Genomic DNA, 72,089 nt, shown 5'->3' on the forward strand with positions numbered 1-72,089 from the left:
CTAAGCAACGATATTTAAAACAATGAATGAAGTGGATTCCTGTAATGTTAATGAAAACAGTATAGCGATTGGATAGCCTAATAAATCGCGACTTGTTGTAGGCCTAACCGTAGGCCTACTTTATACAGTATCGTCTCGCTGGAGTGCGCGCATAATAGGCCTAATCGCTATGCCTACTTGCCCGTCCAAATAAAGGGCTTTCCTTTGTTTCACGGAGCTCTGACTAACGGGAGGCACGATTGAAGTGGCCACTTCTAAATGGTAGCCTAGGCTACCCACTGGCTAATTCATTCCGCAAACTGCTGACTCACAAAATGTATTGCAGCAGGTCACAAAACTGATTTCGTGATTATGTTATGCATTTCGTCCACGTAATGAAATTATCCTGCAACATAATTCATTCCGTAAACTGCTGACTCACGAAATGTATTGCAGCAGGTCACAAAACTGATTTCGTGATTCTGTTATGCATTTCATCCACGTAATAAAATTATTGTGACACATAATTAATTTCGTAAACTGCTGACTCACGAAATGTATTGTAGCAGGTCACAAAACTGATTTCGTGATTCTTTTATGCATTTCGTCTATGTAATGAAATTATCCTGACACATAATTAATTCCGTAAACTGCTGACTAACGAAATGTATTGTAGCAGGTCACAAAACTGATTTCGTGATTATTTTATGCATTTCGTCCACAGAGTGAAAACATATGTCACTGAATGCATTTCGTAAGTTGTTAAGTTACTATTGCGTGGACGGAATGCCTTCTGTAACACAACACAATACTTCTGTGGACGAAATTGAAAAAGGATGCACAGAATGGTGCGTGTAGATGCATTCCGTATTTACGTAGACAGAATTACTTAACATTTCATCTACGACAGTGAATACTGCATTCAGCATTATGTCCACGAAAGGAAAAGGCCACCAGTCAATTTCGTCCACGAAATGATGTACTCTCTTCAGTGTTTCGTGGACACAATGCAAACCAATTTGTGCATTCCGTGGACAAAAGGCGTTACGATGTAACATGGTTTCGTAATGAATATATGTATTTCATTACATTACATTTATATTTGGCTGACGCATTTTTAGCCAAAGCGACTAACAACATGGTAAACAGTTTAAGTTTTAGAGCAATTCTCAACAATTTTAGGACAATTTAAAAACATTAGAGTAAAGTAAGAATAAGTGCATCAGTGAGTGCTGTTTTTAACAGTTACTTGTCAGTTTAAGACGGCTGGTGAGTGCTAGGATCAGTAAGACTTGTTGTAAGTGTTGCTATGAGAGGAGATGTTCTCTAAAGAGCTGGGTCTTCAGGAGTTTTTTGAAAATGGAGAAGGATGTCCCTGCCCTTGTAGGAACTGGCAGTGTGTTCCACCAACGAGGAACAACAGATGAGAAAAGTTTGGATTGGCTTGAGCGTACCGGTGGTAGAGCTAGACGTCGTTCGTCTGAGGAGCGCAGCGGTCTGGAGGTAGCGTATGTCTGTATGAGGGCATTCAAGTAGGTGGGATCAGAACCGGAGACTACTTTGAAGGCAAGCGTTAGAGCCTTGAATTTGATGCGGGCCGCCATAGGTAGCCAGTGTAGCTGGATGAGCAGCGGGGTAACATGTGCCCTTTTGGGTTGGTTGTAGACCAGGCACGCCGCCGCGTTCTGGATCATCTGAAGTGGTTTCACTGCGCAGGCTGGGAGACCTGTCAGGAGGGCATTGCAGTAGTCGAGTCGTGAGATGACTATTGCCTGAACCAGAAGTTGGGTAGCATCTTGAGTCAAGTAAGTCCTGATTTTCCGTATGTTGTAGAGTGCGAAACGGCATGACCGGGTGAAATGGTGTGGTGCAGATAGCTGACCAAGCCATGATACGTTAAACAAGCGTCCTGTGAGGTAGGATTCAAACCAGGAGAGAGCAGAACCATCACACGAAAGTGATTCTGTCCACGAAATAAGGCATGTTACATTTGGCGCCCCATAGGTTAGTAGCCCCGTTATACTTAAATGCCGTTACTACCAACACTGGTCATCAGGGGCATGCAGAGACCTTTGAAGGGGCAGGGGCTCAAATTTTAAAAAAGGGCACATGGTAACAAAATTTTCAGAAAATGTGTTAACTTTATTTAAAACTTAATTTTCATTACAACCCAATAGAGAATTCATAGGCTACATGCAAATTTAAATTCTAGCATTATGCTATTTCAATGATGATGGTGGGACTGGCTATTATATGGTTTAGCAATTTGCAAAGTAGTCTAATGTACTGATAAACATTTTATACATTTTCATATTTATTCATTATGTATCAAGAAGAATGGGTGTAAATAGCAGACAGAGCTGTAACACATTTTTCTCATTTTTCTCCTTGGTTCTGAAAATTCAATAGGAGTGCATGTACTGTAGGCCTACTGTAGCCAGGGCACAGACAGATAGGTCTTTTCAGTTTTCATTAGGCTATTGTCTACACAGAGATCATAGATCATAAGGCTACATCTTATTGATTAAATTCAAAGCTAATTTTAATAGCTTAGAAATCTAGACGCACCCTAGCGGCAGCAAATATGTTATTGCCTAGTCTGGCTTATACTTGGGCTTGTCAGGCTATAATTTTAATGTTTATCACAGTGAACTATCACCATTAGCAAGCCGGTGTCTTGCAGATTCACGTGCTGTGCGTGTGGCCACTGAATGAAATGACGCGTAATTTAGCCTACTGTAAACAGAGAACGACGTGTGGAGTTGGGTTAGTTAAACAACTACAGTAGCCTATGTTGTCGGCTTATGACGATTTAGAAAAGGTTTGCCTACTCTGTTTTATGAACTAGGTGTACTAACCTAAGCTACTATAACATAGTAACCTAAACAGAATATGTTATGAACGTTCAGCCTTAGATTTTCGAAGCTGCCAGGTTATTGCAATGGATGGACCATGACATGGTTAAAACGGGTTCTGATAGCCTACTTCATTAAACATGAAACAACCACATAACTTTCAGTGTCCCGCCGGCGGGACAGTTACCCACCTCCCCCCAACATTCTAAATCAATTGTATGCACCATATTGCTATGTAGCATAGTAATGTTATACACCATTTCAAAGCTTTGACTCTTGGGAATCCAAAAATGACAATTTTTTCATGTACAATCTGTATAGCGCTTTATATTCTCAGATTAATCTTATTATGTCTCAATTAAATTTGATTCAAAATGCCCCCCTCCCCCCCTTCCGCTTTTGGTGCTACCCTGACTTCTGGCTGCAGTGTAGCTGCAGCACAATAAGTAGATGCCACATATTGGGTATTGAAATACTTACAAGAATCCATAGAAATGGAATCTTCATGTTGTGTTATCCAATATTAGTTGTACAGATGTATAGTCTATCTTATACACACTCATTGAACCAACAAAGTAAATGCAAAAATAGAGACATTTTTGTAATCATTACATATTTAGTGTAGTCATTCCATATCAGAACCCCTGAAGTATAATCCAAATACAAGCATGAAACCTCAAAGTGTTACCTTTCATTTGAGACCAGGATTATGCTTCTACACAAAGGGGTTCATGTGCAGTAAGCATTTGATTGTCAGTATGCATTTTGGATAACAAAAAGTCCTATGGGGAGTATCCATAGGCATTTTACAAAACGCATGGGCATACCTTGGCAAATAATAGTCTAAAGCACTCATATTTTCATTCTATATTGATCTACTTTTGCACACAACTTCACAAGACCTGGTGCTAGGGCTCAGTTGTGTTTCTTAAGGATATCAAGAGACCTAGAGGGCTGAAATGTGGTCAGTTCAGAGATGCTTGTAATCCGACAGAAAGAAAAAACTATATTCTAGCCTCTGTAACTCTTAGTGAGTACATCACACATTTATTTTGACTGTTTCCTACGAAAACTAGAGGTTCTCAGCTTTCTATAGAGGTCCAACATTTGATGGTAGGCCCCAGAAGAGGTGGGAACAATGCCCTTGTAAATAGGCACAGTGCAATTTCAGGCAAAAACTTGAAATTCTTTTTGAGAGTTATGCTGTTTTAAACATTTTATTCTCTATCTCTAAGCTGAATACTATTGCATGTTCAGATAGGCTGCCAAGTGACCTTACTGTGCTCCCAAACGTATCCTGCAGCACTGTGCCTGCGTGCACCTTCTGAGAGTTCACTGAATGTATGACGTCACGGCAACAAGGCATTTCAATTAACACAAAAAATTGTTATTTTTGTATTCACGTTGGAACTAGCGGAAGTATTACAAATTTTAAAAAGTAAAAAACGGGTCTTGTCAAAAGGGCACTTGGACATGAAAGGGGCAAAAGGGCAGGCGCTAGAGCCCCTGTAGCCCTCCTTCTCTGCACGTGCCTGACTGGTCATTATGAGAAACAGTTTGATTAATAGACAATCACAGTTTCTCATTGTTTACCTTGAGGTAGTGCCAGCACTGTGAATCCTGACACATGAAGAGCTATAATCAAGAAAAGTGTCTCCATTCTAGGAAGGAGAAGTTATGTTTTAGCAGTAATCACTTGGAAAATATGCACATTACGACAAATTAGTCTAAAATAGGTATTGCCATTCATAACAGTATCTTTACTGTACTTATGTACTACTATACTTTAATATATCTTTCAGTATACTATTTCTCTTACCTTGAGATGGTGTGCTTCTTTTTCATATGCGTTTGAGACTTCTGTCTGAAGAAGTGACATGTATCTCATAAGCTTTCTGATCTTATATATAACCACTGGTCACAACAGGTATTTTTTTAAATTCCTTAATGACTCCTAAGGAATAAGGTTATTGATATCTTATCAACAATGCTTATCAGTAGCTTGAAAATATTGAAATGTCAAAACAGGAAACACAGCAAAACGAAAAGGATAATAGTAGTCGATCGAAGTTCATCAACAGTTTGACCTTGTCTTCAGTTAATCAGTTGGCTATTCTGATAAGGGTAGCCTACAATAAGGAAACAACTTATTTTTAACAGTTGTTCAAACGCCACGACACACACACAATGGACTACACTGTACAGTTCAACTTCAATGTCATACACACACACACACCCTCACAAACATGCACCCACACATACAAACACACACGCACACACAAACACACAAAAAAACCTAACTTACATGTAGGCACATACACTCAATAAACGCACACATATACACAAAAACAACCACACACTCTGCACACACTCAATTACAAACACAAAAAAGGAAAAAATGTGCTGGACTGGGCGGTGGTCATATTTTGTACCGCTCTGCGGTACATCTAGTTGGGTCCCTGCCTGCAGTTTTGTGTTATTTGTCTATATTATGGTTTGACAAGGCAGTTTGGACAGATTTGGACATCATGGCAGCAGTGGAGGAGTGGGGAATGAGACCAGGGCCACAGCAAGGGAAAATAGTGAGAACCGGTTCGGGATGGGGGTGACCGTGATTTGTTCAAGTAAGAGTTGTTCCTGGACCAACATTCTAATGACGGTCCTGGAACAACAACTCTTTAACCAATCACAGCCTTGTGATGTCATCCAGAAACAACCAGTGGATCACCAACTTGTATCTCAATACAGGTAGGTCCTTGCATATTTGTGTGTAAAATAGTTGTAAAATAAAATAATTCAGAGTGGAATCTGAATATTTGCACCTTAGATTTTTTTTTTTTTTTCGTTTTAGCTGACTTGGTTCCATGTTTGTCTAATGTTAGCTGCCAGGCTAGGGACCATACATTTGCTGTAATACATTAGCTTCCTAATAGGGTATTCAGTGTCTATGCATCTTTTAAATGACTTATTTCGAAGGGATATAGTAGTTGAAGTAGCTTTGAAGCTCATTTAGCAATCTTGGTGCCGCTGTTATTATGTTAGAGGCTAGGCTAGGGAACATACATTTATGCTACCAAATTAGCTTGCTAATAGGTAGGTGCAGCATGCAACTATGTGAAGGGCCAAGCCGGTGTTATGTTAGTTCACTGGCTAAGGAGCACACTTTTGGACTACTAATGTAGCTTGGTAATAGGCTAAAGCAGTAGCTTTTGTTTGTACATGGTCCTGGACCGACGTTGCCATGTTGGTCTTGGACCGCTATTAGAATGTTGTTCCAGGACCCACATTGTCATGTTTGTCCAGGACCGTCATTACAATGTTGGTCCAGGACCCACATTGTCATGTTTGTCCAGGACCGTCATTACAATGTTGGTCCAGCACCGTCTTTACAATGTTGGTCCAGGACCCACATTGTCATGTTTGTCCAGGACCGTCATTACAATGTTGGTCCAGGACCCACATTGTCATGTTTGTCCAGGACCATCATTATCATGTTGGTCCAGGACCCACATTGTCATGTTTGTCCAGGACCGTCATCACAATGTTGGTCCAGGACCCACATTGTCATGTTTGTCCAGGACAGTCTTTACAATGTTGGTCCAGGACTGACATTGTCATGTTTGTCCAGGACCGCCTTTACAATGTTGGTCCAGGACCCACATTGTCATGTTTGTCCAGGACCGTCATTACAATGTTGGTCCAGCACCGTCTTTACAATGTTGGTCCAGGACCCACATTGTCATGTTTGTCCAGGACCATCATTACAATGTTGGTCCAGGACCCACATTGTCATGTTTGTCCAGGACAGTCTTTACAATGTCGGTCCAGGACTGACATTGTCATGTTTGTCCAGGACCGTCATTACAATGTTGGTCCAGGACCCACATTGTCATGTTTGTCCAGGACCGTCTTTACAATGTTGGTCCAGGATTGACATTGTCATGTTTGTCCAGGACCGTCATTACAATGTTGGTCCAGGACCGACTTTACAATATTGTCTTTACAATGTTGGTCCAGGACTGTCTTTATAATGTTGGTCAGGGACCGTCTTTAGAATTTTGGTCCAGCACCGTTTTTACAATGTTAATCCTGGACCAACATCGTCATATTGATCCTGGACCAACATTGTAAAGACGGTCCTGGACCAACATGGTGATGTCACTCCTGGAAAATGTACAACAAACAAAAGTGACTGCTTTAGCCTATTACCAAGAAGGGACCCAATAGTTAAAATAGCTTTGAAGCTCATTTAGCAATCTTGTTGCCATTGTAAGGATCCTAATTACCAGGCTGATGATAATCTTTTCAGTCATATATTGACTCTTGATCAACTACTAAGTGTGGCCTTATTGTGGGCCTACTGTCACATGTCCACAGGAGCAGTTAACTATAGGGACAGGAAATATAATCAAATGTATACCTTGTTATGTCTTGATTGATTCACTCTCACTACAACAATGGTCTCAAGTCTCATCAAAGTACTCTCAAATCAGATGACCTCCAACCATGTGATCCCAAATCAGCTGACCTCCAATCATGTGATCCATATCAATGTAACCAACCACAAACTAGGTAGCCTACCGTATTTAAGTGAGGTTCACAGAGCATTCTAGGAGCCATTCTGTAGTCAGAATCTCCCGCACCACTAAGGTGTGTAGTCATCATCCTCTGAGCTGGTATGTTCATTCTCTGATTGCTTCATATGGTTTCCTAAATGTTCCTTTAACCTGTTTTCGTGACTTTCACATTATTCATTTAGATGTACCTTCTATAATGTATTGGATGAATAGCTTGTGTCTGACAAATAAATTGTTATGCTTTGACCCGCATAGTTTTCTAGACTTTCTTTAGATATCCCTCAAGTTGAAGATGGGCCAGGAGGAACGGCTAGGATTAGTCTCCAAGGCCGTGGGGGCTAAATCAGTGAAAGTGTAGGCATGCTACCAGGAGAACTGGCCATCATATTGAACTGTGGTGGGTCACTGATTTTATTAGTAGTCTGGAATTAGACAGCTAACCTTAGCACACCCTGAACCCTCTGTAGCTTCGGTAAGGTGTTCTGTCCAGATGAGCATAGTGGTCCAGGCCAGCACTATAGCCTCTGACCGACTTTCACACTAGGATCATTACTCAAGTGAAGGCGCCTCCCGAATTAATCGGCCGAGGAGGGCCTCGCACACTATTCTTGGGGAAGATGCGTCTAATTAAATAGCTAGAAGGCATTCTTGTAACAGCATTGTGGGTAGGCCCACATCAGCCTACTATGGATAGTAATATTACGTTGACCGAAACTTCTCCATATCTAGCGGGGTCAGAATCATTAGGGTAACAGGGGTTCTATAATCAATTGTTATTTCCAACAGCGCGCGGACAGCTTCACGATTTCCTTCGACCACTCCCAGTTCCCTCATTGGTCCTGACGAGTGACGTCTTACACCATGGTAATTCATGCTAATGTTAGCTGCTAAGCTAGGTAAAATACAAAAAATAGCTTGCTAATAGGCAATACAAATCTGTCAGTTGTCGTTAGACTTGTTTTCTTTTTTGCTACATTTCTGAGAAACTTGCCATGTTTAAACCTTTATACAATAAGCTGCAACATATTTTTGTCTGCTTTGTTTATTCCAGGCCCATTATAGGGACGTTTGTCCCTGTACATCACAGGGAAGTTGGTCAAGGTCCATTATAAGGAAGCTGGTCCAGGCCCATCACAGTGAAGCTGGTCCAGGCCCATCACAGTGAAGTTGCTTCATGTCCATCACAGGGAAGTTGGTCCAGGTCCATCACAGGGATGTTGGTTCAGGCTCATCATAAGAAATTTGGTCCAGGTCCATCACAGGGAAGCTGGCCCAGGTCCATCATAAGAAATACCAGTCTGCACACACTCTGCTTTGGTCTGGACCCAAATGGATGGTCAAGCGATACATCACTGTTTCAATTAAATTTTCTCCTCACTAATCTGTTTATACTATAATTAAAGGGGGTGGGACATGGAACAGCAGTTTAAGAAAGATGCTTAGTAGGGGATTGACTTTTACCATGTTAAGCTCTGGAGACTGACTGAGTGTGGGTCGTTAAGGGCACTTATTTAGAGAAAATATATTGAAATATATTTTAAGTGTCAAAATGTTTTTTTTTTTTCTGTCAATTTTCAATATGTACATATATTTCAAAATATATTGTGAAAATATTTTTTTGTGTATGGGGAACATTATGTAAGGGATAATGGACGACACGGTGGTCTGTTCACAGAAGTTAATGCACGGTCTAGGTTGTAAAACGGCCCCGACGCGAAGCTGTTACAGCTATAAAAATGGCAGAATCATCGATATGCATGATATTTCCATTCCATAACCGTGAGGTGGGCTACACGCTTCACAATGACAGCAAAGAGTTGTCATCATTATGTGCTTTGTCCATCAGACAACGCAGCTTTCTGCGGCAAGACACGCATGCTGCTTGACTTGGTTCCACTTCCTATATACCACATAACAATAATACTGGAAATTTAAATGAAGGATCAATATTCGGTTTTCCTTTATTTAATTTTAAAATGTTCGGTCCTCGGTCGGGTATATTTTATATAACATATCATTAATGGCACTTCCAAAAGGTTTTATTAGATAGATTGGTGGGTAATAAGTCTTAGTGAATGTCTGATAACAACTCTTTGCCATCATTGTGAAGCGTGTAGCCCACCTCAAACATGGGACTGCCATGTGGCTCACAGTGTCCACTCACTTCCCCCTTTTGATGGACATTGCTAGGCAAGCTTCCAAGTGCCTCATAAACAAACCACAGTATATCGGTTTCTAAATCTGCAGTCAGCAAGTCCCCAAATAATGTATGCAAGATCAGCCACTGTTTCCAAATAGAAAATGTGACTCAACTGTACAACAAAAAGAAAAAGTTAAAGGATATATTGGGTAAAGTTATACTGATGTCCCTGACTCTATAGCAGATTTGATTAGTATTAGAACCGGCCCGCAGGCCACAGCCGCCAGCTGCTGTTTTGCACGCACCAATACTCCATTCCCCACAATGCAACGGTAGCCCACTCACTGCGGTGCCGCAAGTGGGCCTCAGCTTCATTATTCATCAGTATTCAGTCAGGGCAGATGTCAACTTTCAGCTATCCCCCTCCCCAGTGTTGTGCCTGAACGCGTTCATTGAATGAAAGTTCATGAACTCGTTCATATTTTGAGCGAACGTGAACTGAACGTACTGTATTACTACTGCCGGATGAACGTTACTGTGAACTCTTTCATTCTGGTGTCTGTGAACGCTCTTTCAATTTAACTTCGTTGAATAGGGTGCCAGATTTCTACAGAGCCTTCCACGCGAAAACCTGGCTAAAACACACTGTAAAAAGGCCTTAATATGGCAGCATGCAGGTCACCATTTGTCAAACTATGGGCCGCGGTCTGCAATGTGAACAATGGTCTGCAGAGTGAAATTATTCCCGGGCCATCGCCTGATAATTTGCTGCGCAATTGATCAAGGAGACGGCGGACAGAAAAAGAAAACAAACATTTCTGCAATTAGTAGGAAATACTTGTTTGGTGTCATCAAACATAGAGGCATAGAATTAAGTCGTGGTATGAGCGTTTATTCAATGCATGCGTGTGCACGTTGGTAGCAAAGCTAAGCTTCAACCTATTGGAAGGTAGCCTAGAAATCTAGACGCGCCCCTAGCGGCTAGTCTAGCAACTCTCCGTTGGCTTGTGAGCTCCAGTAATCGAAACTTAATCAGGGCATTGAAATCGTTTATAGAGTCGTTTGGTGGGCTTAACATAATGATTGATGGCAGAGTTGCAATGGTTTGGCTTGAATTCCCTGCTACTTGAAAACAAATATCCTATTGCGTCCTATTGCGTGCAGAGGGAATTTGAAAGACAACTGATTATCCCGCCCCTCGGACTGAGCACTGCGAACGGTGAGTGCCCAGACCCTACATTTTAATGTGGGTCTGGGTCGCCAGGCTAATTGGAAGGCTATTTAATTATGAAACAACATTTAATAGAACGACGTGGATTTATGCAACTTCCATAAAAAACAGAGCACAGACTATATAAAACACTATTTGGCATTAAGTATTAAAGTCAGCCAAAAGCTATTAATTAGTCTTAGTTAAATATAGTTAAAGATCTCCAGATCAGTGATTTACGCATGATCTGATCCGCCATTTACCATTCACAAAAGCTTGTATGTCTGGAACATGTGAAGAAATTGACAATAAAGCTGACTTTGACTTTGACTGGTATTGTGTTTCCTGAATCTTTACATTCAGGCATTCAAATTAAGTAAGGGATAATGTATAGAACGCCGGTCATTATGGGGAAAATAAGTCCCGACAGGGCGAACCGGACCCCGACGCGCCAGCGGAGGGGTCTTGTTTCGCCCTGAAGGGACTACACATGAACTTTTTGGCCCTCTAATGTATTTGACTTTGACATCCCTGCTCTATAGCGATGCTGACTGTTCTTTTGTGACACATTATGTTGCAATGTTCCAATAAATTGTGAATGCTATTCTATGTTGCCACTGTCATTCCACAATCTACCCAAACTCTTTTGCAACCAATAAACATGATTCTCTGAGATTGTAAAACAATGTAACAAACTGCAAAATTGTCTCAGAATGGTTTTATTGGTTACGCACCAAAACACACGAACGTCATTACACAGGCAACACAAAGGAGGTCAATTAAACAAGCACGATACACAAACAGGGTAGTCACATACAATACACGGGGTAAACACATGAGGTACAACATAAAGAAAGACTATACCAGCTAACACATACATGACAAGGTAAACGCAATTACTCATACTAAAATCAACATCAACATTACACACACACACATACACTGCACAGCATTATGGGAGTTCAGTCATGAACCAGCTAGGCTCAGTTCACTACAATAATTATATATGGCTTGGTGACTAGCCTGGCCTCTTTCCCTACAGTACTCCGTCTGGAATAGGTTGATTCGCCCTCGTTTACTTCGGTAGTTGGGCAGCCGACCCAACCAGCGAACAGAGGGCGTCCCTGATAGCGATTATGTTACACAGACATGGTCTTTCAATTACTACGTCCCCGCCCCCGAAGCAGACCGCTTGTGTGCAAATGTGAATAAAAGGCGCAAATAAGGTTGGTGTGAGTTATTTTAGCTCTTTCTAGTTTAGCCTATTAACAGGAGTGTCACAAAAAAAGTCACAGTCGAGTAGGATGTCATAGCTTTGTCATACCTTAATTTTGTCACTTGAAATACGAACGTACCCAAGTCAAACTTTAGTTTAGTAGGCTACATGGTCGCTTCAAAATCGCTATTTTTCAAACACTAAGAAGGCTCGACATAACATGAAACTTTGATCGAAGCATCATCAGTGTCTCTACACATGAACTTGAGCATTGAGAACATTGTTCGTGTACACATAGTTTACTAAAAAAAAAGATTTCCAGGCTACTTGGTGACACCTATACAGGTAAATTCAGAGATTCTTAGAAAAGTGTATGGCTCCATTCTCTAACAACTTGTAAAGAGACTTTGTGCACAATCCCAGATACAGGACAAAAACAAGCAAAAGTGTTCAGGAAAAAGTTCACACACTCCTTGGTATTTTCTTTTCTTGATTTTATTTTCTCATAGTTTGGCAAGACGTTATGACCTTGATTGTTCTTCCTCAGATTCACTGCAAACACAGGCATTGCACATGGTCTAAATCACCTGGCCTACAGTATAGGGGGGAGCCAGCTCAGTGACTCATTAACCCTTACAGGTATGGCAGGCAAGCTTGTGGCGTGACTAATGCCAAACAAATGCATACGAACATTATAAGAAACATTAGTAGAACTTTATATGAGACCAAAACAGATCTCTAGTGTATACAAATGCAGATTTGAAAAAATATAGAGTTCAATCATTCATTAGACTTTCTGTTCACAGTCCATATTACAAGTTCATATTACAGAAAAGGTCTGATTACAAAATATTCATTAAGCCCTCTTGGGGCCAAAGTTCCCTGGTGGTAGATCTAAAAAGCCTCTCTTTTTAAAAGCTGACTGTCTATGTCCTCTTCGGTGGTTTTTGACTTGTTCTATCCCTATGAACCTCAGAGTTGAGAGTGGGTGTCCAAATTTGTTTAAATGAACAGCCAGGGGACTCTTATCATGATTGTTTCTGATGTTGCTTCTGTGTTCACATTCTTGTCTTCAGAGCCCTGCGTGTTTTTCCTACATATGCTTTCCCACAGGGCCATTTGATCAAATATACCTAATTAGTAGTGCTGCATGTGATTTTTCCTTTAACCCATAGTTCTTTTCCTGTTATAGGGTGATTGAAGGAGTGACATTTGTGTGTGAAATTGTCCTGTGCACAGTGCCCACATGGATAATATCCATCTGAAAATATTGTGGTGTTGGTGCAGGTGGGCAGTCTGTTTTCATAGTCTCTGATGTTGTCTGGACTCTTGTAGATAATTAAAAATATAATAGAAAATAAAATATATACAAAAAATATATATTGACAAAATATATATTGACAAATATCACAAAAATATATATTTCTGACACTTAAAATATAATTCAATATATTTTTCCAAATAAGTACTCTTACCGACCCACACTCCATCAGTCTCCATAGCTTAACATGGCAAAAGTCAATCCCCTACTAAACTTATCTTTCTTAAACTGCTGTTCCATGTCCCACCCCCTTAAATTATAGTATAAACAGATTAATGAGGAGAAAATTAAATTGAAAACGGTGATGTATCGCTTGTGTAGCAGACGTTGCTGCCATTGCACAAGGCTATTGACCATTCATTTGGGTCCAGACCAGAGCAGAGTGTGTGCAGAGTGCTATTTCTTATGATGGACCTGGGCCAGCTTCCCTGTGATGGACCTGGACCAACTTTCTTATGACGAGCCTGGACCAACATTCCTGCGATGGACCTGGACCAGCTTCACTGTGATGGACCTGGACCAACTTCCTTTTGATTGACCTGGACCAGCTTTACTGTGATAGGCCTGGACCTGCTTCCTTTTGATGGACCTGAACCAGCTTCACTGTGATGGACCTGGACCGGACCAGCTTCCCTGTGATGGACCTGAACCAGCTTCCCTGTGATGGACCTGAACCAACTTCCCTGTGATGTACCTGGACAAACTTCCCTATGATGGACCTAGAATAAACAAAGCAGAAAAAATAGGTTTAAACATGGCAAGTTTCTCAGAAATGTAGCAAGAAAAAAATCAGTCTAACGACAACTGACAGATCTGTATTGCCTATTAGCAAGCTATTTTTTTGTATTTTACCTAGCCTAGCAGCTAGGTAAAATCTGTCTGTCTCTCTGACACTGTGATCTGCAGTACCGGAGCACCACAGGGAACTGTGCTCTCTCCAGTCCTGTTCACCCTGTACACATCTGACTTCTGCTACAACACCGAGTCATGCCACATGCAGAAGTTTTCTGATGATACTGCAATTGTGGGGTGTATCAGGAACGGGCAGGAGGAGGAGTACAGGAGCCTGGTGGAGGACTTTGTGCAATGGTGCAAACTCAATCATCTTCAACTTAACACTTCAAAGACCAAGGAGATGGTGGTGGATTTCCGCAGGTCTAAGCCCACTCTGCTACCAGTCCACATTGATGGGGTCAATGTGGAGGTGGTTAGCACCTACAAGTATCTGGGTCTCCACCTGGACAATAAACTGGACTGGTCAGCCAACACTGATGCACTCTACAAGAAAGGGCAGAGCAGGCTGTACTTCCTGAGGAGGCTGCGGTCCTTCAATGTGTGCAGTAAGCTCCTCAGGATGTTCTACCAGTCTGTTGTTGCCAGCGTCCTCTTCTATGCAGTAGTGTGTTGGGGAGGAAGCACAAGGAAGAAAGACGCAGGGCGAGTTGACAGGCTGGTAAGGAAAGCTGGCTCTGTAGTGGGAGCTGAACTGGAGTGCATCACTTCACTATCAGACAAAAGGACCCTGAACAAACTGATCAACATCTTGGACAATGAGTGTCACCCACTCCACAGCACTATTGTTAAGCAGAAGAGCCTGATCAGCTGGAGACTTCGCTCACTGCCTTGCACAACGGACAGACTGAGAAAGTAATTTGTCCCCAGGGCCATTGAACTGTTCAATGCCTCACTTAAGGGAAGAGGAGAGATAGACTTCTCTGCATAGTCTGTCTGCCTCTTCACCCCCTCCATGTTTGGTACTGTCTGTCCACTAGCCACTTGTACCACTGTCTTTATGCCTCACTGTTTGCGTGCTATATTAGCACATTAGCACATATGCATAACCCCCCCCCCCCCCCCCTCCATGCCACAGCCAAACTGTGGCCACACTTATACATTTTCTTAAATAGTTAAATATATAGATATATAGACTTTACTTTACTTTACTTCTGCATTGTTGCACTGTTGGACTTACTCATTTGCACTATCACCATGACCACTATCACCATTGCACTACCACCATGACACTCATTCACACAGAACACCTTAGAGCACCTTACCATACCTTACTAGTCCAGGCAAAGTAAGGTCTGACCCAAAACTAATTGCAACAGAATTTATTTTCACATTTTTATATTTCAATTGGTGATCTAAACACCATAGTAAAAGTCCATGAAAATCCAGTTGGTGGAAATATGTTAAAATGAGGGTTGTTTTATGCATTATCCTTCAGCAAATACTGACAAAACTGTAATTAGAATGTTATAGAATAAGCATTATAAAGAATATCTGACCCAATCTAACTTAACATGGAATTTTAGAATATTGCATTGTTGAGGAACGTTGAGGAGTTAGTACATTTCTCAGGCTTATTTCAGACTGGTTTGTTGCTAATTGGTGTCTATTTTTACATTTTGGCCCTTTGAATCAATGGAAATGGTTGTTGAGTCTTTAAATAGAGCCAGTGTGTTTTTGCATGTAAGTGTTCCACAATGTTAAAGTTGTACAAACACATAGTTAAGCATTATTTAGCCTAGGAAAGTGTTTTTGGTGGTCTGATTTAGAGGCCACTGAATCATATACAGTAGGCCTATCACACGAAAGTATCAGTCCATCATTTTCCAAGACTTATAGATTTATAGTAATTGACCTCTTGCCCGGGGGTTGACTGAGAGACTGTCTATCCAGTCAGAGGGGCCTGTATGATGCCTCTTTACTTTGCACAATTTTGGCTAAAACAGTAATCAGACAGCACAGTATGTTTATGTAAGTGAATGAATAAAGGAAAATTATAAAGGCAAAGTTGAAGATGGACATGATAATGTCCAAATTCGACAGAAAGGTGCAGATAACTGCAGCTAGCCTCCAAAGAGGTGACTGTTGTGACGTCTGGCAAAAGGTGCATGCTATACTAATAAATATAGTTTAAGCTTAATAATTAAAATGCATGCCTATGCATGGGCCATGGTTTTACCAAAATAATAGAACAGCCAAAACTATACATATTCTAAAAGCATATGCCCTGTACATGAAATATAGCATTAATCAACTTATGTCCCATCTTCCTTCATGCATAATACATACTCCTCTATTCTGTATAGGCGAATCAAGTGAACAGCTGATACACTTTGGCCTGCACTATTAAGGGAAACAAATTAAACATCATAAACTACATATTTTCTAAAAGCATATAACCTCTAGAAGTGATGTGACACCAATTAGGACATGTCCCATCTTCCTCCATGCAATGCACAATACATTGCCATCTATTCTGTATAGGCGAATCTAGTGTAAAGCGGACACATTTTAACATATACTGTCTAGGGAAAGCAAATTAAACACCCTAAACTATATATTTTCTGAAAGCATAAACCCTCCAGAGGAGATATAACACCATTTAAGATATTTCCCATCTTCCTCCATGCCATGCACAATACATTGCCCTGTATTCTGTAAAGCTGAATCTAGTGTAAAGTGGATACATTTTGGCCTATAATGTCCAGGGAAAACAGATTAACCACCCTAAACTATATATTTTCTAAAAGCATATGCCCTCTAGATGAGATATAATACCAGTTAAGTATTATCTTCCTCCATGCCTTGGACATGGTACATATTCCTATATTGCATTTACTCTGTATTAAAACACATTGATTTTAATATATCGCTGAAAAAGCTAGAGCATTCAAAAATGTTCAATGTTAACATTTAAAATCATATTATTGTTTAATTTGACCATCATTTGTCCTCAGATTCACCCCTGTGGGCTGAATAGTAATTGAGATATAGGGCTATATTTGTCTAATATGCATGGTCACTAGCAAATAGCTTAGGGGTTTGTCCAGTCCACATTGGGTGTGGTTTTGTTTTCAAAAGTCCGGCAAAAAGGTGGATCTTATGTTTCTTAATTAGTCATGGGTGTGTTTTGGGCTTAACATCCTTTAAACTAATGAGAGTGACATCTGTCATTCCCTTTAACAGCAAGCAGTGCGCCTTCAAAAAGCGCATCGATATTTTGATAGTCAGCGGCGTTATGTTCCCCATTGTAATCGTGTAATTGGTAATGTTTTACATGGATGTGCGCTGGTGCACATGAGAATCACAGGCTCAGTCCCTGCCTCAGTCATTGCAAGCGCCTCTGATTGACAAGTAACTGTTAAACTGACAAGTAACTGTTAAAAACAGCACTCACTGATGCACTTATTCTTACTGTACTCTAATGTTTTTAAATTGTCCTAAAATTGTTGAGAACTGCTCTAAAACTTAAACTGTTTACTATGTTGTTAGTCGCTTTGGCTAAAAAGCGTCAGCCAAATGTAATGTGGGAGATTGATTAATCACCACTATGTGGATACTGTTTTTAGAATTGATTTAGATTAAGTGTTAGTTAGTATAATTTGTATTTTTGTAATTTGTATTTTAGTATATTTTTATATATTGTATTAAGTGTTAGTTAGTATAATTTGTATTTTAGTATATTTAGCATATTCTTTATCTTCTACTGTCCTTATTGCTTAGTTGTGTATTTATATTATATACTTTAATTACTCTCTCTGCTGTTAAAGAATGTGTTTGTGTTGTATGTATGCTGCTGAGACTTTGAATTTCCCCTGGGGATCAATAAAGTATCTATCTATCTATCTAGCTAACATTAGCACGAATTACCATGGCAACAAGATTGCTAAATGAGCTTCAAAGCTATATCAACTATTGGGTCTCTTCTTGGTAATAGGCTAAAGCAGTCACTTTTGTTTGTTGTACATCTTCCAGGAGTGTCATCACCATGTTGGTCCAGGACCGTCTTTACAATGTTGGTCCAGGATCAACATGGCGATGTTGGTCCAGGATTAACATTGTAAAAACGGTGCTGCACCAAAATTCTAAAGACGGTCCCTGACCAACATTGTAAAGACGGTCCTGGACCAACATTGTAAAGACAATATTGTAAAGTCGGTCCTGGACAAACATGACAATGTGGGTCCTGGACCAACATTGTAAAGACGGTCCTGGACAAACATGACAATGTGGGTCCTGGACCAACATTGTAATGACAGTCCTGGACAAACATGACAATGTGGGTTCAGGACCAACATTGTAAATACGGTCCTGGACCAACATTGTAATAACGATCCTGGACAAACATGACAATGTGGGTCCTGGACCAACATTGTGAAGACGGTCCTGGACCAACATTGTAATGACGGTCCTGGACAAACATGACAATGTGGGTCCTGGACCCACATTGTAAAGACGGTCCTGGACCAACATTGTAATAACGGTCCTGGACAAACATGACAATGTGGGTCCTGGACCAACATTGTAAAGACGGTCCTGGACCAACATTCTAAAGTCGGTCCTGGAACAACATTCTAATGGCGGTCCAAGACCAACATGGCAACGTCGGTCCAAGACCATGTACAAACAAAAGCTACTGCTTTAGCCTATTACCAAGCTACATTAGTAGTCCAAAAGTGTGCTCCTTAGCCAGTGAACTAACATAACACCATCTTGGCACTTCACATAGTTGCATGCTGCACCTACCTATTAGCAAGCTAATTTGGTAGCATAAATGTATGTTCCCTAGCATAGCCTCTAACATAATAACAGCGGCACTAAGATTGCTAAATGAGCTTCAAAACTACTTCAACTACTGTATCCCTTCTAAATAAGTTATTTAAAAGATGCATAGCCACTGACCCTATTATTACCTGTTAGGAAGCTAATGTATTACAGTAAATGTATGGTCCCTAGCCTGGCAGCTAACATTAGATAAACATGGAACCAAGTCAGCTAAAACACAAATATGCAAGGACCTACCTGTATTGAGATACAAGTTGGTGATCCACTGGTTGTTTCTGGAGGGAAATTTCAAAATGGCAATGGGAGAAGCAGAAGGCTCACATTGATGACATCACAAGGCTGTGATTGGTTAAAGAGTTATTGTTCCAGGACCGTCATTAGAATGTTGGTCCAGGAACAACTCTTACTTGAACAAATCACGGTCACCTTACATAAACAGGACCTGTTGTTATTTAGAAACATTTTATTTTTGTTTTAATTTTTAACAACATCTTAAAATTCATTCCACCTTAACAGGGTGGTTTTGCAATGGTAACATATAATACAACGCCAGGTTAAAGAGAGTAAAATGAAAAATACAGATATAGTCATTAGTTAGCTGCAGAATTCAATATAAAAAATGTTTTATATACATACAATTTACATAATATCCAGGTGTATACCCAGATATCATTTAGAAAAAATGTGGTGTTGTCCAAAACAATACATACATTTCAAAATTGAGAAAGTTGAGAGGTTTTCCATCCTGTGTGCTGTTTCACTGGACTTAGTCCAGTGGTGATCCATATACCTCCACACCTCTCAGAGAATCCAGCAGGAATAGAGGAGATCACTGCACATCTGTAAATGAAAACAGGATTTGAACACTAATACAGGGTACATGTGCATAGGTCTACAGTACACTATACCATTATTTCAGTAGTCTGTCACAGATTATGTAGAGTAACATACACACATTCACACGCAACACACACACACACACACACACACACACACATAAAGTATCTCTTTAGAGCACAATAACAAGGACAGTATTACATTTAGGGACATTGGTCACAATGTACTGTAGTATCTATGTCATATACATTTGTCAAGAAATTGAGAGACCATTTTTACCTGGGGTTGTTGATACCATTCTGCTCCAAAGAATTTCCTATTCGTATTTCAGCCTCATTCAGTCTACTGGGAATGCTATCCACAGTGTTGGTGATTACCACAGAGAAGACTTTATGATTTTGGAGCAAATCCACTCTCCACCAAGGGTTGAGATGAGCTTCTGTGTGAGTACAGGAACCATGACCATATATGCCGTCACGATTCCCATCAATGGCATTGTTTGCAAATCCATTTCCAGCAAGGTCTGACTGCGTTGCTCTCCCTTTTAAAGCCACATTCTCACCTGCATGGAAACAATGAAAGAACACCAAATTATCTACTACCAAATAATATGCATCATTCCCATGTGTGGAGTGGTGGAGTTTGTTGAAGACCTGTATCTCCGCATTCTACACCTTGTTAGCCTGGTGAGCCAGACCCACATTAAAATGTAGGGTCTGGGCACTCACCATTTGCAGTGCTTAGTCCGAGGGGCGGGATAATCGGTTGTCTTTCAAATTCCCTCTGCACGCAATAGGACAGCGCTGAGTCCCATGCGTTTTCCCACCAGCGGAGCTAGTTGGCTAGCTCAAAATTTTGGCATTTTAAAACAAGCTTAACTTGTGTTACACTGTTGGCCAACAGCAACATCCATCTTCTTTGTTTTGAAGTAGCAGGGAATTCAAGCCAAACCGTTGCAACTCTGCCATCAATCATTATGTTAAGCCCGCCTAACGACTCTATACACGATCTGATTGGCCTGATAGAAGTTTAATTTTTCAAGCTCACAAGGCAACAGAGAGTTGCTAGACTAGCCCTGCAAGCAAATTTAATTTGCTGCCGCTAGGGTGCGTCTAGATTTCTAGGCTAACACCTTGTCGCAATCATGTGTGAACACTTGTTCATAATTATACACCAACACACTAACAAATCAAGACAAATCACCAAACAATGATCAAGACACAGCCATACTAATACAACAACTGTATCAAATCCCAACCCCATAGCACACTTCACAGACCCCAACCTGATATGTTTCCTATTTCAAATAAGAAGCAATGAGCATCAGCTACGGTATATCACTTTAAAAAATAGTTTGAGTATTTTGTCACATGCTTTATTTACAAGGACAACTCTTACCTGCTGGAGCTGGATATCCATACACCTCAACCTCACAAAGTATCAAAATCTGGTTGTGTCCAGGCAAAACAACATTAAGATAGCGTCCATGTACCCCATTATCCCATCTGAGGGTAAGGGATCTGCCAGCTGGGATGGAGGATATGACCCCTGCCCTGAAATAAAAGAGTTATAGTGCTTTATGTTACTGTGTGTCTCATATTCACCATCTTTATATGAAACAGAATACATCTAATTATGACCGCCGCGCAGCGAAGCGGCGGTCATATAGGTTTAGTCAGATTTTTTTTTTTTTCTTTTTTTTTTTCTTTTTCGCATGCCCAAATTTCCGTCAATGATTCCCGGGACACTGAAAGACCGGGGTACATGAAACTTGGTGGACATGTAACCCCACATGGATAGCATGGAACCATCGTTTTTCGTTTTCATCTGTAGCCCCCCCGCTGAATTGGACCCCCCGAAAGGAGGGTAGGGCAGACACAGTTTTCTGTGAATATCTCGAAAACCGTAGGGTTTAGGAGGACCATTTTTTTTTTGTATGTTGATCTCAAGGGGCCATGTCAACCCATTCCATAACCACTCATTTCATGTATAGCGCCACCTAGTTAAACACAAAAAAGTAAAAATGAGGTGTTGTAATTGAAGGTATCTGTGACCTAACATAGTCAAAACTGCACGAAATTGGAAGTGTAGGATCATTATGACACCCTCTGTATGCACGCCAAGTTTTGTGGAATTCCGTTCATGGGGGGCCACACAATAAATTAATTTATGTTACTATACACCAACTGGCCTGTAGGTGGCCGGAGACAGTTTTCTGTGAATATCTCGAGAACCGTAGGGCCTAGGAGGTCCACCTTTTTTTTGTATGTTGGTCTTAAGGGGGCATGTCAACCCATCCCATTACCACTTATTTCATGTATAGCGCCACCTAGTTAAAAATTAAAAAGCAAAAAATTAGGTGTTTTAATCTCAATATCTCTGGCTGACAAGGTCAAAACTGCACGAAATTAAAAGTGTAGGATCATTATGACACCCTCTGAATGCATGCCAAGTTTTGTGTACTTTCGTTCATGGGGGGCCTTACGATAAAATAATTTATGTGTACATTTAGTGACGTACACCAACAAGGATTCCCGGGACACTGAAAGACCGGGGTACACAAAACTTGGTGGGCATGTACCCCCACATGGATAGCATGGATCCGTCATTTTTCGTTTTCATCTGCAGCCCCCCCCGCTGGACTGGACCCCCGAAAGGAGGGTAGGGCAGACACAGTTCTCTGTGAATCTTTTATGGTATGTTGGTCTCAAGGGCCCACATCAACCTGGCTCATAATCACTCATTTGTGATTTGCCCCCCCCCCCCGGTAAAAAATGAAAATCAGTAGGATTAAAAGAAAGCCAAAATAAATATTCATCATCATCATCATGGCTGCATTTTCAGTATTGGCGAGAAGTAGTCGTTTGTCCACTAGATGGCGCATCGTTGCAGTGAGACGTAATTTTGTTGGAAGTTAAAAGTGGGTTGGAAAAAACAATGGACGCTTCATAGACAAGGACTGTAATTTACCGCAGCGAACATCTAATAAGGATAGGACGATGTTCACATGAAGTGTAATTCCCATTTCTTCTTGAAGCCGAAATAAATCTGAGGATGTTTATCGGACATGCTTGGTTTTTACTGCAGGTACGTTAATCTTGTAATATCAATAAGGACCTAGGTAATGTTACCGTTAGCGTTGGTTGAGTGATGGAGGCATTTGATTGATTGCATTTGTAGAAAACTATAAATGCGGTTATACCAAGCAAATGTATAGCAGCACTGTTTGTATCTTTCGACTGTCATTTATTGCACGTGCTACAAAATCATTCTGTGCAATGGAAGATTTACCAACGTTACACCGGTCTGATACAGTTTTGCCTATACATGCGTGAGACTGAGACGCCTGTTTATTTTGTTTTAAGTGCAGGGTGTGAGAGGGGAATCGATGTGCTTTGATTACAGCTTGGTAGTTGTAGTCTGTGAAATTAAAAAGCACGTGTGTGTGAAGTATCCAAACAATGACACCTTCATTTAATTATGGCTGCTTTAGCAAAACACCTTAAGCTACTGTGTAGTGGGTCCCATTTAGAAGTGGCTACTTCATTCGCGATTTCCTTGACTCATGGAGCTGCGTGAATGTTATTACAACTTTTCGCCACGATATGACAGTTTAAGTCCGCTTGATACTGTAAGGCATAAGCCATTTGTGTCGCCAGCATAGCCTATTGACAATTTATGTTGTCAATAGGCCTACCTTATAATCCTACCTGTAGCTTAGGGAAGCTAACAGCTTTCTATTAGGATCTAGTTTGTTAGTTACCGTTTTGTCATAACTCCCTGATGCATTTTTGCATTTAGAATAGCCAGAGCGTGTATATCTCAATCGGAAAATTAAACAATATCGGGTGCCTATGGACTAGGCTGGGTGAACCCAGCCTGATCTGCCCGCTATTTATTTTTTGATTTCTTAAAAGATTGAGCTTGGTCTGATGAAAGCCAGACTAGCCATGGACCTCAGTTAAACAATGCAAGGGAACATGAATAAGCCTATATTTGCACTAACAATAACGGACAAAAGCTCTTCAACTTTGGCCCGTTAAAATGTGTATGAACAGTCTAGCGACGCATTTCATCAAGGCCCATTTGGACATGTCAGTTATTTGCACCACTGGTTAGATGTAAAACAGCATTTCGTTTCAGACTAGGCTACTGTTACTTAATTTGTGCATTAACAATAACGTTTCAGACTACTGTTACTTAATTTGTGCATTGACAATAAAGTATTACATGAACTAAAGATGACTAAAATCTTATGTAGAAGAAGAAACATTCACAAAAAATCCATCCATCCAAAAATGACCTTTGTTTTTGATAGCTGTTGAAAACGGCATGGAACTGACAGAGATGTTTTTGTTTAAAAATACATAAAAAATAAATAAATAAATAAATAAATAACATTATGCTGATACCTTTTGCTTTTCCCAAATACAATGTAGCCTACAGGTGTAAGTGACCTTTCATCAATCCAGTTGCAATGGATGAACTGTGATGAACTGCCCTACTTGTGATTGTTTAGAGATTTTAAAGGTTTTATAACAATTCTACATCTTCTTTGGCTATTCTACAATCTATTCACCTTTTCAGCACCAGTAGGGTACTTTCTGTGCAGCCGCACACACACACTCAGGCATGCCAAACAAGCATACACAAAAGTTTCAAGAGTGGGGGATGGAGTAAAATATGGAGACAAATTGAAGTGTGATTTATTTTCGCGGAACGGATGTACAGGACTGAGCGGCGGTCATATTGTGTGGTACATATGCGGTACATCTGGTTATTTCTATGAATGATTGTTTGGTTGACAGATTAATTCATGAATTGATTATTTAGATGTTGTTCATACATTGTTCATACTGCATATCTATATCTATTCTGCTCTTATAAGGTTTCTGCTAATACACTGCACATATTTAAAGTTACTATATTACTGTAAACCATTCCACCTTCTTAACTGTATAATATTGTCTACACTGCACTATATATATCGTATACTGTTTATGCACCACCTGCCTATACTGTGTATATCACATGGCACTTTTCTGCAAATTGCATCGCAAACTGCATTTTGTTGTCTATGTACTTGTACTCTGAACAATGACAATAAAGTTGGTACAGTGGACTTTTGCAACATGTTGTGTGTGCACATAGTTGGGTAAGGGTTTAGAATATTATACCAAAATCAAACAAAATCTAAAAGCATAATCCTTTTCACACATTCACCTAACAAAACCACCTAGCTTCATAGAAGTTGAAGATTAATATTCATTATCTCAATGGAAGAACAATATTCATTATCTCAATAGCTTTTCAACACTCCCTGTTACCTTCAGTTATTTAACTATCAGAGCCATTTTGAAACTCACAATGCCATTGTCCAGCAGGGAGTTGCCAATATGAATCTGAGCCCCATTTAGTTCGTAAATGGGTGTAAAACAGTGATTTATTTGCATGGCTAGCCCGATGCCGAAGCACCACTATTGAAAAAGCTGTTGGTAGCATCGGCTAACTAGCGCCAGATTTTGGAGTGCAGGGGACAAGCCGAGATGGGCTATGAGACATACGTTCACACTCTGTATCATGTTTCAATACACTTTAGGTCAATATCACACCGGAATTCTCCTTTAACAACTCCTTAGGAGTTATCTTATCAGTATCTTATAAACAATGATTATCACTAGCTTGAAAATGTTTGTCAGAAACAGGAAACATGTACATCAATAACAATATCTAAGTCACGAGGACCTCATCAACCATTGTAATGAGGGTACAATTAGGAAATAACTTCTAGCTAAGTTCTAGCAGTTGTTCAAATGCCCTGACACAGACACACACACACACACACACACACACACACACACACACACAATCTCTCTCTCTCTCTCTCTCTCTCTCTTTCTCTCTCTCTCACTCACACACACACATACACACACACACTCTCTCTCACACACACACACACACACACCAGGCATATGCTTATGGTGGGGCGGGGGTAGGGGGTTGTTTAGGCTGAAAAGCGGAGAAGTGTCTCACAGCAGAGTGTCAGGTGTCTGTGCATGTTGTGTCTGTATACTATGCACAGCACACACACACACACACACACACACACACTTTTATTGATACAAAAGGCAAGGCATGCTCCAAAATCCAAAAAGCAAGACATTTTTTTTATTGAAATCCAAAAGGCAAGCAAGGAAAACAATATCCAAACAAATACTGTGGGAAGAGTCACTGAAAAGGTGACAGGTCTGAATGGCTCACATACTGTTACAGGTTCTTCCATTAGAACACTCAACACTTAAGGATAAACAAAATGGCTGAGGCAGATCTTTTTGCCTCCTTTTTTAGTCCTGTGCCGTGAGATCAGAGATTATTTAAATCCAGCCAGTTGGAGTGACCTCTGAATCCGGCTGCGTTGATGTCCAGTTTTCTGTTCTGCTTTAGTTTGAACCCAAAAAACTGAGCCTCGTTTTTGGAAGCAGCAGGTATGTTGCGCTGCTGTAGATGTAGAAACAACGATTTGCCTGATAGTTATCACTAACAGCTATGTCATCATTGTTGAGCATGTTGAGAAGATGACCTGTTCTGGAAATACACACACACACCCCCCCCCCCCCCCCCCACACACACACACACAAACACACACGAGAGTAGTCGCTGTTGCTTCGTTCATGGATATTTCGCGGTTGTCATCGTTTTAATTGGATGGTGAGAAACATTTTTTTTTCCATTGTTTATAAGTTGGTTGTCTATACTCATTAATTTCTATATATGATGTAGCTCTGTCAATATTCTAGTAAATGTGCAGGACTATTTTTTACCATCAACGTATAGCCTGACGTCATTAACACTATTAAACAACAACGCTTTCTAGAAACAGGTCGAAAGTTGTTTCATACGATGGTGGTTTTGTAACCATGCAGCTAACTTTTGTAGAAATGGATCCTTGGGCATTATCCCACTTACTGAGAGAAAGTAGGTAACCGATTAACCGGTTCAGTTGAAAGTCTTGGTAGAATTGGATCCCTGCCTGCAGGTTTATGTTATGTGTCTGTATTTCATTTTATGGTTTGACAAGGCAGTTTGGACAGATTTGGACATCATGGCAGCAGTGGAGGAGTGGGGAAGGAGACCAGGGCCACAGCAAGGGTTTGGAAAATAATGAGGACCGGTTGGGGTTGGGGGTGACCACAAATTATATATGTAAGGGATAATGTATAGAACGCTGGTCATAATCAGAAAATAAGTCCCGACAGGGCGAACAGGACTTGTTTCATCCTGAAGGGACTTATTTTTTTGATAATGACTAGCGTTCTATACATTGTACAGCTTATTATACGGCTATTTGCCTAAACGAAAAAATAAACTCCATGATATGTCTACCACCATAATCTTAAGAGATACTGTACCATTTAAAAACTACCAAAAATACCATTTACTCTACTGATCAGGCTAGCTCGAAAATGAGGTTGCAAACAGGAAGTATGCAGCAAAAAAATATACTACTCAAGTTCTGCCATGCTCAAGGCCCTCAGCAACAGTTTGACCTTGTCTCTCGTTTAGGAAAGCCAGAGTAGATCACACTCCCATTACCATCAACGGAGCATTTTGTTTTGTTGACAGCTTCAGATTTCTAGGCATAAACATCTCAGACACTCTAACATCGTCATTGAACTCCAAGTGCACCCTCAAGAAGGCACAACAACGCCTTTATTTTCTGAGGCGTCTTAAAAAGTGTGGCCTAAGTACCAGAGCACTTGAGAATTTCTACCGATGCACCATTGAGAACGTTCTTTCTTTTTGCATCACAGTGTGGTATGGGAGCACAACCTCCCATGACTGCAAACAATCGCAAAGAATTGTCAAGTCAGCAACCAGGATTACTGACGCTGATCTACCTGATCTCCACGACATTTACACTTCCCGCTGCAAAAGAAAAGCTGATTGTATTATTAGAGACCCCAATCATCCCACTCATGCTCTGTTCTCTCCCCTACCATCCGGGAGATGTTACCATAGCATTAAATCCAGCACCACCCGTCTCAGAATAAGGTTATTGATATCTTATCAACAATGCTTATCAGTAGCTTGAAAATATTGAAATGTCAAAACAGGAAACACAGCAAAACGAAAAGGATAATAGTAGTCGATCGAAGTTCATCAACAGTTTGACCTTGTCTTCAGTTAATCAGTTGGCTATTCTGATAAGGGTAGCCTACAATAAGGAAACAACTTATTTTTAACAGTTGTTCAAATGCCCCGACACACACACAATGGACTACATTGTACAGTTCAACTTCAATGTCATACACACACACACACCCTCACAAACATGCACCCACACATACAAACACACATACACACAAACACACACACACAAGCACACACAAACACACACAAAAACTTAACTTACATGTAGGCACATACACTCAATAAACACACACAGAAGCACACATATACACAAAAACAACCACACACTCTGCACACACTCAATTACAAACACAAAAAAGGAAAAAATGTGCTGGACTGGGCGGTGGTCATATTTTGTACCGTTCTGCGGTACATCTAGTTGGGTCCCTGCCTGCAGTTTTGTGTTATTTGTCTATATTTCATTTTATGGTTTGACAAGGCAGTTTGGACAGATTTGGACATCATGGCAGCAGTGGAGGAGTGGGGAAGGAGACCAGGGCCACAGCAAGGGAAAATAGTAAGAACTGGTTCGTGATGGGGGTGACCACAAATTATATATGTAGACATTACATAAACAGGACCTGTTGTTATTTAGAAACATTTTATTTTTGTTTTAATTTTTAACACCATCTTAAAATTCATTCCACCTTAACAACGTGGTTTTGCAACGGGAAAATATAATACAACGCCAGATTAAAGAGAGTAAAATGAAAAATACAGATATAGTCATTATTTAGCTGCAGAATTCAATATAAAAAATGTTTTATATACATACAATTTACATAATATCCAGGTGTATACCCAGATATCATTTAGAAAAAAGGTAGTGTTGTCCAAAACAATACATACATTTCAAAATTGAGAAAGTTGAGAGGTTTTGAGAGGTTTTCCATCCTGTGTGCTGTTTCACTGGACTTAGTCCAGTGGTGATCCATATACCTCCACTTCACAGAGTATTAGATACTCTGTACGTCCAGGAATCACCACGGTAACATAGCGTCCCTCCATCCCATGACATTCAAAGGTCTCAGAGAATCCAGCAGGAATAGAGGAGATCACTGCACATCTGGAAATGAAAACAGGATTTGAACACTAATACTAATACAGGGTCCATGTGCATAGGTCTACAGTACACTATACCATTATTAAAGTATCTCTTCAGAGCACAATAACAAGGACAGTATTAAATTTAGGGACATTGGTCACAATGTACTGTAGTATCTATGTCATATACATTTGTCAAGAAATTGAGAGACCATTTTTACCTGGGGTTGTTGATACCATTCTGCTCCAAAGAATTTCCTATTCGTATTTCAGCTCCATTCAGTCTACTGGGAATGTTATCCACAGTGTTGGTGATTACCACAGAGAAGACTTTATGATTTTGGAGCAAATCCACTCTCCACCAAGGGTTGAGATGAGCTTCTGTGTGAGTACAGGAACCATGACCATCTATGCCGTCACGATTTCCATCAATGGCATTGTTTGCAAATCCATTTCCATAAAGATCTGACTGCGTTGCTTTCCCTTTTAAAGCCACATTCTCACCTGCATGGAAACAATGAAAGAACACCAAATTATCTACTACCAAATAATATGCATCATTCCCATGTGTGGAGTGGTGGAGTTTGTTGAAGACCTGTATCTCCGCATTCTACACCTTGTTAGCCTGGTGAGCCAGACCCACATTAAAATGTAGGGTCTGGGCACTCACCATTTGCAGTGCTCAGTCCGAGGGGCGGGATAATCGGTTGTCTTTCAAATTCCCTCTGCACGCAATAGGACAGCGCTGAGTCCCATGCGTTTTCCCACCAGCGGAGCTAGTTGGCTAGCTCAAATTTTTGCCATCTTAAAACAAGCTCAACTCGTGTACCCCATTATCCCATCTGAGGGTAAGGGATCTGCCAGCTGGGATGGAGGATATGACCCCTGCCCTGAAATAAAAGAGTTATAGTGCTTAATGTTACTGTGTGTCTCATATTCACCATCTTTATATGAAACAGACTACATCTAATTATTTCTATGAATGATTGTTTGGTTGACAGATTAATTCATTAATTGATTATTTAGTACATGTTGTTCATACTGCATATCTATATCTATTCTGCTCTTATAAGGTTTCTGCTAATACACTGCACATATTTAAAGTTACTATATTACTGTAAACCATTCCACCTTCTTAACTGTATAATATTGTCTACACTGCACTATATATCGTATACTGTTTATGCACCACCTGCCTATACTGTGTATATCACATTGCACTTTTCTGCAAATTGCATCGCAAACTGCATTTTGTTGTCTATGTACTTGTACTCTGAACAATGACAATAAAGTTCATTTAAATTCAAATTTAATCTAATCTAGTAGGCTACAGTGGACTTTTGCAACATGTTGTGTGTGCACATAGTTGGGTAAGGGTTTAGAATATTATACCAAAATCAAACAAAATCTAAAAGCATAATCCTTTTCACACATTCACCTAACAAAACCACCTAGCTTCATAGAAGTTGAAGATTAATATTCATTATCTCAATGGAAGAACAATATTCATTATCTCAATAGCTTTTCAACACTCCCTGTTACCTTCAGTTATTTAACTATCAGAGCCATTTTGAAACTCACAATGGATTGCTATTGCCATTGTCCAGCAGGGAGTTGCCAATATGAATCTGAGCCCTGTTTAGTTCCTCAGAGCAGCAGTCTCCTCTGTTGGTGATGACGACAGAGGTGATTATGTACGGGCTCAAAAGATCAACCCTCCACCAGGGATTCGTTTGTCTATCAGTAGCAGTGCAGGATCCATGATGAAAATGTGAGTCACGATTTCCATCAATGGCATTGTGGGCATCACTGTACCCTGACCATGAGTTGTCAATTAGGTCTGATTGTGTGGCCTTTCCATACAATGCCACATTTTTAGCTGTAAAGAAAAAACAATTACATTCATATCACTTAAACAGTAAGATTGTATCATTTTATAGTCTTAGATTATGGAAGTCAGCGTGCCACAGTTTAAAACGCTTTATAAACCACCTGCAACACATGCACAGCAGGGGCGTCGCTAGCAGTTGAAAACAATCGGGGCTTGGCCCGTAGAGTCTAAACGGTTCTCATAATTTTGATTTTTGCCTGCCCATGCTGCTCACTATTGATAGATTAAGCCCCCGACTATAGCCTCATTGTGCCACATTGATTGAATAATATGGACAATGATATTTTGGCCATTAAAGGATATAATGACCTGTTGCTATCTTGATATTTCTGTTTGCTATTAAAAACAAACTATAGGCTATTTAAATTGCAAAGATGCATATTAAATGGTTCATTTGGCCATGCCAACTACACCTACTGTAGATAACCAACCTGGACTTGAAAATGACAAAAACAACATAACTCTGCCACCTCCTTGTCACCTTTATGATTTCATTATAGCTTTCTTATACCAAATAGGAAATGCAACAACAGTGTAATAAATAGACAATCAAAGCTTGTCATTGTTTACCTTGAGGTCGTGCCAGAACTGTGAATCCTGACACATGAAGAGCAATAATGAAGAAAAGTGTCTCCATTCTAGGAAGGAAAAATGAACTTTTAGCAGTAATCAATTGAGAAATAAGCACATTATAATATAATAAGCCCTTCATAACATTATCTTTACAAAACAAGACTGCAAAAAGTAAAATGTAAGGACACTCTCCACTCTGCTGAGTGCTTTGTACATTACAATTATAAGCGCTCTGTAGATCCTACATGGACATGATGGAAATACTCTCCCTCTCACCTTGATATGTTGTACTTCTTTTTTTCATAAACACGTACTTGTATCTCTCTGAAGAAATGCCATGTATTTCATAGCTTTCTGGCCATATATATATATACCACTGGGTCACAACAGTGTTTTCCCCCCTTAACAACTCCTTAGGAGTTATCTTATCAGTATCTTATAAACAATGATTATCACTAGCTTGAACATGTTTGTCAGAAACAGGAAACATGTACATCAATAACAATATCTAAGTCACGAGGACCTCATCAACCATTGTAATGAGGGTACAATAAGGAAATAACTTTCTAGCAGTTGTTCAAATGCCCCGACACAGACATACACACACACACACACACACAATCTCTCTCTCACTCACACACACACACATACACACACACACTCTCTCTCTCACACACACACACACACACACCAGGCATGTGCTTATGGTGGGGCGGGGGTAGGGGGTTGTTTAGGCTGAAAAGCGGAGAAGTGTCTCACAGCAGAGTGCCAGGTGTCTGTGAATGTTCTTGTGCATGTGTCTGTATACTATGCACAGCACACACACACACACACACACTTTTATTGATACAAAAGGCAAGACATGCTCCAAAATCCAAAAGGCAAGACATTTTTTTATTGAAATCCAAAAGACAAGCAAGAAAACAATATCCAAACAAATACTGTGGGAAGAGTCACTGAAAAGGTGACAGGTCTGAATGGCTCACATACTGTTACAGGTTCTTCCATTAGAACCCTCAACACTTAAGGATAAACAAAATGGCTGAGGCAGATCTTTTTGCCTCCTTTTTTAGTCTTGTGCCGTGAGATCAGAGATCATTTAAATCCAGCCAGTTGGAGTGCACTCTGAATCCGGCTGCGTTGATGTCCAGTTTTCTGTTCTGCTTTAGTTTGAACCCAAAAAACTGAGCCTCGTTTTTGGAAGCAGCAGGTATGTTGCGCTGCTGTAGATGTAGAAACAACGATTTGCCTGATAGTTATCACTAACAGCTATGTCATCACTGTTGAGCATGTTGAGAAGATGACCTGTTCTGGAAATACACACACACCCACACACACACACCCCCACACACGAGAGTAGTCGCTGTTGCTTCGTTCATGGATATTTCGCGGTTGTCATCGTTTTAATTGCATTAGTTTAATTGACCCTCCATGTTCATACCTGAACACCCTCCATTAGAGTATTTCACTTATCATTACGTTTTACATTTACATTCATTCATCTTTGAGTGCAGGGGTGGACCAACAGAGTTGGATGGTGAGAAACATTTTTTTTTCCATTGTTTATAAGTTGGTTGTCTATACTCATTCATTTCTATATATGATGTAGCTCTGTCAATATTCTAGTAAATGTGCAGGACTATTTTTTACCATCAACGTATAGCCTGACGTCATTAACACTATTAAACAACAACGCTTTCTAGGAACAGGTCGAAAGTTGTTTCATACGATGGTGGTTTTGTAACCATGCAGCTAACTTTTGTAGAAATGGACCCTTGGGCATTATCCCCCTTACTGAGAGAAAGTAGGTAACCGATTAACCGGTTCAGTTGAAAGTCTTGGTAGAATTGGATCCCTGCCTGCAGGTTTGTGTTATTTGTCTGTATTTCATTTTATGGTTTGACAAGGCAGTTTGGACAGATTTGGACATCATGGTAGCAGTGGAGGAGTGGGGAAGGAGAATAATGAGGACCGGTTGGGGTTGGGGGTGACCACAAATTATATATGTAAGGGATAATGTATAGAACGCTGGTCATAATCAGAAAATAAGTCCCGACAGGGCGAACAGGACTTGTTTCATCCTGAAGGGACTTATTTTTTTGATAATGACTAGCGTTCTATACATTGTACCGCTTATTATACGGCTATTTGCCTAAACGGAAAAATAAACTCCATGATATGTCTACCACCATAATCTTAAGAGATACTGTACCATTTAAAAAAAATGGTAGTGTTGTCCACAACATTACAAAGATTTGAATTAAGAAAGTGAGAGGTTTTGAGAGGCTTTCCATCCTGTGTGCTGTTTGTCTCCGGTTAGCTATTCTAATAAGGGTAAGGAATAAGGAAATAATTTGTTTTTAGTTGACACACCTACACACACATGCAATGTACACACACACACACACACACACACACACACACCCTTAGACCCCAGCACAATTTCAATCTAACTAAAATTAAAATACTCAATTGATTGTGATCCTTTTCCTATTGAAAAAAAAAATGTTCCACTGCAGCTTTCATCCATTGTGTCATTACAGGTGCTATAATTTTGAGCAATGTTGACACTTGCAGGTTTTCAGGGCGTTGTCTCCTAAATCAGTGCCTGGCAGGCCTGTGTGTATTTACTCTACTGATCAGGCTAGCTCGAAAATGAGGTTGCAAACAGGAAGTATGCAGCAAAAAAAGATACTACTCAAGTTCTGTCATGCTCAAGGCCCTCAGCAACAGTTTGACCTTGTCTCTCGTTTAGGAAAGCCAGAGTAGATCACACTCCCATTACCATCAACGGAGCATTTTGTTTTGTTGACAGCTTCAGATTTCTAGGCATAAACATCTCAGACACTCTAACATCGTCATTGAACTCCAAGTGCACCCTCAAGAAGGCACAACAACGCCTTTATTTTCTGAGGCGTCTTAAAAAGTTTGGCCTAAGTACCAGAGCACTTGTGAATTTCTACCGATGCACCATTGAGAACATTCTTTCTTTTTGCATCACAGTGTGGTACGGGAGCACAACCTCCCATGACTGTAAACAATCGCAAAGAATTGTCAAGTCAGCAACCAGGATTACTGACGCTGATCTACCTGATCTCCACGACATTTACACTTCCCGCTGCAAAAGAAAAGCTGATTGTATTATTAGAGACCCCAATCATCCCACTCATGCTCTGTTCTCTCCCCTACCATCCGGGAGACATTACTGTGGCATTAAATCCAGCACCACCCGTCTCAGTAATAGTGTTTTTCCACAGGTGGTAAGACTTGAATAGCTGATGCACTTTCTGTCTTGCACTATGCACTTTATGTCTGTTTTTGTCTGTTACAGTACATGTCTCCTTGTCTGTTATACTGCATGTGAGTGACAGAGCAAAATGCATTTCATTGTATTGTAGACCTACTAAATACATAGGACAATAAACCAAAACCAAACTTGTTAGGTTGGCCGGTTCAGGAAATAAATAATAAGGAGATCAATTGTTTGTTTTTTTACCAGGTGTTCAAAATCCACAACACCCATGCACACACACACCCACATCCACGTGCACACACACACACCACTGAAGGTTATGGTTATGGTTATGGGATTTGGCAGACGCTTGTCCGAAGCTAAACATAGAAGGACCGCATGATGGCATGACCGCATGATTGGTCCAAATGTCCAATACAAATCCATGAACAGATGGAGTGATGTGTTTATTTATGTTTTCTTTGTTGAAATACAGTAGTGTCTTATAGTATTAGATAGCCTTGTCCTTCCGCTTTTTATAATATTGTATCTAATTGCATTGATTAGGGATACATCCATACTGCCCTACAAAGGCAAAAGGCAGTATATGCATTTTTGGTCAAAAATGAGTTATTGTCATTTTTGGGATATAAAGACTTCCTTTATCATGTGGATAAATATCTATACTCAATTTGACTGTTTTTTCGAAAAAAATAGAGGGTTGTGTTCACAGTAACTCCCAAAACCATACTGCCGTACAAAGGCAAAAGGCAGTAACTGACCAGAGTGTCAAACTGAGAAAAATTACTTCAAAGTTTTTTGTTTTGTCTACACAAATGTATTATAGGTAGAGCAATGAAAATCTGGTGACTTGTTGCCCTGATAAAGAAATGTGTGTATATAAAAAATCTTGTGCTCAAAGTTGACCTTTAACCCTTATTTGTCAGATACTGTACTCTGCCTTTGTATTATGTACTAAAATAAGGAGTCGTGCAAAGGCAAAAGGCAGTAACTGGGGCATTGAGGAGACAAAGAAAGAAGACTGTAAAAAAAACTTTTTCCTCTTATGCCCCTTAATAGAAGGGCTTTCTGGCTCTCACTTCTTGTGGAGGAGTGACAGCATAATTCAAGTCAAGTTTATTGCATCCAAAACAATGGAAATTACATTCTTATCCGTCATAAGAAACCAATTCACTTGTTTTTAACTCCATACATTAATTTTAATCCATCCATTAATTTGATATCTTTGCGTTCTCTTTCAAATAAATTATTGTTTTTAATTATCAGAGATAGTTGTTGTATTTATTCATACTGTACACTCTTGTGTCACCTATCTGCACACAAAATTGAAGTTCTTTAGTCTATGCATTGTCTCCAACTGAATGCACTCCCAGCACTGGATAACAACAACTAAATGTCTAAGTAATGTGTGTCATCTAAAACAAATGCCATGATTTAGACTTTATTGAAGGTGTTCAGTTAATGATCTTTTATATGGTGGTAAGCAAATATTGATTATATGTCAGTTACTGCCTTTTGGCTTTGCACAACTCCTTATTTTTAGTACATAATACAAAGGCAGAGTACAGTATCTGACAAATAAGGGTCAAAGGTCAACTTTGAGCACAAGATTTTTTTTATATACACACATTCTTCATCAGGGCAACAAGTCACCCGATTTCCATTGCTTTACCTATAATACATTTGTGTAGACAAAACACAAACTTTAAAGTAATTTTTCTCAGTTTGACACTCAGTTTGACACTTGGTCAGTTACTGCCTTTTGGCTTTGTACGGCAGCATACATCCTTACATCCATAACAATAATGATTTGCAACAAAACCCTATGCATGGCTATAGGGAAATAAGTCCAGATATTGGTGCCAAATTTTAAGAAGTTGTGGTTTTAGTTGTATCAAAAACATGGGCAGGCAACATTTGCATGTTTGCCCCTTCTTTCTTCTAATTGTGCACTTTTCGGTAGGCTTATGTGTGGCCAGATTACCATGGTTTGACGTGGTCATGTAAAACAGTATTGAAGACTATTGACTTACCTTACATTCAATGTTAAATTATATGGGTCACGTCTTTATGGTTTCCTGGTAAATAAATGATTAATCCCCCCCCCCCCCATTTATATTCATTCATTCATTCATTCAATCTTTATTAATTCTTGGAGGTTCATTGAGGGTACATTCATTCAGTCTTTATTCATTCTTGGAGGTTCATTGAGGGTAGTCCTCATTTTCAGTGAAGCCGAGATTACAGTAACCATGAAATAAGAGGAGAGATATAGTATAATAAATGTGGAGAATATATAATATATATGATCATATATATTTTTTATTGTAAGCCATGCCACTATAGTTGATGAACTATACTTGGTAATTATTCAAGGTCAAATTCTTAATTTTATGGAGTCAGATTAATCATAGTTTCTATTTTCTATTTACCACTGCTTCATCGTTCTGTCATGATGTTCAATACACGTTTAAACCTTTGATGGTCAACACAATTCTTATCCTGAGGAGCGTCTGTGCCATACCTTACACATGTTTGTATTAAGAATAGCAAGACCTAGATTTTCCCTGAGCATTATCCCACTTAGAGAGGAAGTAGGTAACCGATTAACCAGTTGAGTTGAAAGTCTCCAGAATTGGATTGGAGGAGTGGGGAAGGAGCCCAGGACCATAGCAATGGTTTAGAAAATAGTGACATTTTATTTCTGTTTTAATTTGCAACACCATCTTAAAATTCATTCCACTACAAAAGGGTGGTTTTGCAATGGAAAAAATATAATACAATGGTAGATTAAATAGAGTAATATGAAAAATACAGAAGTCATTATTTAGGCGCAGTATTCAATATAACAATTTTTTAATATATGTTAAGGTTTATACAAGAGATACCATTTCAAGAAAGTTGAGAGGTTTTGAGAGGTTTTCGATCCTGTGTGCTGTTTCAATGGACTTTAGTTCTGGACTTTAGTCCAGTGGTGATCCGTACACCTCCACTTCACAGAGTATTAGATACTCTACACGTCCAGGAATCACCACAGTAACATAGCGTCCCTCCATCCCATGACACTCAAAGGTCTCGGAGAACCCAAGAGGAATAGAGGAGATCACTGCACATCTGGAAAACAGGATTTGAACACATTTACTAATACAGGGTCCATGTGCATAGGTCTACACTATACCATTATCTCAGTAAGTATATTTCAAGTAGTCTGTCACCGATTATGTAGAGTAACATACAATACACACACACACACACACACAAACACAAACACACACACATATCTCTTCAGAGGACAATAACAAGGACAACATTACATTTTCAGACTTTCGTCGCAATGTAGTATCTGTGTCACATACATTTAACAAGAAATTGAGAGACCATTTTTACCTGGGGTTGTTGATACCATTCTGCTCCAAAGAATTTCCTACTCGTATTTCAGCCCCATTCAGTCTACTGGGAAGGTCATCCACAGAGCTGGTGATTACCACAGAGAAGACTTTATGATTTTGGAGCAAATCCACTCTCCACCAAGGGTTGCGATGAGCTTCTGTGTGAGCACAGGAACCATGAGCATAAATGCTGTCACGATTCCCATCGATGGCATTGTACGCAAAACCATTTTCATAAAGGTCTGACTGCGTTGCTTTCCCTTTTAAAGCCACATTCTCACCTGCATGGAGCCAATGAAAGAAAACTAAATTAGCAACTGCAAAATAATACGTATCATTCTCATGTGTAGAGTGGTGGAGTTTGTTGAAGATCTGATTTTCTTCTGTCATCCAATCCTTATCTCGATCATTTGTTAACACCTGTTCATATACTAACGCACCAACACACTAACAAATCAAGACAAGATGCCGCTATATTGTAATACAATTGTGTCAGATCCTGAACCATGTCACTTGACAGACCACAGCCTGATATGCATCCTATCTCAAATAAGAAGCATTGAGCATCATCTTTATCACTTTAAAAAATAGTTTGTGTATTTTATCACATGCTTTATTTACAACGACGATGCTTACCATTTGGAGCTGGATATCCATACACCTCAACCTCACAAAGTGTCAAAAGCTTGTTGTGTCCAGGCAAAACAACATTAAGATATCGTCCCTGTACCCCATTATCCCATGTGAAGCTGAGGGATCTGCCAGCTGGGATGGAGGATATGACCCCTGCCCTGAAAGTAAAGAGTTATAGTGCTTTATGTTGATACTGTGTGTCTCATAATCAACATCATTATATGAAAAAGAACACATCTACCCTACATGGGGCAAGGGTTTACAGCATTATACCTAAAACAAACACAGACAAAAAATCCTTTAAAATCATGAATATTTCTCACACATTCAACTAACAAAACCACCCAGCATCATAGAGTGGTATCAGAGGAAGGAAGTTTAAGTAAACAATATTCATTATCTCAATAGCTTTTCAACACTCCCTGTCACCTTAAATAAACTAAGCTGAGCTATTAACTGAGCTATTTTGAAACTCACAGTGGATTGTTATTGCCATTGTCCAGCTGGGAGTTGCCGATACGAATCTCAGCTCCGTTGAGTCTCTCAGGGCAGTAGTCTCCTCTGTTGGTGATGACGACTGAAGTGATTATGTACGGGCTCAAAAGATCAACCCTCCACCAGGGATTCGTTTGCCAATCAGTAGCAGTGCAGGATCCATGATGAAAATGTGGGTCACGATTTCCATCAATGGCATTGTGGGCATCACTGTACCCTGACCATGGGTTTTCAACTAGGTCTGATTGTGTGGCCCTTCCATACAATGCCAAATTTTTAGCTGTAAAGAAAAAACTATTTTACATTCTCATCACTTAATCAGCAAGATTGTATCATTTTATATTCTTGGATTAAGGAAGTCAGCATGCCACAGTTTAAAACACTTTTATAAACCACCTGCAACACATGCACAGTGTGGCCATATAGCCGACCCATGTACTGTACATGAAAGGCACCTGTACCCATGACACTTGGCGTGCTTGTAGCCCCACTAGGCTGATAAGGCCCATAGGAGTTCTAGACCCGGGGGCCACCCTCCCTTCACACTGGGAGTCAGGAAGGTGCACATTTCACATTCACGTAATACCTTAACTTTTACATACATAGTGTGTATGTGTGTGTATATATAATTTTGTAATACTAGTATAAAAGTTTAGCAATTTTGCAATACTTTGCTATAATAGTCACAAAATGACTTGTTTGTATTTATTTGAAACAGTGATAAATAGACTATCAAAGTTTGGGATTGTTTACCTTGAGGTAGTGCCAGAACTGTGAATCCTGACACATGAAGAGCGATAATCAAGAAAAGTGTCTCCATTCTGGGATGAAAAAGTTATTAGTTATTATTTTAGCAGTAATTAGAGAAATATGCACATTACTGTATGACAAGTTAGTCTAAAATAAACGCATTGCTCTTCATAACATTATCAAAAAGTATAATGTCATCACGCTTTCCCCTCTTCTGCTAAGGATTGTTGTGTACATTACAATTATAAGTGCTCTGTAGATGGACATGATGGAAATACTCTCCTTCTTACCTTGATATGTTGTACTTTGTTTTTTCAAATACACGTACTTGTATCTCTCTGAAGAAATGAAATGTATCTCATAGCTTTCTGGCCATACAGTATATATACCACTGCTCACAACAGTGTTTTTTCTCCTTAACTGCTTACTGTAGGAGTTATCTTATCAATATCTTATCAACAATGATTATCACTAGCTTGAAAATGTTTGTCCGAAACAGGAAACATGTACATCAATAATAATATCTAAGTCACGAGGACCTCATCAACCATTCTAATGAAGGTACAATAAGGAAATAACTTTCTAGCAGTTGTTCAAATGCACAGACACAGACACAGACACACACACAAACTCTCTCTCTCTCTCTCTCTCTCTCTCTCTCTCTCTCTCTCTCTCTCTCTTTCACACACACACACAGTACACACACTCTCTCTCTCACACACACACACCAGGCATATGCTTATGGAGGGGAGGGTTGGGTGGTTGTTTAGGCTGAAAAGCGGAGAAGTCTCACAGCAGAGTGCCAGGTGTCTGCATGTGTATACACACACACACACACACACAGACACACACACACACACACACACACTGCATTTTTGTGTTATGTGTCTGTATTTCATTTTATGGTTTGACAAGGCAGTTTGGACAGATTTGGACATCATGGCAGTTAGGAAATGGGCTACATTGTAGGCCTACAGTTCAACTTCTCATAAGATTGTTTGTTGAATAGAACACAGTTCCAGGTAAAACAACAATGCTTAGACCCCAATAAATACTTGTTCAACTGCAGATTTCATCCATTGGGTCATTAGGTGAGATACTCAAAAGAATGCAACCGAGCCATAAACAACTCCAGCCAGAATTAATGTTGTTCAGTGCTGCATATGACGTGACGATATGTCTGCCATGTGTTCTGTTAAGAATAAGCAAGATGGCCCTAGATTATCCCTGGGGTGCATTTCTAGAAAGAGTTGGCTAACTTCCGTTGTAATCTTTGGAGTTAGAAATGTTGTTCTTGGATTTGGTGTTTGTTGTTTCTTTGCTGTTGGTGTGAATGCTCAATCGCAAATATGGGTGGAAAGTTTGGTGGTTGGATCTATTGGTCGAGAGTAGTCGCTGTTGCGTCATTCATGGATATTTTGCGGTTGTCAACGTTTTGACTTGATTGACCCTCCATGTTCATACCTGAACACCCTTCAACAGAGTATTTCACTTATCATTACATTTTAAATTTACATTCATTCATCTTTGAGTGCAGGGGTGGACCAACAGAGTTGGATCGTGTTCAGACACAGCTGCGTCTACAACATCCACTCATTCACGCTTGCACCTGAGCACACAGAAACACAGGTTGTGTATTTTTAATAATTTTTATTTATGATGTAGTTCTGTCAATGTTCTAGTAAATGTACAGGACTATTTTTACCATCAACGTATAGCCTGACGTCAATAACACTGCAGTGTTTGAACTAAGGAACAACCATCAAACAACAGCGCTTTCTAGAAACAGGCCAAAAATAGCTTCATACCATGGTGGTTTAGTAACCATGCAGCTAACTTTTGTAGAAATGGACCCCTGGGCATTATCCCACTTACTGAGAGAAAGGTAACCGATTAACTGATTGAGTTGAAAGTCTTGTTAGAATTGGATTTCTGCCTGCAGTTTTGTGTTACAGTATGTGTCTGAATTTCATTGTATGGTTTGACAAGGCAGTTTGGACAGATTTGGACATCATGGCAGCAGTGGAGAAGTGGGGAATGAGACCAGGGCCACAGCAAGCGTTTGGAAAATAGTGAGGACCGGTTGGGGTTGGGGGTGACCACAAATTATGTATGTAGACACTATACACAAGACCTGCTGTTATTTACAAAGTCACTCCACGTCAACAGGGTGGTTTTGCAATGGAAAAGCTCTAATACAATGGCAGATTAAAGAGAGTAAAATGGAAAATACAGAAATAGTCATTATTAAGCTGCAGAATTCAATATAAAAAATATTTTACATTCATACCATTTACATAATATCCTGACAGGTGTATACCAGCATAATCTTAAAAGATACCATTTTAAAAAAATGGTAGTGTTGTCCACAACAATACATACATTTAAAATTGAGAAAGTTGAAAGGTTTTGAGAGGTTTTCCATCCTGTGTGCTGTTTGTCTCCGGTTAGCCAGTTAGCTATTCTAATGAGGGTGCAATAAGGAAATAATTTGTTTTTAGTTATGCATACACAGACGTGCACGTACACACACACACACACACACACACACACACACACACACACCCCAACACAAATTCAATCTAAGTAAATTTCAATTGTGATCCTTTTTCTATTGCCAACATTTCACTGCAGCTTCCATCCATTGTATCATTACTAGGTGCTATATTTTTCAGCAATGTTGACACCTGCAGGTTTTCAGGACCTTGCCCACTACTACTGATTACTTAATCTACTCTACTGATCAGGGGTGCGTTTCCCAAAAGCATAGTTGCTAACTAAGTTAGCAACGTTTTGACTTGATTGTTTGACAGTAACTAAGTTAGCAACTTTGTTGGTTGCAATGCAATTTCCCATTGCCAACCAACTAAGTTGCTAACAGGTTAGCAACTATGCTTTTGGGAAACGCACCCCAGGCTAGCTCGAAAATGAGGTTGCAAACAGGAAGTATGCAGCAAAAAAATATACTAGTCAAGTTCTGCCATGCTCAAGGCACTCAGCAACAGTTTGACCTTGTCTCTCGTTGGCCAGTTAAGGAAATAAATAATAAGGAAATCAATTGTTTGTTTTTAACAAGGTATTCAAAATCCATAACACACACACACCACTGAAGTCACATGCACACACACACACCACTGAAGGTTATGGGATTTGGCAGATGCTTTTGTCCAAAGGTAAAAATGGAGGGCATGATGGCATGGCCGCATGATTGGTCTAAATGTCCAATACAAATTCATGAACAGATGGAGTGATGTGTTTATATGTCTTATAGTATTAGATAGCCCTGTCCTTCCGCTTTTGATATTATTCTATCTAATTTCATTGATTAGGGATAACAATACTGATTTGCTATTGAACAAAAACCTATGAATTGGAAATACTGTCCAGATAGCTCAAAAATTAGGTTGCCAACAGGGAGTATGCAGCCAAAACACAAGACTGTTGTTATTTACAAACATTTTATTTTTGTTTTAATTGTAACACCATCTTAAAAGTCACTCCACATCAACAGGGTGGTTTTGTAATGGGAAAAGTTGAAATACAATGGGAGATAATAGAGATCAAAATGAAAGATTCTGAAATAGAGTAGAAATAATAATTATTTAGCTGCAGAATGCAATGTAAAAATTAGTTGTTCAAATTGCTTTATATACTTATCATTCACACAATATCCTGACAGCCTAACCTAAAGAGATACCATTGCAAAAAAGGTATTATTGTCCACAACAATACAGTACATTTGTTGTGTTTTGAGTGAGAGAGTGTTGAGAGGTTTTCCATCCTGTGTGCTGTTTCACTGGACTTTAGTCCTGGACTTTACTCTAGTGGTGATCCGTACACCTCCACTTCACAGAGTGTTAGATACTCTGCACGTCCAGGAATCACCACGGTAACATAGCGTCCCTCCATCCCATGACATTCAAAGGTCTTTGACAACCCATTAGGAATAAAGGAGATCACTGCACACCTAGGGGGAAAAAAAAAAGGATTTGATCCTGTTATCAATTTAGTATGTATATTTCACATAGTCTGTCAGCTACTGTATTATGATCACAATGTGGTGTTGATGTCATATACATATATCCAGAGATTGAGATACCATTTTTACCTATAGGGTTGTTGATACCATTCTGCTAGTATTTGAACACTACATTAATACAGGGTCTTTGTGCATAGGTCTGCACCAGTGTTACTCAAACTTTTTCAGACCAAGGACCACTTAACCAATACAAAAAAATCACGGACCACCTAGCTAAAAAAAAAAAAAGTTGACTAACTTCAACAGTTATACACAATAGGCCTGCTCACTGATCCACTTTGGTTATTGTCTTTGCACCTTTCTTACTGCATTCATATGATTAACTGGTGTAGCTTACATATAGGCAGTCTTGCAGAACTGTTTGGATTCTCATACAAGTTGGTTCAATATTGCAAACAACTCATCTATATTATATTTTACTATGTCTGCTCGCGGACCACTTGGGGTAGCTTGCGGACCACCAGTGGTGCCCAGACCACACTTTCAGAAAGACTGGTCAACACTATATCATTATTTTAGTAATTATATTCCAAATAGTGTCACAATTTAGAGTAGCGCACACACACACACACAGAGAGAGAGAGAGAGAGAGAGAGCGAGAGCGAGAGAGAGAGACCATTTTTACCTGGGGTTGTTGATACCATTCTGCTCCAAACTATTTCCTATTCGTATTTCAGCCCCATTCAGCCTACTGGAGTAAGCATTCCTGCTGGTGATTATCACAGAGAAGACTTCATACTTTTGGAGCAAATCCACTCTCCACCAAGGGTTGAGATTATATTGTGTATGAGTACAGGAACCCTGACCATAATTGTTGTCACGATGATTCCCATCAATGGCATTTTTTGCAAATCCATATCCATAAAGATCTGACTGCGTTGCTTTCCCTTTTAAAGCCACATTCTCAACTGCATGGAAACAGTGAAAGAACACTAAATGAGTTACACATTATTATATTAAGTATTATACCATGTATGGAGTAGTGGAGTATGTTGAAGATCATCAACACCTTGGGCCCTATTTTCATGATACAAAACCTGGCGGAAAGCGGATTATTATCCCAAGGCAAAGTTTATTCTATGTTTTCGATGGTAACCCATTGTCAGTCAATAGTGAAAGTAATTAACTGTGTATAACTGTTTTGTTGTTGACTATGACACCACGGTGAAGTTAGTTTCACTTTGCCAATGAGTTAAAATAAAGACGAGTGCAGATGCGTGTAGGCTATACTCTGCTAGGTTTTAGTATGGCTTAGTGGAATACCTGTTCCATACGCTCTCGTGTGCAAGCAGATTCCTTCAAATGCGCTGCTGACTATCAAAATACCGATGCTATGTTTGAAGCTGCGCTGCTTACTGTCATTCTCATTAGTTTAAATGATGTTACGCCCAAAACACACCGATTGACTGATTAAGAAACATAGGAACGCCTTGTTGCGCCATCCGCCTGACGTTTGATAACGAAACCACACCCAATGTGGACTGGACAACCCACTAAATTTAATTAAGCTATTCGCTAGTGATCATGCATTTCAGACCGCTAAAATAGGGCCCCTTGTCAACACCTGTTCATATACCAACACATTAACGGATCAAGAGAAGACACATCCATACTAATACAACAACTGTGTCAGATCCCGACCCCATAGGACACTTGACAGACACAACCTGATATGCTTCTTATCTTAAATAAGAAGCATTGGGTGTCATCTATACCACTAAAAATAGCTTGAGCTTGTGTATTTTGTCACGTGCTTTATTTACGAGGATGATGCTTACCAATTGGAGCTGGATATCCATACACTTCAACCTCACAAAGTGTCAAAAGCTTGTTGTGTCCAGGCAGAAAAACATTAAGATAGCGTCCCTGTACCCTATTATCCCATTTGAAGGTGTGGGATTTGCCAGCTGGGATGGAGGTTATGACCGCTTCCCTGAAAGTAAGAGTTATAGTGCTTAATGTTCATACTGTATGTCAAATATTCATCATCATTATATGAAACAGAGCATATCTTTTCATTTTCATAATTCATTGATTGACAGATTCATTTATTTACAGTATTATGACTAAAACAAACAAGCAAAAAAAATACTTTAAAAGTATGAATATTTCTCACATGTCCACCTAAGAAAACCACACATCGTCATAGAGTGGTATTAGGGGAAAAAAGTTGAAGAGTAAACAATATTCATTATTTAATAGCTTTTCAACACTTCTTGTCACCTTGGATCATTTAACTACCAGATCCATTTTGAAACTCACAGTGAATTGTTATTGCCATTGTCCAGCAGGGAATTGCCAATACGAATCTGAGCTCCATTGAGTCTTTCAGGGCAGCAGTCTCCTCTGTTGGTGATGACGACTGAAGTGATTATGTACGGGCTCAAAAGATCAACCCTCCACCAGGGATTCGTTTCTGGATCAGTGGCGGTGCAAGATCCATGATGAAAATGTGGGTCACGATTTCCATCTATGGCATTGTGGGCATCACTGTACCCTGACCATGGGTTTTCAATTAGGTCTGATTGTGTGGCCCTTCCATACAATGCCAAATTTTTAGCTGTAAAGACAAATATGTTTTACATTTACATCACTTAAACAGCAAGATTGTATCATTTTAGAATCTTGGATTAAGGAAGTCAGCATGTAAATGTAAATCAGGTTTCTTGGCCAAGTATACTTGCGTATACTAGGAATTTGGTCTCTGCATTTATCTCAACACATCCGTGATTCGTGGAAATGTGTACGCTAGATTTATACCTATTTTTTCACATCGGATACCACACTGATTTCCCTCATGTAGCAATATTTGTCCTTGTAATTATGTATGGTTTGGAGAAATGGGAACTGCGTCGTATAGATGAGAGGAGCTAAGTGCATTGCGCAACACAGGCGCCCAAGCAAGCGCTCCTGCATGTGTAAGCTACGGCTGTACTGTACCTTACCATCAGGCAACTCAACAACGAGAAACAGTTTCCAAGTTGACCTAATTTTCCAACTCTGCACAGTATGCCATTAACTGCATGATGGCTATTCACAATATTTTATGTAGAGTTTGTAAACACGTTATCATCAACTTAATGCATGCACAACTGTTGTTTGAGCAGGAGAGAGAATAATAAATGAATGGACGCAGCAACTACAGAAATTGTAGCCAAGGCTGCTTGCTGCTTTCTTTTACTATCTATGGTTGCTGGTTAACAGCACATAATAAGCTGATTTAAGCTAATTCACAAACTCAAGACTTCAAGGCCATCATGGATATAAAACGTTTTTTGAAAACAACGAAAGGATGGAGGGAACATAGCAAAGCTTGGAGTTATTTCAGATGGGCTACAACAAGGTAGGCAAAATCAAAACCTTAGCGCAGCTGGAATAATGCTTATAGGCTGGTGTTAAACGCATACGATGTTTAAAGCCATACACAACGGTAAATTGGAACAAAACTAAAGGTAACTTTAGTCTTTATAGGGCTGTATAAAGTTGTCCAAATTATTAGGTCGTAATTAGGCGTTGTTGTTGTAAAGATATTGCATGTAGATGTACTATATAGGCTACAAAATTTTTAGTTGACCAATGCACAAACAAAACCGGGAAACGGACAAATATTATCAAGGCTTTGAATGTTTCCATCTGTGCACAGGGTGTTGGTAGATTGGTGTGCATAGCATTCATTCCTGCAGGCCTGTGGCCATGCATGCGCCGTAGGCTAGAGTGGATTTATTTTGTTTATTCTTTTTTTATTATTATTATTTGTGTTTTTTTCTTTTTCTCTCTCTTTAAGTCCAGTGTCTCCCCTCCCTCATCCTAGCTGAAAGCCTCAGTGTTTAGTAGGCCCATTAGCGACTTAGCTTTGGGTAGCCGGTCTCTAGTGTTCCCACTAAGTAGCCCAATAGCAACGGCAGTGTGTGTAGGATGAACTCTTAATTGCTGTGTCACATTTGTGTGTGTGTGTAGGATGAACTCTTAATTCCCTTTCCACGTATCACCTGAGTGTATTTTCCCAGCACCTAAACGTGTGTTGTTCAGTGTGCGCCAGACCACGTGTGTTAGAAAGACCTGGCCTAATCTTAGTCTTCCTATTGGCCCATGCTGAGGTTCCCCAGTCCCTACCCTTGTCCATATGGTTCCCTTTCTTTTCTTTCATTTCTTTTTGTTTGTTTATCTGGTGACTAACCAACTGCCTTGTGAACCTATTTATTAATAAAGATTATATTTTTATACTTTCACCAACTGTGACGACAACATTATTAGAGTTCCCCTTGCTCAGATAAACTATACCTTTCAAGGGGTGGCGTAGTCAGCTTGCCCTGTAGGGGCGCTACATATGTTTATTGACAAAGCCATAAATTATGGCCCATAATACAGCCTACTTCAATGATTCTGTGAATTGATCTCTATCCTCTGCCATTCAGAGCTCCGGAAAGTTCCCAGATATTTTGAAACATCTGTTAGCAATCTCTGATGGCGGAATATTCAATGGCTACACAACAACATCTCCAAATTCCAAAATGTTCGTCTATTCTATTCCAAAATGTTCGTCTGTTTACTTCCACGGTTCAACACACGAGACGACTGAACACCCAGGTGTTATGTACATTAGCCTATAATACTAGAACATAGTTTGGCTGCAATGGCTTTATTAATTAGCATTTTCCCATGTATAAATTAAAGACTACATGCGTTATTGTGTTTGACACTGAGGATAGCCTATCTGAGACGGTGGTCTGGTTCAAATTAGTTACGTTATGAAATTGAGAATGGCACTCAGACTTACTCGTTTAGTCTATTTCTTTGTATTGTGAAATTGAAATGAAATATGGACTATTGCAATCAATAATATGTTGAAATTATGAAAAGGAATCCATTTCTATGAAAAATCTCTGTCTGTTGTGTGCGTGTGTCAAGTTATAGCCTAGGCCTACCGTGCGCATACTGCGCAAAAGCGCCACTGGCGCCTAGGCTATTTTAATTGTATTGCCTTTAGGCTATGCACAGGATGTGCCAACTTTTTATGTGATAGAGAGACCCCCTTAAAGACAAAAAGATAATTCGAGCCCTGCATCCAGCACTTCAAAGGTCAATGTCTTGTGACAAGAAAGTGCAAATTTCACCAAATTTTTTGGCCAAAAATTCCATCCATTAAAGGAGCTGCAGCTGACATATTTCTGAGCCAGTAACTTGTGATGTAAAGGTTCAAAGTTCATGAAGATTCATATGCTGCATCACAACCATGTTGCACGTCAAATTTTGTGAAATTCCATTTGTGGGGTGGTTTAGTTTTTTTTTGTGTGTGTGTATGTGCAATTTTTCAATAATTTGTTACAGTAGTCACAAAATGATAAAACAACAACATTGGCCATTATCAGAAAGATTAATAGACTATTAAAGTTTGTCATTGCTTACCTTGAGGTAGTGCCAAAACTGTGAATACTGACACATGAAGAGCCATAATCAAGAAAAGTGTCTCCATTCTAGGATAATCAAGAAAAGTGTCTCCATTTTAGGAAAAACTAACATTTAGCAGTAATCACTTGAGAAATATGCTCATTATGACAAATTCGTCTATAATAAACATTGTCATTCATAACATTATGTTTACAAAACAAGAACGTATGGAAAAATGTAAATGTTAGCATGCTTTCTATTCTGCTATATACATAGGCTACATTACAATGTAAACGTACTCAATCTACATAGACATGGTGGGAATACTCTTCCTCTTATCTTGATATGGTGTACTTATTTTTTCATATACATGTACTCTCTGAGAAAGTGACATGTATCTTACAGGTTATAACTTTCTGACATATACAGGTATACAAACCACTAGTCAAAGAAAAGAGCGATTAAGGCAGTTGTCAAAAAGATGGATGTTTTATCTGTTGTCCCTACAGGTTTCACGGTATAGGCTATTTTGTTAGTCTGATTAGTTTGATTATTGTGTGCAGAGGCATTTTCCCGCCTGTATCGGTTGAGACACGCCCCCATAATCATGCCCCAATGCTCCAGTTCTGGACTCATATTCTGAATAGAATTGATTTCTGGCTGCATCAGGCTACACAACAGATGTTTTTATTGATTAACAACTCTGTAGGAATTAGCTTAGCAATATTGTTAGATGGGACTACCATTAGTGTCTGCTTTAGTCAAGCCAGGGACCATTCACCCCTCCCCTTTCTAATGTACTGTAGCAAAGCAGCAGGGTCATTCCACGTCAATTCAACCAGGGCTCACGCACTTAGGTATCAAAAAAATCTGAAAAAAATAAAAAAATACCAGGTGTACCTTTGTTACCCAGGAGACACACTGTAAAATGTATTTTATGTAAGATCAATACTTTCCAAGATACAGACAGTTTTACGGGGGGAAGGGGGTGTCGATTTTGTTTGGCCTCTTTTTTTTTTGTCAAAGTTCACAAGCCCATAAAGCAAGAACTAAACCATGTAGGAGGCTCAAATTTTGCATGCTGGTACATAAATAGGAATAGTATGTAGCAAAATCATCACGTTTGGTAAGTTGGTCTCAAGGGCCCACATCAACCTAGCCCATAATCACTCATTTGTAATTTGCACCCACCCCCCCGGTAAAAAAAGGAAAATACAATATCATATCTTCAGTTAAGATGTTCAGAACTGCACCAAATTTTGCGTATGATTAACCTGACATTCTCTGGGGGTATGCCAAGTTTCGTAGAATTTCATCCATCGGGGGGGGGGGGGGGGGGGGTGACTGTACACTTATTGGCCTGTAGATGGTGGTGTTGAGCGAAGGGTTGCTGAAAGAGGATATTGTCTCACATGCACTCTCTTTCGCAAACATACATACATACATCAACACACACATGCACACATACACAAACACACACACACACACACATGCACACACACTCACATCCACAGGCACAGACACACGCATCCACATGCACAGACACACACAAACACACACACACACACACACATGTACACACGCACACATACACACACAGACAGAAACACACACACATATACACACGCAGGCACACACATACTGTCGGTATCGGCAATTAAAACGGCCTAAGATTTCATATGTGGTTCGCGCGTGGCACAAAGATGTGCAATCTCGATTTTGAAGATTTTTGAATGCATATTTTCAAAATATGCATACATGTTAGAATAGCATTCGTTTAGGCTATGTAGCTTTGTTGTCAATGCAAGTTGCAGGACTGTCGGCTGAGTAAATCTATCGGTCTGTCCGAGTGACATTTAAGCCTAGGCTATATTATGTAGCCTAAATATAGCTATTGCCGTAAGGATATATTGCGTGTAGGCTACCCTATGGTGAAATTATAATCAGACTTCAAATAGTGCAAAGCAGATGCAGCAGTGAATAGGTTGGAAATGACTGCTTTTCAGCTTGATGCTCATTCTGGTGTAGGCTAGGCTGTGACAAGTTAGGCTACAGAAAGTAAAGTGTATCAATTAATATACAAGTATATTAAATTAAATATATTTAAACTAGGTTCTTAAAGTTGTCTATGAGTAGGAGGAAAGCAAACAGGAGTAAAGGGGAATTAAAGGGTCAATATGCAAATTAGCGTGTGATGTCATCTAGTGACATTTAGCGACGTTTGTAACTGGCTTTAGCTACTTTCTGTTTGAAATAGTTGGCAACACTGGTTGCTAGGTTTCACTTTGATGACAGTCAGTCACAATTTAAAAAACAGATTACTCAGGAACAGCTTGTGGGTTAAGATACAAGATGATTATCATGTCTGACCTCAACAATAAAGACTCCCTGTGTGCAGTTTGCTTGCATAAAATGATTACGTGGATTTTGCAACAACACGCCAATAAACACAGGTATGTAGTGACCACTCAAAATAAAAGTATGTGCAATAAACTGACGCTTTGAATAGCCCTGGCTACTTTGGACTTTGACTAAAACAAACAAAACAAGGCTAATATATTATAATATTCAGTATTCATTATTGAATGCTTAGCTGGAATGATGTTTCCCTATCATCCTATTTTTAAAGCAGGCATACCTGTGGGCATGTAATTACACAGGCTCAGCAGTATTCTTTCGTTACCAAACCAAAGTTTTGGATTAATAGTGCCTATATCTCGCTACGTTTTACAAAATGTAAGGGCACAAACCCTGAACTGCCATCTATGAGTTAGCTGCCACATCTTGGATTTTAGCTCAATTGTCAACACGCTCGACTTCCGCTCCGAGGTGCACGGGTTCGAATCCAGCTGTGTTCTGAGTCTGGTCTTCGTGCGTTGTGTTGAGCTGGCCCCCACTCTATGAAATTTGTGATTTGTGAAATGTTCCTCATTCCATCCTCAGGCTTTGACAAGAACTTGTTTCGTTGGGTTTCGTTTTTTTTGCATTTATCAACTGTTCCTTCCTTGTTTTTTTGTTTTTTTCATTTGTGTTGCAACTTGGCACGTCTGGCTTTCTGGTCAACACTGAAAAAACATCTGCCAGAAAGAAAGATGTGCAGGTAGTTTTTCTGCCAATTTCCAAGACTTGTTTACACAGAATGAATGTTTACACAGACAACTTCTTCACTCCTGGACAATGGACAATTTCTTAAAATAACTGGAAATTAAAGGGCTGGAAAGGAATTGTCAGGAAAATATACAAAATATACAGAAATTGTACTTGCAGAAAAGTTAATGACATATTAATTATGAAGGTATTTTAATAATTATGTAATAAAGTAAATGTGAACATAAATATGCACCATATGGCAACATGTCATCCCAGACTACCATCATTTGTTAAAGTACATAAAGTACAACGTAAAAAAAGTACAAAGTACAACTCCATTTTGTCTCTATTTACATGTAGATCAGCACATCCTAAGCAAACTTGAGAAGCAGAACATTGTGGTGTTCACTCCATCAAGGCGTGTAGGAGGCAAACGAGTGGTCTGCTACGATGACCGCTTCATTGTGAAGCTGGCCCATGACCTGGACGGTGTAATCATCTCCAATGACACTTATCGTGACCTGCAGAGTGAGAAGCCAGAGTGGAAGCGTTGCATTGAGGAGCAACTGCTCATGTACTCTTTCATCATCGACAAGTAAGCATTTTTTGCTTAGCGCTCTTATGTTTAGCTCACTTTACCTGGACCTTTGCTCCAACTTGCCACTACTGTGACTTCATTGTGATGGTTGTTGTCTTTTGAATGCCTACTTTTCTACATGAGTTTGAAAGCAATCAGTCTGTTTAGGGTCATTCCACATCAATTCAACCAGGGCCCACACACTTAGGTCTCAAAAAATTCTGAAAAAATACCAGGTGTACCTATGTTACCCAGGAGACACACTGTAAAATTACTTTTATGTAGGATCAATATTTTCCATGATACAGCCAGTTTTACAGGGGGAGGCAAGCCCATAGAGCAAGAACTAAACCATGTAGGAGGCTCAAATTTTGCATGCTGGTACATAAATAGGAATAGTATGTAGCAAAATCGCCACGTTTGGTCTGGATGATCCTGCATGGTCATAGCTGTCCCTCAAAGTTGATTGGAGTTTTTGGCTGGGCTCTGTTTAGGCCTTCAGAAGTCATATTTGTCCTGCGTGGGAAAAATTTGCTAGAGACAACAGCAGCACAGTTACATTTGAATAGACAACCAATTTATTTTCCGTTAGGCCCATTACTTGTGTCTTCATCTCCAATCTCATATTTAATAGTTGAGTTATTGCCAAGCCTGAAAACTCAAGGTTAAAGTTTTTTTAAAGCATTTCTCAACAGACAATTAGACGAAACAAGAACACTTTCTAATGCCTCCGTTCTGTTTTTCATGTAGAGTGCCATACAAGAACACACGGTTAACATGTCACAAACATGTGTCATTGCATTCAAGAACAAAACCACAGTAATGTATCTGCTTGTTTTTTACCCTAAAGGAAAGAAGTGCGCTTATGGCATGAAGTGCAAGTTCTACCATCCGGAGCGTGCCAACCAATCCCAGCGAGCGCTGGCAGACAAGCTGCGGGAGAATGCCAGACTCACCCTCACCCAGAAGAAGGGTGGCAGAGGTGCCAGTCTGACACAAAGGGGGAGCCCTACTTTCGGGACGAGCGCAGCTAAAATAATTCCCTTCAGGGTGAAGCAAGACCCTCTGCTGGCGCGTTGTGGTCCGGTTCGCCCTGTCGGGACTTATTTTCCCAATAATGACCGGCGTTCTATACATTATCCCTTACATAATTACCGCTGCAAAGTATATAATAACCGCTGTTAATGGCAACTGGTTTTGTGCTTTTGATTCACGTCTTTCATATCACTCCGCAAGAAGTCTGTTCGCTTATTGCAATGGAATTTCATTGAAAGTGAAAGTCAGCTAGTAAGACGTTGCCACGCAACACCTGAAACTGTGAAGTTCTATCTGTATGGCAAACTATTTATTTTGTCAGCAGAAGCCACGGTAGCAAAATCATTTTTAAAGACCCATTGTGTTAAGTTTCTTTTCTTGTTTTGGCAACTATACTGTAATAAGAAGGATACTGTATTGTGCACCGGGAATTATCGGAAAATAAGTCCCTTCAGGTCGAGGCAAAACTCCTGCGCTGCGCCTCTGTTCGCCCTGTTGGGACTCTTTTTCTGATAACCCCTGGCGGACAATACATTATCCCTTACACATATGGCATTCATATTTTCTTTAGCAATTGAAATAACATCAGAAGGCACATTTTAACAAGTTCTTTGAATCATTTGTCAATATTCATCCACAACATGCATGTAACTTTAACTTCTAACTCTAATAATGGTCTTGTTGTAAACAAGGCTAAATTGAGACGATTAACAAAGCTTGATACAAACATTAATATACTTTACATTCTAAGCAGCTAAGGCACTTTATGAACAGTGGGAGAAACAACTATATTTTCTTTTCCATATTGTCGTGACCACTTGGCTTGGAGTGAGCACGACATGAAGGGGAGACCACACCAAAGTATATTTTAAACGAAAGTATATTTATTAACTGAGATATTTACAAAGTCAGTATGTGTAAGGAAAAGCAAAACTGTCATAGCATATGGGTGTGTAGTGCAAAAGGAAAGGAACAGAGCTGCAGCCAGCCCTGCCAAGAGTGTGCTCGCAAGTGCAGTGCCAGAGAGCGAACCAACTGGAGAACACTGATTTTATGCAACCTCCAATTAGGCCATCAATTAGCCACCTCGTTAGAACCTCCACAGCTCCTCTTACAGGCCAAGACAGGAACAGACAAGATTAAGCCACACACAATATCAGGGAGAAAGAGGCAGACCCAGCACGGTAGAGCTGGGCCGTCACAATATGTGTAAGCCTTGTAACACATATCTTATCAACAATGCTTATCAATAGCTTAAATATGGTGGCCAAAAAGAGGAAACATACAACAAAGGTATAATAGTAGCCGAGTTACAAGGACCTCATCAGCAGTTTGACCTTGTCTCCGGTTAGCCAGTTAGCTATTCTAATGAGGGTACAATAAGGAAATAACTTTAGTTGACACACGCACACGTGTTTTAGTTGACACACGCACACGTGCACACACACACACACACACACCTGCCCCTCTCCATTCCCTGCACATTGGCCACCAGGTTAGAAAATGGGCTACATTGTTAACTTCTCATAGATAGATGCTTATTGAATAGAAGGCAGTTCCAGGTAAAACAACAATGCTTAGACCTCAACACAAATTCAATCTAAATAAAATAAAATTATTCAATAAACACATAGGGTACAATAATGAAATAAATTCCCATGCACACACACCCACATGCACGTGCACACACACACCACTGAAGATTATGGTTATGGGATTTGGCAGACGCTTTTGTCCAAAGGTAAACATACTGTACTAGATGAAACGCATGACAGCATGACCGCATGACCGCATGATTGGTCCAAATGTCCAATACAAATTCATGAACAGATGATGGAGTGATGTGTTTATATATGTTTTCTTTGTTGAAATAGTGTCTAATAGTTTTAGATAGCCCTGTCCTTCTCTTTTTGATGTTATTCTATCTAATTGCATTGATTAGCGTTGAATAAATTACAACCATAACAATAAAAATTCCAGATGTTGGTGCCAAAGTTTAAGAAGTTGTGGTTTTAGTTGTATGAAAAACATGGGCATGCAACATTTGCATGGTTGCCCCTTCTTTCTTCTAATTGTGCACTTTTGGGTAGGCTTATGTGTGGCCAGATTACCATGGTTTGATGTGGTCATGTAAAACAGTATCGAAGACAAAATAACTACACTTACTGCAATAACTTATTTCCTCCTTGCTCCTTTCCCCACTCAACCATGACACCTTCTACACACACACACAAACACACACACACACACACACACACACACACACACACACACACACACACACCCACACCCACATACATACACACACACACACTCTCTCACACACACACTCTCTCTGTCTCTCTCTGCTACTCTGAATGCACCAAAGTGAAAACATAAAAAAATTCTTTAATGTTCAAGAATGGACAACTAGCCATTTCTGATCTGAATGGTGGATCAATAAATATTGACTATTTTTTTATTTACCTTTTATATGCCCTGTACTAAGTGCAGGGTTTTGCAGATTGACGTTTTACAATTATAGCCTTACAATATTATTTATCTTCACTTACAGTTCCTGCTCAAAATGACTACAAAAACATTAATGTTAGCCTTAAAGACATACAGATAGGACATTAACCCACCCATATACCACACTCTGCCTTACATGCATGGGCGGATTAGGAACTTTCGGGCCCCTTATACTTTTTAATAAGCATCAAGATGATCAGTGTAATTTTGGTCTTACTACCCTCAATTAAAAAATAATAAATAAAAAAAATCGCAACTATTTTTGCAATTTTCACTTCCTCTTGCAATTTTCACTTCCATCGCAATTTTTTAGAAAAGTTGTCGAAATCAGGCATTTTAGATCGCAACAATCTCAAAAAATCCTCGCGAAATCCTGGAGGGACTGACTGTATATATATATACACACACACAATTTTGTAATTGTGTTTTTATTTTATACACTTGTGTCTGTCTTTAGAAATACTACCGATTTCATTTGGAGACTGAGAGGACCCAAAGTATCGTCGTTATGTAAGATGCTTTTGCTGCATTTTGCCATTGTAATCAAGAGTGAAAAGCAGTTTGCAGTAAAGCTTCTCTTGGTAAATTGTGGTGGCCCTCTGTCCCTTGGTGTCGTGCGCACAGTGCGAAATGCGCGTGGTTGCGGCGGCACTGGACACTTTGTGCGTTTACAGTAGACTAGTTACAGTAACAAGGCCGCTGAGCTATGACTGAAAATCGGGACTGGAGCTGTCCCTGACGGGACAAATCAAAATCACCCAAAACACGGGATGTCCCGCACAATTCGGGACGGTTGGCAACCCTACCTCCCCCAGAAAATTTTTAATTTGTTTGATGTGATTTCCTGTATTCTGGTTCATTTTAGGAATGGCCAATACTAAATTCAATCAAATACATAGCCTACATCCTGATTTGTTGATATTGAGGCAATGATTCCATGCAAAGGCTTGGGCTTCAGGGCCTCCTAACCCTTTGGGCCCCTGGGCGTGGGCCCGTTAGGCCCGTGCAGTAATCCATCCCTGCTTACATGAAAACATTTACTGACATGGACATCACTATTATCTGTGAATAAATATGCCTATGAGATTTTGTGTTGGCCATGTGTAAATAAGCCAATCTGCGAAAGACTGCACTATGTACAGTACAAGGCCTACAAGGGCTTTCTTCAACGTTTTACTTTTGGTTAGGTTACTTTCAGTCAGTCTCTGACAGGCTCATTAGCGAAACGTCCCCTGGGAACGTTTTCGCAGACCCAGCTAAACGTACCACCAGGTACGTTTTTGAGGTGCAAACTGGCCAGCGGGGGTGCTAAAGGGAGACGTTTAGAGATTGTTTACTGCAGTTGGGTCCGGTCAAACTAAATGGTAGCCTACATGAGCTCAGAAGTATTCTTTGTTTACCAAACCAAAGTTTTTAATTAATAGTGCCTATTTCTCACTAAGTTTTACAAAATAGAAGAGCACAAAGCCTGAACTGCCGTCTATGAGTTAGTTGCCCCATCTTGGTTGCTTTTTTTGAGGGAGCAGCCCGGGGATTTTGGCTCAATTGTCAACACGCTTGACATCCGCTCCGAGGTGCAGTTGTTCACAGGTTCGAATCTGGCCGTGTGCCGAGTCCGATCTTCGTGCGTTGTGTTGAATTGCACGGCTCGGCCCTGCACACGGCACTCCTGCTGGCCAGTTTGCACCTCAGAAACGTACCTGGTGGTACATTTGGCTGGGTCTGCGAATTTGTTCCCAGGGGAGCGTTTCGCAAATGAGACCAGGTTGCGTGATCTATACAGGTTGGGTGAATTAAAGTGCAAATACATCAGGCAGAAAGCAGTGTGTGTGTGTTGGCAGCTTAAATAAGTTTAGTTATTCTTTGACAAATAAACTATTCCATGCCATGCATGAATTTTAAAGTCATTTTGATGGAGGGCATTGGTGCATCTTTAAACGCTGCGCATATCTTAGGTTACGTGCATGTGTAACCTGCAAACTGTACAACTTGACCAGATAACGTTGTCAGTTCAACTCGTATTCAACAGTCAAATGATAACATTAGGAGGAAGCAGTCTTGTGAGGTCAGTTTCATGGTCAATGCATGAGAACAAAACCTGTTTTCATGGTCAATAGAACAAAACCTGTTTTACCACAGTTTTATAACCTTGATGTAAAAGAAGTATAAGTATATATACTCTTTTGATCCCGTGAGGGAAATTTGGTCTCTGGATTTATCCCAATCCGTGAATTACTGAAACACACTCAGCACACAGTGAACACACAGGGCCAGATGTACGTACATTTGCGAACGTAGCGTTATCAGAGTCATGGACAAACCGCAGATTGCGAACGCTGTCAGACCCAAGTTTCAGTCATATTTATGAAACTAGTGTAAACTGCGCCTTTCTCTGCCCATAAACGCAATTTACGAACGTCCACAACTGAATGGCAGAGCCTATACAAGTGCAGTTGAATGAAGTTAACTGATGACAACATTAAAAAGAATCAAACGTTTCAAAGAAATCAAAATTATACCATACATGATAAGATGTCAACAAGCAGGGAGATAATGAAGATCAGTAGTTTTACTCAAAGTACTTGTGCACGTATGGAAAATGGGCAAATCTAGCAAGTGGGAAAGTTTAAGTGAATGATGTGAAGATGAAAGTAAGACATTCGAAAGGCCAACGAAAGCTAAGGTTACTTTTGATAGTACAAGTGCTCTAAATAGCGATTCTGTTGTCTTTGAAAGGTTCTCTTATTGACGCATTGAACTGCAATTTGGATTAACACCTGCTTTTACAAGGTGGAAGTATTTAGGCGCAGAATAGACGTGCGCTTTCAGGAGCAGTCTTTGTACATACCGCGGAAAACATAATCAGGCGCTCTTTACGCTTCCCCTCCCATCTTTTTACGCTAAACTCCCACTTTCCCCTGGATCCTCCCATGAATGCATATGCATGACACGAAAAACGCAATTAGCCATGTTCAGCTGCCGCGACAGGCAGTTTGCGCTTTTACATAATTCCGGCCTGTTTGTACATACTTTGCAACGATTTTACACGCAGGTTGCGAAACAAATACGCCTGAAGTGGTCGCAAATGCGTTAGTACATCTGGCCCACAGTGAGGTGAAGCACACACTAATCCCGGTGCAGTGAGCTGCCTGCAACAACAGCGGCGCTCGGGGAGCAGTGAGGGGTTAGGTCAGGGGTCGGCAACCCAGGGGTCGGCAGGGCTCTTTGATCCCTCTGATGCGGCTCAGCTTTTGAAAATAATAATGAGTAGGCCTATTTAATTAAAATGTATTAACCGTAGCCTGCACAATATTGTTACATTCGCGGTTCGTTGCCATCCGAAGTTTCCATCCGAATACTGATTCTGAAAACGCGAAATTAACTGCCCGTTATATATCGCACAGGTTAGTATTGCTGTGTTAACCCTATTCCTGCATGTGAGAAACCGTTCTCACATATGAAAAATATAAAGACAAACCTGCGCTCCCGTTTAAGGGCAATTCCGCGCAAAACTGTCACATCCATAACTCCAACACAATGCCATGGTAGGCTATTTAGTTGGCGTTATGGATATATGACAGTATTGCGTGGAGTTGCCCTTAAATGATGACAGCCTCAATTCTTGCATGAAACTTCACCTCACTGAATATGAGCCAGCCAGACTCCAAGGCCATCACCAAATCTAATCTCTGGTAGGCCTAATGTTCAATTTTGCCAATGACATGTCAATGAAAATTGAGTGTTGTGTTGTGAACTATGATGTTACTTTGCATACCAAAGGACGTTAGGGGGTGGTGTTTAGCCTACATGGGAAGCCTAAGGCCTATACTTCTGTCATTCCACTTTACATTTCAAGTTACTTGCACATTACTTTTAAAACTAGTAGAAAATGTATTAAAAAATCCTCTGTTGAATGAAAGTAACTGTATGTTAAATATCCAAACTTCTTCTTGTAACCGTCTTTATGTGGCTCTTCTGAGATTAAAAAAAAAAAAAATTTGGTAAAAGTGGCTCTCCAGGCAAAAAATGTTGCCGACCCCTGGGTTAGGTGCATTGTTTAAGGGCAATTCAGCCGTGCTTACTGGTCGGGGTTCGAACCGGCAACCCTCCGAAACGCTAACCAGTAGGCCATGGCTGACCCTGCAAGAAGTATCAGCGTCGGCATGGTGATACAACATTAAATGTCCCATCAGAACATTAACAGAAGCTAACTTTACACAAATGGCAGCTGGCTAGACAGTTATGTAGGCCTATATAATTTATACTAGTTAACAATTGTTACATTTAGTTTGTGATTATTTCGGAAAACAGTGAGTGATAAATCATTGTACTACAATAGCCTATGTCCTTAGTTTGGGAGGAGGGGGCATTTTGAGCATAGTTGAATATTGGGGAGGGGGGGGGGGGGGGGGGTTGACATATTCTGCTGCTCTAGTTACCTGGTCATTCTTTTCAGATGCATGAAGGCTCCTCACACATTCTTCTGGGGTGTCAGTCCAAGCCAGAGAAGCAAAAGATGATAGGAGCCTGACTTACTGTGAAACGTAAACCACCATGTGTTTGTTTGGGCTGATGCTGATATAGGTTTGTTGTTTTGGTATTGTGTGTTTGTTTATATGTATTTGTGTGTGTGTGTGTGTGTGTGTGTCTGTGCATATGGTCCATAGCATGGATGTCTCTGCTTAATTTCTCTAATGATGCCTAAACTGTCAAAACCTGTCCATTTTGTCAAGGTTTTCGCCAAGCTTGTAATTGTAGCCCAACTGTGTTGTGTGATCCCCTACGGTGGTGCACAAAGAGAACATATTTCACATGCCCCCGCAGAGAACACACTGAGGCATCTCGGTGCATGACAGCAAAAATTGCTTGTTAAATGTCAAAGGCCACATGACCCGGAGCAGTTAGTTTTACATGGTGGTCAGATTCTGGGACATGTTCTAATCATATCACTCACTGAGTTCTTCAGTGGAAAAAAAAAAAAAAAAAACGAGAAAAAACATATGCCAGGAGATATAACAAGTACTGGACAAGTATCCATGGAGACCTGACCTCTGTACATCATCAGGTTCCATATACCCCACTGATGCCACATATAGAACACACAAGCTTTTCTTAATATATACATTCCAGAAAGTGCCTTACTTACTCTCTGATTTGTTTACTTATTCCTACTCTACAGCGGAGTTGAGGAGTTGAGGGTGAATTTCTTATTAAACCCTGATGCAATCCATATAATAACTATCAATTCTTCCCCATGAAAATTGTTATTATTACCAGGGAGGGAGAACGCTTGAGGAGATGTGGGCTGCAGACCCTTCAATCATTTGTGGACCTGACACAAATGTCTGCTGACCTCTGTGGCCAGCTTCTCTTTGGCCCACAACAAATGAGCAAAACCATGACATGCCTGATACATGCTCACACTGGCCAACACCTCCCTTACACACATACACACTCCACAATCCAACTTAGGAGGGGTCAGTGTCGTCTCCTGCTGTGGCAGTCTCTGTGTGAATCCGCAGCAAGCCCTACCAAAGCTCCACACTAAATGCCCAATTAATATCACTTTGCATCAGTTCATTACAACGTCCCATTACTTTCCATCATGGCCGCCACCTGCCAACGATCGCCCTCAGCTCAGTGGAGGAGATTAAGGTTCTCCACTGTGTGTGTGTGTGTGTGTGTGTATGTGTACATGTACGTGTGTGTGTGTGTGTTTATGTGCATCTGGGTTTAAGTGTATGTGTGTGTGTCTGAGTGCGTGTGTGTATGTGAAATAGAGGTGGAAGAAATGTAATATCTGATGAAGGCTTTGATTTCATTATGGTTTTCCCATTTGGCGATGTATTATTTTGTCATTACAAAGTCCCATGTTAATATCAATAATAATAATAAAGCTCTGCTTGTTTAGCCATTTCTTGTGTACCTCATAGGAACTTCAAATTCATAGCTGGATTCAGTCTGGGAACACCTGATTTAAATTGAGTCAAGCTGATCAATAGGGAGGTAAACAAAACCAAATCAAATGTGTTATATCTTGAGGCTATTATTTAAAGCCTCTTTCAAAAATCAATGTTAAACATTATGATACATTAGGCAGCCATGACTTTCAAGGAGGTAGTGGTGGTGCTGGTGGTGGTGGTGGTGGGGGGGGGGGGGGATTGTGACAGTGAAACAATTCCAAAATAAAACAATGAATAAATACTAAAACAATACATGAACTCCAGCTTAATTTGGTCCCTGTGCTGTGAGAAACCTGTGTGTCATTACTGCCAACTATCTATTGCTGACCATGCTGCATCTGTTTCTCAATTGTGACACTTCTCACTATAGAGTACAGAAGTACAGAAAACAATGATACACAACTTTTGGTATAGGCCTTGGTTATCTCACCTTGACTGCAGTTATCTCGCCTTGACTGCTATAATACCCTTCTATCGGGCCATCCACCTTGCACAGTGAAACCTTTACCGATGGACAAGAATGTCTTCAGTTTCCAGTTACCACTAAGTTTCCCTTGTTTCCCGGGGGTAAAAAAATGCTGCGGGTTGACTAGCGCTACGGACATAGTAATTGAAGTTGTGTATGAAAGTGAGGGGACATTAGCCTGGGAACACCAGGATCTTCACAACTGTACAATTGGGAGTGGGTCTGGAAGCTTATGTTTCTAAGAATGCACGTAGCGCTCCAGAATCTTTGGTAGCAACCCCCCGGTAAAACAAACGTGTTTGTCAGAGAGAAAAAAAAAACTGATCATAAAATGTATCGTAAAAAGGAACGATGGTGTTGTAGAAATGTAGCGGAGTAAAAGTACAGATAATTGCTGTAAAATGTAACAAAGTAAAAGTCAAAAGTATGCACTATAAATTTTACTTAAGTAAAGTACAAATACGTGGAAAATTTACTTAAGTACAGTAACGAAGTATTTGTACTTCGTTACATTCCACCACTGCTAAGGGGACATAGTAATTAAAGTTGCATGTGAAAGTGAGGGTAAGCTGCTGTATCCCATACCATGGCATTGTGATGAGTTGAGGGGTGAGAATGTTTCTGTGTGTGTGTGTATGCTTAGTGTGAGAGAGACTGGAGGACAATATGCAGTGGTGTTAAAATATTGAATAGTTCTTTCCTCCTCCTCAGGTTATTGTGTCGTGAAATATACATGACGTTGAGGGGTAGGGGAAAGGCCTACCGTGTTATGAACCAAATGTGGAGTCACGTGATTCCACCCAAGAGTGATAAATATCAAACCCAAGAGTGATAAATATCAAACCCAAGAGTGATAAATATCAAATCCAAGAGTGATAAACATCAAACCCAAGAGTGATAAATATCAAACCCAAGAGTGATAAATATCAAATCCAAGAGTGATAAACATCAAACGTGTTCCTTCTTTTAGAACAGCTACTGTATGTCAGTGTGTTTTTGTCATGCTACATTAACAGGCAAGGTCAATCATGTTACACATATATGCCCTAAGATACACACAAATACAAAGACACACATACAAAAGGGATTTTAGTTTCAGCATGTGTGTCATATTCATCCTACTATGTTTTGATAGACCACAGTTTTTAATAAAGAATCACTGCCTGAGGACTTTTGTCTGCACAAAGTGTCATGCCAGCACCATCTCTCTAGCTCACTCTCTCTTTCTCATTACTATACAGCCAGAGCTGCTGGATAGTGGGCAGCTGCTTAGAAATGCATGGGATTAGGAAGGAATGGCATACAGGAATATCAATCAAGCTCAACTGGGTGTGGGCACAGCACAGAGACCTAAACGAAAGAAAGAGGACAATTTCTCATTTACTGGCCTGGAGATATTGTAATTATACGCACAGGATCTGCTTTTTCAAGAAGAGCAGATGTGAGGAAATACACATGCTGCTTGTTAAGTCCATGTCAGGCAAGACTGAACGTCTCTCATGGACCTATTTATGGAGGAAGCAGCTCATAGCTGTTTGTAAAGAATGGTCCTCTCCAAGCATGATTCACCAAGGTCAAGGTTTGCCGGATTAGGCGACATTACAGAAGGATATGTTTAAAGTGGTCGAGCTCCGAGCGGCTGCGCTCGGAAAAACTTGAGTGAGGAAAGCACAAATACTTGTCTTTGACACAGAGTCAAGGCTCAACATAAAGAGCTTCAGCTCATCATGGAGAGACAATAGAGAGAAACGGCTCTTAACTTAGTGAGCGTTTGTTTTTCTCTCACATGGCTGGTAAAAACACTCAACATAATGTTTAGGGTTAAGCAGAAAACTAGTAGAATGCATCGACACGCATTATAGCTGTTGGCAGTCCATGTTGAGAGTGAGCTGTGGATAAATTAGTGTAGGGTAAAGATCGACGAGTGTCCCTCTCTTTTTTCTGAACGTGATAATGGCAGATGTGACCCTGAGCTCTCTGGAAGGGCATGCGGTCAGCAGTGGAGGCGGACTGCCCCCATACACGAGTGGCTAGCGGTGGAATTGTGATGCGCAGCAGGTCCTTCTAGAGGCGCTGCCACAGCTGAGGCTAAACGAGAGAGACAACTGGCCAGAACTCAATCCATTACAGCTGAGAGGCGATACTGAGCGCCAGCAAGAGGGGAAAACAAGCTACCGCTTGATCAATAGGCTAATAAGCTGCCGAGTCGAGGAGAGATTCTCACAGGCGCCAACACTCAACACTCTGCTGCAGGTACACAGACAGATACATGCACTTACTTAGACACACACACACACACTCAGGAGCACATGCGTAGGCGCATACACCCATACACACACAGTCACATGTGAACATTCATGTTCAACATTCATACAGTAGAAACACACATCTGTAAAGATATTTGCAGGCGCTGTTCTGTAAATGTATTCACATTCACACATAAACACACACGCCTTACATGACAGACAGATCTAGCAATCCCTTCATATCATTAAAACACAGTCCAGCCAACAGTAGTTGTGTTTGAGACAGTGGTGCTGGAGCAGTCTGTGTTTTGTGTGTACATTGACTATGGCACTTTCTGAGTTATAGGCCGACCTCTCGGAGAAGTAAGATGGCGTTGGGTTGAACACAAGCTTCCAGGGCCGATAACAGGAGAGGAGCGCCCATTAATCAACCCTGGGGAGAGGCCCTGTGTGCCAATGATAAGGCACTGGAAAATAAATAAATAAAACAATGCTTCACCAGTTCCCCTGGACCAGGTAATTAATACAGCGTCAGGTTATTTGAATGTGTTTAGAACGACATTCAACTTTTTCAACGGTCCTCTGATAAGTCAGTATTAATGGCTGATGAGGGCGCATCCATCATTCAGCTAAATGTGCTCTGGAGTTGTGGAAAATTAAGTGCATGTAATGTTTTGGGGAAGAGAGTGATATGTAATTCCTTCTGACACTTGAAGAGTCATGGCAATCTTCATGAAAGGCACATTTTTTATTTATTGTGAAGTTGTAGAAACCAGGCAGCACAGCTACATTTCACTGTGGTCTTCTTCTCAGAACCTCTCTCTCCTGATTTCAGGCTCTGTTCTGCTTCAACAGCTTCTAGCATGCTGACACTCATCTAAGGCCACATGAAATTGTACATGTTTGGGGAGAAAACAACATTTGTTTTGTTCAAATGGTGGACAGCTATTAAATGTTAGTTAAACCCTTAAAACCAATCAAACCTGCATGCTCTTGGGAGGTTTTATTTATTTTTTATTTTATTTACCTTTACCCCTCATGAGGCCGACAAGCAGAATAAATAATTTACCAAACCTTACATTACGATCACTGCTAATTACTTTACATTTAGCTTACACTGTATTTTCCCCTTATACACACAACCATGGTACGCCAATGTAGAAAATCTACCCCCTGGATATCTATCCCTTCATCGGTATTCACATGCTTCTTTTGTATTCTAAGAAACCATCCTCCCTGGTAGGTCCTTCAGGGAAATGCTGAGCATTAACATGGAGTGTAGATGGAAAAAGGCTTAACTCTTGAACTGATCATACTTACCTATTCCCAATACAAATCAAATATTCACATTATTATGGTACACATCAAATGCGAAGAAAAATGGTGTAATATAGGCATATCTTGTTCTCTCTGCCTGATGCCCCATGGAGTGTTAATTGTGGGGTTCTTTACATATTCTGTGCATATTAGAAGCTGAGAGCTTAAGCCTAGTTGCTACATGACTTGTGCCTTTGACACATCAACACATCAAATGAGAAGAAAAATGGTGTAATATAGGCATGATAGACAGACAATAGTAATATAGGAAAGACAGACAGACAATAGACCAAAACAAAGTCAATGTTAGAGAGGTCACAGAGTAGAAAAACATTGACCATCCCTTTTAAAAATAACTAACGTACTGTAATCCACAGTATGTATCAAAGGTCAATAAATATGAATATCTTTGCTACACATCATAATCCATAGTCAAGGTAAATAGTTTTAAAGCAACATGGGTCAGTCAACAAGTTGTATGCAGCAATGACAAGTACTGTAGGTAAATTTCATTCAAAAATAACAGTTATAATTTACAAGCAGCAATACACTCCTTTTTAGACAACCTGGATATTATGGAGAAATCACTCCAAAAAAGGAGACACAATGATTATAAAAAGGGTGAAAGGTCAAAGTCCTCATTGAAACCTGGATGGCTAGTGGCCCTCAAGGTATTGGGGCATTTGGTTGAATCCCTCCCATTTTCTGCCTTTTAATAGAGTTTGGCCACACTATAATTCATGTTTCCAGTTCGGATGGCATACCTATGCTCAGCAAAGCATAAGCTTTGAATTGGTGACCTTGAGTCAAAAAAGAACATTGTAGTAAGTTCACTTCATAGATGAACAAACACAGTGCACAGAAGGGAAAGATTTCTTAGAGTGCCACAGAGAATCAGTAAGCAATAAAAAGCCAGACGTCACTGGGGATGAGGGACTTGTCTGCCTCACACACTCAGACACTCTGACCCATACAGATATATGCCTAGAGAATAACAGAATAACGTTTGCATTCTGGATTGTTCATATGCAGAGGGAGATGGTTCAAAGGCACAAGTCATGTAGCAACTAGGCTTAAGCTCTCAGCTTCTAATATGCACAGAATATGTAAAGAACCCCACAATTAACACTCCATGGGGCATCAGGCAGAGAGAACAAGATATGCCTATATTACACCATTTTTCTTCTCATTTGATGTGTACCATAATAATGTGAATATTTGATTTGTATTGGGAATAGGTAAGTATGATCAGGTCAAGAGTTAAGCCTTTTTCCATCTACACTCCATGTTAATGCTCAGCATTTCCCTGAAGGACCTTCCAGGGAGGATGGTTTCTTAGAATACACAAGAAGCATGTGAATACCGATGAAGGGATAGATATCCAGGGGGTAGATTTTCTACATTGGCGTACCATGGTTGAGTGTATAAGGGGAAAATACAGTGTAAGCTAAATGTAAAGTAATTAGCAGTGATCGTAATGTAAGGTTTGGTAAATTATTTATTCTGATATATATATATATATATATATATATATATATATATATATATATATATATACTTAACTATATTAAGAAAAGGTATAAGTATGGCCACAATCCGGCTGTGGCATGGAAGGAGGGGTTATGCATATGTAAGGGATAATGTATAGAACGCCTTTATTGGGAAAATAAGTCCCGACAGGGCGAACCGGACCCCGACGCGCAGCGGATGTGACTCTTTAGCCTACATAGCCTAGGCTATAGCCTATTTGTTACCGTTTCATCGTGGCTTTTGGTGAGAAACAAATAGTTCGACAACAGCACACGCTGAACTTGAATCAAACATTCTTTAGAACACAGCTGATCAACCGTCTGCTTTCACTTTTGAATGAAGTTCCAGTCCTTGCGCAGTAATATGAAAGATGTAAATTAGAAGCACAAAGCCCATTTTCCTTGACAGCGGTCTGTTATACTTAGCAACGGTCTGTTATCCAGAATTAGCAGACCGCCGAACGTTGGGAAGGCCCATTCAAGTGAATGGAGCATTCTGCAGCATTATGAAGAGCCGTGTAATAAGTGCTAATATAGCATGCACACAGTGAGGCAGTCAGACAGTGGTAAAAAGTGGCTAGTGGACAGACAGTACCAGTAAATGAACACCTTTATTTTTGAGGGCTAATGTATTAGCATACACCAACGCATATCAGCTCACCGGCCTTCATCAGGGTGTAGGTTGCAAGCAGAGCCCAGCCATAATTATAGTTGCATTGATGTCAGGTGTGCCACTCTGACATAAAGTATGCAACACATTTCTTAGGCCACTATAAGCCACACAGACACGTATCACTATCTAGATATAGTTTTTTTTAATATTTTTTTTTTTATATTACCTTGCCTACTCTCTGATATGTCATATTTATTTTATGCTGGTCTCTAGACTTTATTCTTGCACTGTTGCACTGTTGGACTTACTCATTTGCACCATCACCATGACACTCACTCACACAGAGCACCTTATGTTACTATGCACAGAGAATCACAGGCTCAGTCCCTGCCTCAGTCATTGCAAGCACCTCTTGATTAATCACCCACTATGTGGATACTGTTTTTAGAATTGATGTAGATTAAGTGTTATTTAGTATAATTGTATTTTAGTATATTCTTTATCTTTCACTATCCTTATTGCTTAGTTGTGTTTTTTATATTATATACTTTTAATTACTTTTTTCTGTTGTTAGTGAATGTGTGTGTGATACTGTTTTTAGAATTGATGTAGATTAAGTGTTATTTAGTATAATTGTATTTTAGTATATTCTTTATCTTTCACTGTCCTTATTGCTTAGTTGTGTTTTTTATATTATATACTTTTAATTACTTTTTTCTGTTGTTAGTGAATGTGTGTGTGATGTCTGTATGCTACTGAGACCTTGAATTTCCCCTTGGGGGTCAATAAAGTATCTATCTATATATCTATCTATCTATCTATCTATCTATCTATCTATCTATCTATCATTTAGTTCCTGCTCTGTCTCCTGTGTGTGGGTTTGTCTGTCTGTCAGCTTGTGTGTTTGCTCCATGTGAGAGGGTACTGAAGTGAATGCATGTGCTTGTTTGTGTTTTGGACATTTTTGTAACCGTGTTGTACAGTAAATTACATTGGCAGAACATTGTTGAGAGATGCCTGCTGGTTGTAAGGGAACCACTTGCCTCAGGGCTCGAATTATCCTTTTGTCTTTAAGGGGGTCTCTCTATCTCATAAAAAGTTGGCACACCCCGCCCATAGCCTAACAAGGCGATACAATGAAATAGCCTAGGCACAAGTGGCGCTTTTGCGCAGTACAGTATATGCGCACGGTAGGCCTAGGCTTTACCTTGACACACGCACACAACAGACATAGATTTTTCATAGAAATTGATTACTTTTCATTCATTTCAACATATTATTGATTATAATAGTCCATATCTCATTTCAATTTCACAATACAAAGAAATAGACTAAACGATTTAGTCTGTGCCATTCTCAATTTCACAACGTAACTCATTTAAACCAGACCACCGTCTCAGATAGGCTATCCTCAGTGTCAAACACAATAATGCATGTAGTGTAACTTATACACAGGGGAAAAAGCACTAACTGGCAGAAATTAATAAAGCCAGCCAAACTATGTTCTAGTAGGCTAATGTGTTGAACCGTGGAAAATGAATAGACAATTTTGGAGTTTGCACTGAGATATTGTCGGGTAGCCATTGAATATTCCGACATCAGAGATTGCTAACAGGTGTTTCAAAATAGCTGGGAACTTTCCTGAGCTCTGAATGGCAGAGGATAGCTAGATCATCAGACAACACAATCATTGTAGGCTGCATTATGGGCCATAATTTATGGCTTTGTCAATCAACATAGAATAGGTGAAGCGCAAGTTCAACAGCAAACAGGACTTTTCAGCACGTATCAAACCACGTAGGCTAGCCCAATGAACGAACGCCTATGCAAATAGACAAAACACTCACATCAAAGCAGGGTGACTTCTTCAGATTTGCGAGTGCTGTCAAATCGATACGGTTTGCTCATATAGTCTAGTGGTGTGGTGGTGAAGTGTCATGCTGCGTTCAAGAGCGTAGTGTAGGTCTACGTCCCTAGTAGCCTATATTTTAATTTAACGTCTTTAATGATAAGAGATCGCACAGGGATGGATAATGAGCGGTTGTTTAAGATGAAATTACAATGCCAGACACCTTCAGATATGAGAGACCCCCTCAGGTTTTTGACTTTGTTGCTTTCATGGGAGCCAGTCCTCACTCTATGGGAGCTCGGGTCCCTCTGGCTCCCACGTAATTCGAGCCCTGACTTGCCTGCAGTATCACTTGTCATGCCTATAGTGCCTCTACTTGTCATGACTCTAGCCTCTATGCACAAAGCTGTGATATTTCACATCCTAAGTCTGCTGCCTGTTAGTCTGCATGTAGCCTGTAGCCCACAATGCCAAATATTAAAAAATAACTAGATGTACCGCATAGCGGTACAAAATATGACCGCCGCTCAGTCCTGTACATCCGTTCCGCAAAAATAAATCACACTTCAATTTGTCTCCATCTTTTACTCCATCCCCCACTCTTGAAACTTTTGTGTATGCTTGTTTGGCATGCCTGAGTGTGTGTGTGTGTGGCTGCACAGAAAGTAGCCTACTGGTGCTGAAAAGGTGAATAGATTGTAGAATAGCCAAAGAAGTTGTAGCATTGTTATAAAACCTTTAAAATCTCTAAACAATCACAAGTAGGGCAGTTCATCACAGTTCATCCACTGCAACTGGATTGATGAAAGGTCACTTACACCTGTAGGCTACATTGTATTTGGGAAAAGCATAATGTTATTTATTTATTTATTAATAAACAAAAACATCTCTGTCAGTTCCATGCCGTTTTCAACAGCTATCAAAAACAAAGGTAATTTTTGGATGGATGGATTTTTTGTGAATGTTTCTTCTTCTACATTTTAGTCATCTTTAGTTCATGTGATACTTTATTGTCAATGCACAAATTAAGTAACAGTAGTCTGAAACGTTATTGTTAATGCACAAATTAAGTAACAGTAGTCTGAAATTAAATGCTGTTTTACATCGAACCAGTGGTGCAAATAACTGACATGTCCAAATGGGCCTTGATGAAATGCGTCACTAGACTGTTCATACACATTTTAACGGGGCAAAGTGAAAGAGCTGTTGTCCGTTATTGTTCGTGCAAATATAGGCTGATTCATGTTCTCTTGCATTGTGTAACTGAGGTCCATGGCTAGTCTGGCTTTCACCAGACCAAGCTCAATCTTTTAAGAAATCAAAAAATAAATAGCAGGCAGATCAGGCTGGGTTCACCCAGCCTAGTCCATAGGCACCCGATATTGTTTAATTTTCCGATTGTACTGTACTGTAACTAACAAACTAGATCCTAATAGAAAGCTGTTAGCTTCCCTAAGCTACAGGTAGGCTTATAAGGTAGGCCTATTTACAACATAAGTTGTCAATAGGCTATGCTGGCGACACAAATAAAATCTC

At 40.0% G+C, this 72,089-nt stretch overlaps 3 protein-coding genes across 4 annotated transcripts; all 3 read right to left on the reverse strand.

Annotated features, from left to right (window-relative positions):
• Positions 1 to 19,573: 19,573 nt before the first annotated feature.
• Positions 19,574 to 40,001, reverse strand: LOC121720851 (fucolectin-3-like). 2 transcript variants are annotated; one of them, XM_042107318.1, is made up of 6 exons: positions 39,934 to 40,001; positions 39,163 to 39,460; positions 38,689 to 38,843; positions 38,051 to 38,333; positions 37,613 to 37,777; positions 19,574 to 19,641 (listed from the first exon to the last, which is right to left on the reverse strand). In XM_042107318.1, the coding sequence occupies exons 1-5, from the start codon at positions 39,998 to 40,000 to the stop codon at positions 37,627 to 37,629; spliced, it is 954 nt and encodes a 317-aa protein (XP_041963252.1). In that variant the 5' UTR covers position 40,001; the 3' UTR covers positions 19,574 to 19,641; positions 37,613 to 37,626. The 2 variants fall into 2 exon arrangements, with proteins under 2 accessions (XP_041963252.1, XP_041963251.1); XM_042107317.1 differs by lacking the exon at positions 19,574 to 19,641 and having other exon boundaries at positions 37,584 to 37,777.
• Positions 28,818 to 31,474, reverse strand: LOC121721013. The gene is made up of 5 exons (XM_042107549.1): positions 31,408 to 31,474; positions 30,528 to 30,825; positions 29,776 to 29,836; positions 29,168 to 29,556; positions 28,818 to 28,968 (listed from the first exon to the last, which is right to left on the reverse strand). The coding sequence occupies exons 1-5, from the start codon at positions 31,472 to 31,474 to the stop codon at positions 28,818 to 28,820; spliced, it is 966 nt and encodes a 321-aa protein (XP_041963483.1).
• A 3,373-nt stretch (positions 40,002 to 43,374) lies between the features above and the next one.
• Positions 43,375 to 52,005, reverse strand: LOC121720853 (fucolectin-3-like). Its single transcript, XM_042107319.1, has 6 exons — positions 51,996 to 52,005; positions 49,376 to 49,443; positions 46,232 to 46,529; positions 45,748 to 45,902; positions 44,595 to 44,877; positions 43,375 to 43,897 (listed from the first exon to the last, which is right to left on the reverse strand). Exons 2-6 carry the CDS (start codon positions 49,440 to 49,442, stop codon positions 43,747 to 43,749), a joined length of 954 nt encoding a protein of 317 aa, XP_041963253.1. The 5' UTR covers position 49,443; positions 51,996 to 52,005; the 3' UTR covers positions 43,375 to 43,746.
• Between the last annotated feature and the right edge of the window lie 20,084 nt (positions 52,006 to 72,089).

This window comes from Alosa sapidissima, chromosome 10 (assembly GCF_018492685.1).
Source record: "Alosa sapidissima isolate fAloSap1 chromosome 10, fAloSap1.pri, whole genome shotgun sequence".
NCBI classification, from domain to species: Eukaryota; Metazoa; Chordata; class Actinopteri; order Clupeiformes; family Clupeidae; genus Alosa; species Alosa sapidissima.

What these genes read in the sequence shown, in the direction of transcription:
- LOC121721013 (XM_042107549.1), bottom strand. Translation starts at nt 31,474, where the DNA reads ATGGAGACACTTTTCTTCATTATTGCTCTTCATGTGTCAGGATTCACA. An exon ending in AATGGCAATAGCAATCCATT is followed by an intron (nt 29,837 to 30,527) that starts GTGAGTTTCAAA and finishes CTTTTATTTCAG; the next exon opens with GGCAGGGGTCATATCCTCCA. An exon ending in AATGGTATCAACAACCCCAG is followed by an intron (nt 28,969 to 29,167) that starts GTAAAAATGGTC and finishes TTTCATTTCCAG; the next exon opens with ATGTGCAGTGATCTCCTCTA.
- LOC121720851 (XM_042107318.1), bottom strand. Translation starts at nt 40,000, where the DNA reads ATGGAGACACTTTTCTTGATTATCGCTCTTCATGTGTCAGGATTCACA. An exon ending in AATGGCAATAACAATCCACT is followed by an intron (nt 38,844 to 39,162) that starts GTGAGTTTCAAA and finishes CTTTACTTTCAG; the next exon opens with GGCAGGGGTCATATCCTCCA. An exon ending in AATGGTATCAACAACCCCAG is followed by an intron (nt 37,778 to 38,050) that starts GTAAAAATGGTC and finishes CCTGTTTTCCAG; the next exon opens with ATGTGCAGTGATCTCCTCTA.
- LOC121720853 (XM_042107319.1), bottom strand. Translation starts at nt 49,442, where the DNA reads ATGGAGACACTTTTCTTGATTATGGCTCTTCATGTGTCAGTATTCACA. An exon ending in AATGGCAATAACAATTCACT is followed by an intron (nt 45,903 to 46,231) that starts GTGAGTTTCAAA and finishes TCTTACTTTCAG; the next exon opens with GGAAGCGGTCATAACCTCCA. An exon ending in AATGGTATCAACAACCCCAG is followed by an intron (nt 43,898 to 44,594) that starts GTAAAAATGGTC and finishes TTTTCCCCCTAG; the next exon opens with GTGTGCAGTGATCTCCTTTA.